Source organism: Lygodium microphyllum, chromosome 6, assembly GCF_053477565.2.
Source record: "Lygodium microphyllum isolate KBCC chromosome 6, Lygodium_microphyllum_v1.1.10, whole genome shotgun sequence".
Taxonomy (NCBI): Eukaryota; Viridiplantae; Streptophyta; class Polypodiopsida; order Schizaeales; family Lygodiaceae; genus Lygodium; species Lygodium microphyllum.
In genome coordinates, this window is record NC_141140.1 from 80,010,816 (window position 1) to 80,082,904 (window position 72,089).

General features: G+C 40.3%; 1 protein-coding gene across 1 annotated transcript; it reads right to left on the reverse strand.

Annotated features, from left to right (window-relative positions):
• Positions 1 to 12,969: 12,969 nt before the first annotated feature.
• On the reverse strand, positions 12,970 to 37,882 carry LOC148034725 (uncharacterized). Its single transcript, XM_087679686.1, has 6 exons — positions 36,841 to 37,882; positions 35,969 to 36,546; positions 24,584 to 24,773; positions 24,436 to 24,500; positions 23,878 to 24,088; positions 12,970 to 13,811 (listed from the first exon to the last, which is right to left on the reverse strand). The coding sequence occupies exons 1-6, from the start codon at positions 36,988 to 36,990 to the stop codon at positions 13,458 to 13,460; spliced, it is 1,548 nt and encodes a 515-aa protein (XP_087535812.1). The 5' UTR covers positions 36,991 to 37,882; the 3' UTR covers positions 12,970 to 13,457.
• Positions 37,883 to 72,089: the final 34,207 nt, after the last annotated feature.

The window sequence follows — 72,089 nt, forward strand, 5'->3', positions numbered from 1 at the left end:
GTATTCTTTGATGATATATTGGTATTCAGTAAAAATGAGAATGAGCACTATGAAGATCTGTCTTTAGTTTTCAAGTTGTTAAAAGACAATCAATTGTATGCTAATCTAGAAAAGAGCGAATTCTTTCAAACAGAAATTGAATATCTAGGACATATTGTTTCATCAGAAGGTATTAAGGTTGACCCTAAAAAGATAGAAGCAATTTTAAATTGGCCCATACCCAAAAATATGCATGAGTTACATTCTTTTCTAGGTCTTGCTAGTTTTTACAGAAAGTTTGTGCGAAATTTCTCATTACTTGCATTACCTTTGACTAAACTTTTAAAGAAAGGTATTGTGTATCATTGGTCTGAAAATCAACAAAAATCATTTGATTTATTGAAACATGCATTAACCCATGCTTCTGTATTACAACTACCTGACTTCAATAGACCATTCTTTTTAGTAGTTACTGACGCTAGTGGTTCTGGAATAGGAGCAGTCCTTATGCAAGATAATCATCCCATAGCCTATTCTAGTTGTAAACTGAAACCATTTGAACTTAAATATTCTACCTATGATAAAGAATTGCTAGCTGTAGTACAAGCCTTACGTCAATGGAAACATTATTTAATGGGATCTGAGTTTATGGTCAAAACTAACCAACAAAGCATTAGACATCTCCTTAGTCAACCACAAATATCTGACTGACACATTAAATGGGCAGCTTTCATTCAAAGTTTTCATCCCCTTATACAATATCAACCAGGAAAAGAGAATGTTGTAGCCGAAACTTTGAGTAGAAGATCGACAATTCATAATATTTATGTGATATCATTTGATTTCCTTATCCCTATGAAAGATACTTATCATCAGGATCTTACTTTTCAAGCTGATTGGAATAAATTAGTTGCAAATAATTGGATTCCTATTGATTCACTGTCTTACAATAATGGATTCATGTTTTATGAAAAGAGATTATGTGTGACTGTTCCATTTCCATCATTTGTTTTACATGAAATTCATTGTCCTCCATATCAAGGTCATAGAGGTATTATATCTACTTTGCATACATTGATTGAAGATTTTTATTGGCCACATATGGACACTGATATTAGTAGATTTATAGGGGGTGAAATTTAGTAATAAGATTACTCTTAGAAAGATTAAGTCTTATTATTTATAAGTAGACTAATGAGACAAATGCGCTTGTAGGTTTTTGCCATGTTAATTTGAAACCTGCAAGAGATATTAAACCAAGTTGATGGGGGGGCTAATCCCCTATTTGGAGCACCCATACCTAGAACAAAGATATTATGAGGAAAGTTTGGTTTGGTGGAGACAAAGGTATAAGGTAATTGAGCAAGAAGATGGAATGTTTGTTTGGAAAATTAAGGTCTTCTACCATCACTGTATGAGTCTTCTAATGAGTATCCATGTAGGTTTCAATGAAGATGGTGAGATGGAGGCTTTGATTTACCCTCTGAATATGATGAACTTCGATTATTGGGCATTGACCATGCCAGTTGTGTCAACCATTTGATGGAGCATCCAAGGGTCCCAATAAGAAAGGGAGCATCGTGGTAGTCATTAGAGATCCCCAACACAGATTTACTAATAATATGGTAGAATATAAAGCCCTAATAACGGGGTTGAATATTGCTAAGACAGGCGTGATGGAACCTGAAATGGGTCGGCACTCACTATGGCACTAGCCGGACCTTATGCTCATGACAGACAAACACACCCTCACGGCCTCACGGACCAGGAGCATCAATCTAATGCTAAAGGACAAACTGCCCTAATCTATGTGTTTATAGTTTCATAGTTTTGTAGTCCAACGTTTCCCTCTCTATAAACTCCTCAGAGGGAGAACCCATACACATTGGCACTAAATGCCACGATAATCACATACATGGAGGCAACCTCTCGGTAGAAACACTACAGCCCCACTGCAGCTCTCCTACATCGTGGGGATTGGCCCCTTGATGCAGTGCTCAACATAATAAAACAAACGAACAAACTCCACTCTTCATTTCGAAAGTTTCCAGGAGATATACCATGTTTCCTTACCAAATAATCCCCCAAGAACCAACGTCTATCCTACGGCTTAGGATGCCTTTCCACACTCAACGTGGATCATTGTCATTGAAAACAGGTGCCATGCATCCAGGTTTTATATTCCAACACCATGATCAATCATGCACATGCAAAGGTGAATGATTCTAAAGTGCTCAAACATCATTTTCAAATCAGCACCGTGCTTTGTGCACAACCAGGCTTTTAATATGCTTATTCACTAACCCATTGCGGCGATGAAAGGATAGCACCAAGATAACACTCGTGCTACTATCCTCTTAATTAAAACACACGAATTCTATGACATGATGCGCATCAGAAAATCAGCAACAATCAGCACGCAAATCACACCATCCAAACCTCCCAACCCCCTACGTTTAGGTATTGTTTTCGTTGCACAGGTGTAGAGGTTCATTTTAGCATGTTTTGATGTAGAAAAAGTGGTAAATCACAAACTTTAACAAAGAGATAGGGCAAACTGAGGCTAAACCTCATGCTTTACCACTACCACACATTCACAAACAATTCTCATTTTTTTCCTTATTTTTCCAAATCGCATTTCTATTTTTTCACTCATTTTTCCTATTTTCTTGATTTATTTATTAATAAAATAGGCCATTTTCTGGTTTTTCTTATCCCACTCAATTTATCTTTCATATTCCCCCCATGGGAACCCTTTTTCCCCCCACCCGAAATGGAAAAACTAGCATTTTACCACTTAAAACCCGCTTTTCAAGCTTATGGGAATTAAATAAAGCATGTAAATCATTGTAAAACCAACATTTTTTTATAAACAAAAATTAGTCATAATACAAACAGCACTGACACAAATTTTCATCCAATAAGAACATAATTATCATCATAAACTATCAAAAATCCTTCATTTTCTTTCATAAAAATGATCATACCGTGTTTTCTCGTAACCCGAGATGCCTTGAATACACGCATAATCAGCAGATGGAGCCTCCATAGCTCTCAATCCAATGCTGCACTTCATTCTTCAGCATCTTCATCAATCTTCATCATCACTTTCTTCATTCTTCCTTCATCAAGATGGCACACATGAACAGCTCATAGGGAAGAGAGAGAGGGAGGAGAGAGAAAGAGTAGATCTAGTTCTCTTCATTCAGTCCATCATTCCACGAGTGAAGGGCGGCGATAAGACCAGCAAGGAGGAGACGTTCAACCCCATGATCAGTTGTATGGGTTGTTTGTAGCCTGCCATCTCCATCTCCATCATGAGAGGGTGCAAATTTCGGCCGTGTTGATGGAGCCTCCATGTCCATGATTTCATGCTTCTTCTCTCTCCACGTTTTTTCATGTTGGCATAAAATTTTTGGGGGGTGTCCAAAGCTCCCAAAGGTCACATCCCCTTTTGGCCAAACTTTGGTCCACCTCTTCATATCTTGACCGTTTGTTGGCTCCTTCTTCGTCCGGCATCCGATTCGAGCTCTAAAAAATCCTGGGCATCTGGCTTGACATCCTGCATTGACTAGCAAGTCCTGACATCCCGCACGGCAGTCGAAAAATTTATCAAAAATCCACAAGTGTCGCTCGGGCGCCTTTTAAAAGTCGTCTTTCACTTGGTGCTTAAAATCGTCCTAGCTGGAGCCGCCACCTTCGATGTTGAATATTTTTCCCCTAAATTTTCGATTTTTTGGCAAATTTTAGGCACATCCCGGGCTCAAAACTCCGCTCTCAAGGTGGTATTTGCTAATTATTAATAAAGGGGGATTCCCAATTGAGATTGGTCACATTACAAAATATGACACAAGTGGGTGGATGGAATGCTCTTTGGAGATATGGTTTCCCATATTGCATTGAGACACCAACCATCTCACTCAATCCACACCCAAAAGAAGAATAATCCCTATCCTTACTCTCATCTTCAACATCATCATCCAAGGAGCCATACTACCAGTACCAAATCCAAATTAGCCTGCAGAATTACAGAAAGTACTACTAATAAGCAAGGATGAAAGCAAGCCTAGTAATCAAGAGGAATCAGAAGAGTCTCACCAAATTCAATGGAGCACCCTAAGTAAAGGGCAAAGAATCCAAACAAAACCTCAACTATTCAATATGAGATACTAGTAGAGTTAAAAAGCTTATATGGAACAACAAGTGGCCCTTACTCAACAACTCTCCCAAACCATCAATGACCATAAAGGATCAACGAATGTACCATCCACTAAGTCATGTCCCAAGGTCTACTCAACAAGAACCAACAGTAAAGTTAACTCATAAGTTACAAGGACTTAAGAACTGAATTGCCAAAACTATCAAAGGCCTTAAACCAAGAAGTCTAGAACTCCACCAAGCTTTATGAAGCAATTCAAATCCTAACTATAGACAAAGAATACATGGAGTTTACATTTTTCAAATTGGCTCAAAATCCCACACATGAAGTGGAAAAGGATGTGAAACAACTCAACAAGAAACATTAGGATCCCATTGGCTGCTAACCTAGGGATGGCCATCCATGAATGGAATATTTGGACAAGATAGAATCCAAGCCATCAATGGACTAATAGGTTGTTGCACTTGCATTTTTCTATACTTCATGGATCTGGACATTTGGCTCATTTTTTGTTTGAATGTCATCTAATGTGCAAAGGGGGCATTTCTAAGTTGAATTCTAGAGGGGTAAGTGTGCCAAGAGTGGGGAGTGGCTTTTGTGTGGTTTTCAACCTTTCAATATCTCTCCTTGTCAACCTAAATTAGGTCCAAGGTTGGTAATATATACATCCATCGAGCTAGGGAAGTAATATGTGTGAACACTTGTTTAGATCTTATGAATATGTTTGTCGACTCTAGAGCTTCAACAATCTACATGTAACTACTTTACCATAGGACACCAAGAAAAAGATGAACCCTTCAAAATTAATAGGTCAATCATCATGGATTCATTCCAATCGTGGCTTGCCTCATTTATTCCACTATGGCATCCTAATCAACATCCTTGAGAACCATAAACATAGTTGTGAAACTCAACGTTCCAATTTTGATTGACCATTCTCGTAGCACTTGTATTGGACATGACTATCAATATCTCGAAAGAAGAAGTGCCCTTTTCCAAGAGGTAGGTTTTTCCAATTTACAAATATTGACATCCCTCATGATGGTTGACTTTCTTGTTGAAGTTTGAATTGAATCCATGGCTCATCTTCAATAATCCTAACCCAATCAACTTTTACGATGTACAATTCCTTCTAGCCCATTCACTTAATCTATAAACACTTGCCACCACAAATGGCAATTGTGTTAAACAATGTGCCTAGTGGGATGAACACACTAGTTGTGACTATATGGCTCTGCTAGTAAATTAGTATTCAAGGTAAACTAGGTGCTACTTTTAGCCAAATGACTATTTTTGGATTTCTTTCGGCGACGATGAGGCTAGCATTTTGGGTTGAAAAACTCATAGAATATCCCCTATATTGCATTTAAAATGGGTTGATTTAGTCAACTAGTCTACCACCACATAAATGATATTCCACCCGTGCTTTGTCATAGGCAATCCTGTTATGAAATCCATCCTAATATCAATCCATTTCCCATGAGAAATAGGTAGTGGTTGAAGCAAACCACCAAGTAGAAGTGTGAAATCCTTATTTTGTTGACATAGAAGACAACTCATAACATAGTCTTTAATATCTCTTCAAATCCCTTTTCAATAAAAGCTCTTATGAATATTTTCAAATGTTTTGAACAAATCATGATGTCCTGCTAAAGGCGAAGAGTGCATCTCTCGCAAAATACGATCTTTGTAACCAAACATTCATCCCAAAACACTAAAAAATATGGTTTTTACATTCAACTCATTTTCTAAGCCCTTGGCCCTTAATTTTCAAAAACTTATCCCACCTATTTACAATAAAGGTATCATAGGGATCCCTTATTTTTTAAGCAAGCTACATTTCTTGTATTATATAGTAGTTTTGTGCAAAAATAAACCATTATTGTACTCCTTGATATCAACATACATATTCTCTCATTTTCATTTCATGCAAAAATCAATTTCTTGCTCACTACCATGGCATCTACCCAATCCATTATATACTTGAATTAAAAAATAAGTCGTTACAAATTTAATAAGTAGTTTTAGTTTAGCACATCATGGTGCATCATGCTTGTGTCTTCCACTAACATGCTTGCACGCTAGTATAATAATGTAACTAATAACAAAAATTTTAGTACATAGATTGTTTAGCACATCAAGTTGTAATGTGCTTGCATTACACCAACATGCTTATAGGCTAGTGTAATAAAGTAACTAATAATTAGTTTAAAACGGGAGCACATGTTAACACATTGGTGTAACATGCTTTTATCCTGCACCAACATGTTGAGATGATAGAATATCTTTAAAATTTAGGGTTTTTCCCAACAAGCAATCATTGTTATTGATGTGGCACTCCCAAAACCCTTAGGGTTAGAGGATTCGCAATTTTCAAAAAATCTCTAAATGTTACACTAGTAATGGAAACCATTGGGGTATACATTAAAATCAAATCAAGATCACGTCATCATGTTAAAAAGCTTGGTTAAAATCTTATTTCACTTCTATGAAACTCTATGCTAATTAAATTTATCAGTCTTGTCACCTAAATACACATACATTGAAATATACTTGATCCTCATCTTATCCTTCTAGGTTATAATGGCAATTGAAGGTAATGGTCACATTGACCATGTGGCAATTGAAGGTGATTGACCATGTGGCATCAAGAATAATCATAAAGGGTTTCCTTTGTAACACCCAACAACAATAATGCACTTGAGATTATGAATGGCCTTAATAATTCCCACACTATTGATGTGCCACCTCTTTCTTTGAAAGAAGTTAGGGAGTTTTTCCAAAGAGATTTGTGAGGAAAACCATTTTTGTAAGTCTAGCACATGCAAGGATAGAGTGCATCTCAAGCATTTTTATTGTTAGCATTTCGACTTGGTGATAGTTATCTTGTAACTATTTATTAAAGTAGAGAAAGTTGCACCAATCAACAAGTGATTGGGTTTTACCTCACCCAACATGATGTAGGCAACTAGATGACAAGCCCTTTAATTCTAGACTAGGCCTTGTAGATTGTAGGTTTGAGCATCTACAAGAAGAGAGAACTGGTAGCCAACTTGAGCCAATCGTGTTGCCATGTTATTGTGACATAAGAGCAATACAAGGTTTGGTATAATGAGATGGAAAACTTAAAATGAGAAAGTTAAACTAGGGCTCAACTAAAACAAGTAGCAAATGAGAGAGATAAGGCATGAAGGATCATCCGAGAGTTGCTAGAAGAGCTCAAAATTATTAAGGGTTGCACAAAAGAGGTGCTAGATTGACAATGAGTTTGACACAGAAAAGCATCTACAACTATAACAAAAAAGCCAAGTGACTAACACAAATCCGAGTCACATAAATAACGCTACACCCATTGATGCAAAAGATTTTGATTAAAGCTACAAAGTCTATACATTAGTTGCATAATCAAAACTTCTTATGTATATTATCTTTTGTGTTCCTTTGCAAATAAAAACTTATCCTTATATGCCATGTGTTTATTTTAACTTATTTTGTATCATTTCATTTAGATAATATTGTGCTACCTTTTCTAAAATTCAAAACTAAAATATATCTTTTCTAAATGAATATGTTTTAATGGTTTTTTTAAAAGAGTCTAGTGGTGTAAGTAGATTGCATGCCTTGGTGTTAGGCCCTCCTTAACTGCAAGTTCCATGATTACCCTTAAAACGAACCCTACACCTAAGACTAGAGGTACTGTTGTTGTTGTTGTTGTTGTTGTTGTTGTTGTTGTTGTTGTTGTTGTTGTTGTTGTTGTTGTTGTTGCTGCTGTTGCTGCTGCTGTTGCTGTTGCTACTGCTGTTGTTGATGTTGTTGTTGCTGTCATTGTTGTTCTTGTTCTTGTTCTTGTGCTTTTAAATCAAATTCAAATTTAACTCAGCCCTTTAGTTCAATCCTTAGGCCTAAAGATAAGTAAGATTTGGTTGAACCATGCCCTATTGAATTCGTAGATTTTATTGGGAATTATTTTTTCATACAAAATATTCTTAGATTCCATTTTCTAATTAAAGTGGAATTTGAAGTATGGTCAAATTCATATAATGCAACTTGCTCATAACAAAACATCTACTTAGGTGCTTTAGGGGTCTTGGGATCTCCCATTTCCATCGGATGCCTTGAGTGTGACCAAAACAATCTCTCAAATTTAATTTTTCATCTTTAAGGTCTACATCTCAAGATTAAAGAGGGAATCAAGCTATGTTTTACCTTATTTTATCTAGTTGAATGAAGCTCATCTAACCCTTTAAGTTAGGATATTCTCCATGCCCAAAGTTCCTAGTGTAAAGCTATATAATTTAAGGCTCGATTGTTTAGGATTCCTTGACTTGCTTTTTTCATTGCTTCATTCTAAGGCAAGGCCTACCCTAGCTTTCCATGATCTCATATCCCTTCACTTCTTAGTACTCTTTTTCCCAATCTTACCTATGTCCAAGGGTTGATGTCCTAAAATGGTAGCTACTTTGACTGCGATCATTACATTAAGGAAAATTGAGTCATACTCACTAACCAATCTATTCTACATATCTTTACGAGGATATCATTTTTCTCTTCCTTGGAATCATCTTCTCTAGGGCAATTGGTAGATGGGTGCATGCAGATGATGGGTAGGCATGAGAACGGTGGGGGACAACAAGTGGCATGCAGATGAGGGGTGTGGGGTGGGCAAACTGGAGGCACTAAGAGGTTTTGCGGGGGGTGCCTCTGCGTGCACCATGTGGCCCCCTTGCAAAACCTTTTGTTAATATATAGATAGAATAGATGGTGCCATGTCTCCTAACCCCACTTGCATGTCCTCTCCCTTCTTCTAGATTAAAGGAACACATCTCCACATACCTCCAATCACACAAAACATTTTATCCTTCATCACTAGAATAAACAAATAACTAGATTATCGTCTGAATCTTAGGCTAGAAACTATCCATAGCACATCAATGGTATGTTTGTATTCAAGTTCCGAAAGGGTTAAAATATGGTGGTGGCAAGGCGCCAAGGGTCAAGTCCTTCCATAATCCATGATGTTTAGGGAGCATGTTAGTTGAATTTATTGTGCCCCATCTTCTTACAAAATGGTAAATCCCATGCCTTACATGTATACGAAGATCACTCATGCCTAGTATAGTCCAACTTGCATCACAATTAGGCAATTCCTATGAATTTTTAAAAATAAATATGAAAAATATCTTTAAGAGATGAAAGTAGGATTTCAATTGTTTTGAGGTAGACAAAGTCAATGTTATTATTTATTTTTTTCTAATCCACCATCTGTCCCCTAGAAAAGCTATGAGGAGGTATCGTGGGATGAGGTTTGTGAAGAAGTACGGAAAGTGTTGGGAGAGAACAAAGTAAGTGCCCATTGGACCTAAGTCTCATGCACTAGTAAGACACCTAAGTTAATCATCGATTACAAGTGTGACCTCACCATTGTGAATTGCAATTGACTAGAAGATCAATTATATGCATAGCATTATGCAACATGCAAGTTATATGTACTATTGGATTGTATGCAATTGATATGGTTCAAGCACCTAAAGGAAAGACAATACATTCAAGTTTGGAAATTTTGGGTAGGGTCTTTTCATGACCTCCACTTTTCATTAGCTTGCCCAATTCATCTTCACCTTCATGAGAGTTTGGATAGGGTCTCTTAATGGCCTTCATTTCGCTTTAGTTTTGCCACATCCATATTTTCTCCTTTGAGCTTTAGCTCTTTTTGTCACTTAATATTCACATTTTCCTTGTGCACACGTCTTCAACTATTATTGTTTAATTCTCTCTTGGACCTTTATTTCACTTTCACCCAATTTCACACACAAATCAAGTGGAGTGTTCTATATCAGTATCAAATAGCACTATTAAGGGAGGTTATAAAACTTGCTCCTACAACTTTCTCATAGGCCAAAAATAGTGATCTTAGTTGTAGGTACATTATTTTATTCTGGAAAGGCCATGTGTGTCGATTGTGTATGTGAGTGACATAACTAAAACTTAATAGTCACATTTGAAAAAGAAGTGCACAATCTCAACAAATTACTTGCAAGTAGAGCCATGATACACTAAAAATGATAGCATTTTGTAGAATCAAATGAAATCCCTTTTTTTTATATCATCTTATTAATTTGGAGTATCAACAATATGGCTAGAGCTAAATTGTTTCAAGACTCTATGGGAATTAGTTTGGGTTTCCTCTCCTGGAATTTGGTTGAATTATAGAGCATGGTCAGAACTATTGTCTTTGGAAAGCCAAAGTATACAGTTATTACATTTGCTTCTAAGAATACATTTCATGCTATGATGAAGAAGGATGTTATCTTAGTTTGAGAATATTTGTTCTCTCTTACATAGTTAGTCACACTTAACACAAAATATTCAAAGACAAGTTGCCCCTCATATAGTTTGGATGTTGTGTCACCCACAAACTTTATAAGATATGAAGGATGATGCAATAGAGAAGACATTTTAGCTTTTCATTTTCTATTTTGGGACACACAAATTTTACTTTGAAAAAATATGGAGCTTCAACTTGGATTAGTAACATTATGCACCTTCATACTAATATTCCCTCATTGACTTCTTCAGCAAAAGAGAGCCTAAACAAGATGGAAAGTAACACAATATAACCCTTAATTATTTGGGAAATAGAAATATTATCAAAAGAGCTATTGTTATTTTATCGTTTGAGTTACTAAACATAAAAGCTCGTGTTTTCTAAAGGGCTCCTTTTGCTACGTCCCCAACTCTTAATGCATGGGTTCTCAACCATCCTACTTTGCACCTTCAGTGATTGAGAAATGGCAATAAGATTCCAACCAATAGTTGTGATGCCATGGATTTTCAACAACTGTACCTTGCATTTCGGGTGATTAGAAAGCAATAGTATAGTGGCATTTTAGGTACACATAAACACATTAGGAATTGACTATTAACATCAAGACTTGCAACAATTTGCCTCATTATACAAGCTTCACTTCCCATGATTCTTTCATTGATAGTCCAACATTGACTAGTTATCCTCATTTTGACTATCTATATCATATCTATTATGTATAAAATAAATTCCAACCCATTAAAATCTAATTTGTAGTTTGTTAAGGCCACATGTTTTAAATATCAAAAGACTTCTAGTTGGAAAATTGTGAGGGGTGTTTACCAAATTACACGTGCGTGCGTGCGTGCGTGCGTGCGTGTGCATGTGTGTGTGTGTGTGTGTGTGTGTGTGTGTGTGTGTGTGTGTGTGTGTGAACAAAAAGTAGCAATACGAACCAACAAAATTGTGGCAATAACTTTCATCATGTTACCAAATGAATATAGGATCCAAAAAAAAAAATTATTGGGGCGCGCAAAATTTCCAACTAATGGATTGCACATAGAGACTAGCATACTGAGTGGTGAACCCTCTTTTTGGAGAAATGTTTGAAACTATTTGGCATACACCTTGAATATAACATGAAAAGTAAACTTTTAGAACAACCATTGGTGTTGACATAAATCATGAGAATGCACTTATTGAAGCCATGTCTATGAAAGGGTCTTGTAGAGGTTCAGCCTATTAATAACCCAAAATTTTTGCAAACATGATTTTTATTTCGTGGATGAGACACCCGAAACACAAGGAAGAGCACCTCCACTCCAAACATAAGCAAAGTTGATAGGCAACATCAACAATGGCATCCAATGCACAAATAGGTTAGCTAGCTTCAAAGATGAATGGCAACAAAGCTTGATCACATTTAAATTCTACTACTCGATGACCTTACCAAGGATAAGACGCAACATCCCATCCAAAAATGTTACTCCAAAACACCTATTATACTTGGAAAGATTATACTAGCTTGTAGTACAATCAAAACAATACTTATTTGCAATAAGAACAATTAGTTGATCACTCGGTTGGGGCAACAAAGAAGTAGCTGAGAGGATGTGCATCTCACCAGACAATCTTAGCTGAATCCCATTGGCTAGCAGTAGTACAAAGTATCCACTTTTGAAAACTAAGCCCTCAAATCAGAGAAAAGATCAAGTGCTCTTATCGACTAGCCTAGTAAAGCATGGTTCATACCTTTGCTCTTGAGGAAGCCTCACTTTCTATTGGGATCAAATCCAAAATCTCTTTCAATGCCCTTATGTAGGTAAAAATTGGTTTTAAAACCATTCAACAGATGAACAGTAGTACTTTCTACAACCTTCTACACAAATACTAATGAAATACTAAAGAAATCACTCCGTATAACCATCTGTCTGCAAAACAAAACTTTATGGCTTTGGGGTAAACCCAAGTTTTGTATAGGATCCTTATATAATCCACCATTAAGGAAGCAACATGAAATAATGTGAAAAGCCTAAGCAAGCTTGCCTTGGACATCCTCAAAACATGAACAGAAGATGAATTCTCACGTCCACATTGAAGCATGCAACTTTGTGATGCCCTTCCCAAAGAGCATAACCTGGAGTACTCATGTCCTTTTACATCTACCGAGAAATTAAATATCCATGGTTGTATACTAGAAAACAAGTCAACTGCCTAAAGACTTATTTTAAAGATCAGTGTTTTCAATTTTATCATTACCATCTATTCTCTCAACAAGATAAAGTGGGGATGTTAATACACCCAGCTAATCACTGGGATTGAAGAAACTATTTACATCAAACACCATACAATCATAAGGCACAGCCTAAGACACACATGCATATGCATGCTTCCACACACACACACACAGACGAAACCACACAAAAAGACGAGCAAACATGCACAAGAGAGAGAGAGAGAGAGAGAGAGAGAGAGAGAGAGAGAGAGAGAGAGAGAAGTATTGCAATTCACTACCCTATGAAATGTAAAGAACTGTAAGCTTTGTGTATCTTCTGGTGTTTTCACATTTCTGGAGCATATTTTTTTCAGTCCAGGTGGACCCATGCATTATCAAAACATAATTACAACACTGTCAACACATCAAATAGTTGATGTGATCAAAATTTAACTTAAGGGGTTAGGCAGCCATCCAACATAAGAAAAAGTTACAACACATCATCATGTATTTTCAGATATACAGATCAAAAAGAATTGGGCACAAGGCAGGAAATTAATCGAAATAAATATTCAAGCACCTGTCCAGATTTGTTGAAACTCATCAGAAGGTATTACTTCCCTCTGATCAAGAACCTTGCTACATAATTGTAGGCTTGCCAATCCAACAGCGAAATGAGGTGACTGCCAGCCTTGATCTTTTCTGTACTTGACTTTATTGCACTGGCGGTTTAATGCTTTCCTCAGAATGGATGATGCCTCAAATTTTTGGGGACCAATTATCTGGGAGGCATTCACCAACTAGCTCTTTGCCTCCTTCCTAGCCACATTCTCCCAATCCCATATCTTACTGGTGGTATTTACACTCAATCTCTCTACGCTTGAGATGTATGATGGATCTCGAGGTGACATTGAACAAGGCGGCACCTTAGAAACTTTGACCTGAGATCTCATAAGATAATCTTTGGTTCTGGGGTCATCAGTGAAGCAAAGAACAGTATTCGTGCATAGCATCTGCGCATTGGCAGGAACCAAAGGACGAAAATTCTGCAGCTTTGCATACTCACTGAGCAGATGGAACATGTAATCATACACATTATCCATTGTGAGGTTCCTCCACATGAATTCCTGTCCTGACTTCCCAATAGCCCTTGCCTGAGAAAAGCCAACCATTCAATAAGGAGCTTGTCACAAGCTTGAAGAAAAAGAACAAGAAAGAAACCACTTTTTTGCACAAGGGATAAAACAGCAGTTAAGGGAAAAAAAGCAACCAATCCTTTGAAAGAGAATAGATCATTAGGCAAATGTGCAGATAATCTTTCCAGTGCTTTCATGACTTTTCATTCTTACTATAATTTGCAGTTTCAAATGGACATATTTAGAAAATGACTGTTTCTGAACATAATCACAAAAACATAAATTGTATACATGGTTATCCCCCCTGAATTGAAGAGTGTTCCAGCAATATTAAACAGGATGGAAAGAACTTGAAAGTTCTGCATAAGTTCACTTTGCTATCACTATTCTCTTTCTCCACACAAATGTTTCAAGAGCTTGCATTCGGACTTGAAGTCAAGAAGCTTAAGAATTGCAAATAAGTATCTTACAACTGCTCATTAATGGAAACATATTAGTAAGCATTGATAGACCCCAATTTGCACATTTCTGATGAGTTTTTGCCAACACCGCCCAACATCCTGACACGCCATTCTCACTGCTCTCTGCCACTGCTCTTGTGCAGGTCTCTGGCACCACCTCTGCCCTCCACCCACTGCACACATGCTGATCCCTCTGCTCCACGCCGACCCAGAGGCTGCATGCAGGACTGCACCCATCTGCCACACCTCTGCACCACCCTGCCTGTGCTTTCTGCCATTGCCCCCACCCGTCTGTATCAATCAGACCCCCCCCCCCCCCCGCTGAATTCCCACCTTTGTTGGCCACTGTGCCCCGGCAGTTGCTGCTGTCAAACGCCTGCCCCACCTGTCCCACCATCTCTTTCCAGCCCTGTCCTTCCCACAGCTCCACACCCACGCACCCCTCCCCCCTTTCGACATCAAAGGTTTTTTACCAGCTGCTCCCTCCCTCTGCAGCAGCTTTCACCCCGGATGAGCAGTAGCAAGATCGGAAGCACCTTAGCAACAACTTGCAATGGAAACCTTTGGTCCAACGTCAGAGCACTTTACAGGTTCCCCCCCCCCAAATCAAACACCTTGCACATCATTCTCACCAAGGTACAACTCCAGTCCATTCAAACCATGGAGAAGAAACTGGAGGAGACCACAATCGTTAGGGGAAATAAGGACTCAAAAAAGGACCCTTAAGCTTACAATGACTTTCCGAATTGCATGAGATTTGAGATGGACCCATGAGAGGGAGTGGAGTGTACATTTTATCTGCTTCTTTTTTCCCTTGGGCATGACTTACAAGCTTGTCCCTCTATGCCCCGCCCTGCCCCCAAAAAAAACTTCTACCACCCTCATGTCAAGTGGGTTCCACTAGGCATCCAAAAAGATGGCCCAATTTAAAAACCCCCCCCCCTTTCCAAAAAGGGGTTTTCTCCCCCCAAAACCTTTTCTATGTCATGTATAGTCAAAAAATGCATTCTTTTGTGACTTTCCACAAGAAATGCTTTTGGTTATTCTCTTACCTCCACTCCAAAAATATTCTCATCTAATTCCTCCTATGCTCACACAACCATAGCCACACAGTCAACAATATCTTCTATACAACCCCCAACTTCTTTCTTCCGTCTCCATTTATATCACTATTCTAAAGTGTTCTTACTTGCATTCCTCTCCTCTGTAGCATTCTTCCCAAATCCATCCAGTGGATTAGCAAAGACGATCTCATGATTCCATCTTTGCTATCTATGTACACAATACAATGGATAGGCATGAAAAATAGAAAGAGGCAACATTCAAGAAGGATTCATAGGTTTACATGTAGCCTTCAAGAATTGGGCATCCTTGAGTTTGTCACCGTGGTACACTGTAAAATCATTGAACAAATACAATGCTTGGGTTTCAGGAAACTCGAGATGGTCTTGTTACATCAATTCAACATGTACATGGTGTGAAGGACAACTATCTCATGGGACTACTTGACAAGTCTTTCCCTAAATTGTAAGTCATCGCTTTCATGTTCTCAATTCTTTATTTGTTGTTGAGGTTTTTGATTCTTCTCTCCTATCAAATATGGTGCCTTCAGATTTTGTCAAGAATCAGCTTTTGAAAAGCTTGACTAGGGTATACAAAGCTCTACATGTGGATGTGGATAAGATAATGATAATTAAAAGGTCATTACAATATATTCTAGATCACAAGAGATTTTTCTATAATTTCATGTATCTATGCCTACATAGGTTATTTCGTACAATTCTCTTAAATTACTTCCTTGTCCATCTCTCAATTCTTTAGAATGGCCCATTCCAAACGAGTGGTTACTTCAACCATTCAAGTTGAAGCTCATACATGACATTTATAGTTCGCTAAAATTTGGGAGAGCTTTAAGATCAACGGGCCTTTCATGGTTTGTGCCAATTCATGTTTTTGCTTATTTCTTCAAAACCACTAATACACATCATTGTCCCTCCATGTTTATTTGCAAGAATATTAGTGAGGGTTTCTTTCATTCCAACTTTGAAGAAAGATGGGATGAGTTGGACGAGGTGCACAAAGGTGACTTCTTTTCATGTAGAGTGATGATCCATAGTGTTACCTTTCATTACTTGATTGTACATTCATCATTATACATGCACTTCTATTATCAATACTAGATGAAGAAAGCATGTCAATGGATTCCCGTGGAGTCCACTAAAGACATGGGACAAGCCTTTGATATTCAAATACATAAGCCAAGTGGAACCCTTAAGTTAGTCACTGATTGTTGGAGCCTGTAAAATCTACAGGAGCATCTTGTATTGATGGGAAACATAAGTACGAAGAGCTTTAACTTTTGAATGGGGGTAGGAAGGTGAGCTTGTTGAATATTATTGTTGTTTTATTTACACTCGAACAATTATATTTTGAAACTTACTAAATATTTTTTCTTTTTGAGATGGATAAAAGAATGAAGAAGAATTATATGGTATCAAGTGCTTTGCAACAAGTCAAAACTTGTGTGGAGATGGACAATGTATCAAAAATTCACAATGAATAGATTAAGGATTTGTTTTATTTCTTTTTATTTATTTATTTATTTATTTGATTCGTTGATATTGTATACTTTGGGTTATTTTATAATTTTGTTTACTTACCTTTCGAAAATATTTTTTCTAATTAAATTTTTTTAATTAAATTTTTAAAAATCCATTGCTTATATAAACCAATAACTAGCCCTCATTTTCACCTTCCAACTCTTCAACCACTGCTCTCTCAAACACCCCTTGCACTTGTCTCCTATCCCTCTTCCCCATCCCCTCTCTCAATGGATTATGCTTTTGCTGACTTCATGCAATTTTTCCAAGGCACAAAGTTTGCAAGGAGATCAAACCTGTATCAGGTCTTTTGTTCCAACATTAAATATTATGATACCATCTTTTAGTGTGCTCCAAGCTTGCAACACCCTATCCAATAAATGAATACCTACCTTCCAGGATTGGCCTTCAAGGATTCCAACAAGGACTAGGTGCCTTGCAATCTTATTACGTCAACAACATAGCAGCCTTTCACAAACAACTAGGTCATTTTTGTGAAAAACTCACCTCTATCTACTTCAAGAACCTCCCTGTGCACATGGAATTAATCACCATGGCATTCACTTTCTCTCTTGGATAACCACATTTAGGCTCCTACTCAATAAATGTGAGGACTCCCTTTCAATTACAATGAGTACTGAAGAGTAAGTGGAAGACTTGCTGAAAGATACCCATTACCGAAAGCCTTTACCACTCGACAAAGCAAAAGAAGAAGTCAAGGCTATATAAGAAGAAAAAGCTCTAGACCTTATGGTTAATAAAAGTATAGTGGCCGTGGAGGCTAGCATGGGGAGCGGCTTGGGTGAACAAGAGGACACCCCATCTATGATCGATGCAGACTATCACATTGACAACATAAGCGAAGTCTTCATCAATGACAATGATCTAAAAGGCACTATCAATTTTTTTGCTTGCTTTACTTAATATTCGGATTATTTTTTAATCCAATGTTTAAGTATGTGTTACACATGTGAAGTGCAACTGAGATTATTTCATATTTATGAGCCAAGGACCCGAGGAAATCAATGGATATCAAAGGCAAAAGTTTTCTACTAATGTTGCACAAATACTAAGTGGTATCCACTGCCAAAATTTGACCTAAGACATTTTATTAGCCACAAGTCTCAGTTTGGCAACACTAGGAATTGGCATTTGATGGTACTTAATGTCAATCTGGTGGCTAAAAAAGACTCAAGAACACTTGGGAGATGAATTGGCCTAGCCAATTTAATTGTTGGTTGGTCAAACTACTTTCGTGGGCACTAAAATCATTATTGAATTAATTTTTAAAATTTTAATGCTGAAAATTAATTTAATAATGAAGATAATGCTAGAAAATGGGATTAGAAGGCTGCCAGTTGGCAAAACTTGCCCATGCAAGTGGGAAATACGTTTTTTACGCTGGGGGAGAGAGACAAAAAGAGTCATTCTAGCCTTGTGCAAGCTGAGAGAGATAGAGAGAAGGCTAGCATAGTTGTTACAACAACTAACAAGCTATGCCCTGAAAAGACTACAATAGTAAGTGACAACAGTTTGAGGGTTATTTCAACCAAATAAACATCATATTTGGCATGTTCCATCAATGGAAACAGCTTGTATGGCTATCTAGACAAGGCAACATTTGATTTCTTCCATTTTCTCACAATGGAAGTTCAAATTCTCTCTCTATTCGGCATTCTCTCTCATTCTCCAATCAATTCCTAGCCTTGCTTCGAAGATCTCAGCATTCTAATCCCTAGAGACTAAGAACTTGTATTTCTCTTTCCTGTAAACCCTATTTTACAGTAAAAGTTAGGGTTTGATAACAACCTCGAGAAGTGTGCCAAGAGATTGAAGCCTCAAGTCTTGAATTTTTAGGACTGAGAATTAATTCTCAACAAGATTCAAGTGAGGGACCAAGCAACATTCAAAGTTGGGGCAAATCTCATTTCCCAGAGAGTTGGGGAAAGCCAATTGCTAGAGCAAATCAAGAGGCAAATCAATTTGAAGACTTGATTTTTTGAGGGGCGCCTTCAAGTAGGTATCGCCAGGTCTCCAAGGAGTCCACAATATTTCAACTACTCTTGCTCTGTCTACTTCTTTAAATGTACCAGAGAACTCTTGTACGAAGGCCTCAAAATTATATAGCAATGGGGATTCCTTCTCAACCAAGGGAGCAAACCAAGTGAGAGTTGTACCTGAGAGGAGAGTTTCTATGAGGCCGATCCAAAAAGCATCATTTGGGTAATGATTTGGTTACATACATACAAACAATTGTACCTACTAGAGGAAACCTCTGAATTTTGACCTTGTGCCATCAAATTTCTCTAGAAGACTGACCTTTTGTTCTTTCCTATGTTTACCATGAAGGTTGCCAATAGGCTAATGGACCTCTGGCTTAATATAGGCTTATCTCTTGAATCTCTTGAAGGTATCGTTGTAGGCCATGCACAGCTAAACCCAAACCTTGTGCTTGCTCTGCTTGTAGCTTTGCATTACTTTCTTATAGCTCTTGGATTTGTTGCTAGATGCTTTGTAAAAAAGTAACAATACCTTCCATCATGGACTTCGTCACAACTAGGCAAGATCGTGTTAGGAGTCTTGCCAAACTATTATGAGAATGGTAACTACTCTTTGAGAGCGAGGAGACTACTCTTACAACTTACGAGAGAAGAACTTGAAAGAGAAATTGAACTACAACTTGATTGCAAGATAACTCGATTACAAGAGAGCTTGATTACAAGAGAATGCTCTCAAGAGCGTGGCTTGATTACAAGACAAGACTAGAACAGACAAAAACTCGAACAGGACTTACCTTGCATAAGCCTCACAACTGGTATTGGCAAAACTGAAGGACTTGTAACCCCTGACTCCTATTTATACTAGAATTGAGGAGGTTAACGGGAAGCTTCTAGATGATAACATCATCGATGACCTAAGCATCATAGACATAAGTAATGATATAAGCAATGTTGATACAAGTGGTGATGCAGCCTTCTAGAACTTTCCAAAGAATTATCTAGAACCTCTTAGAATCTCTAGTACTTACTTGAACATTTTAGAATGGATTGGAATCCTCTACAAACTTCCTGGAACCAAGGGTTTGCATACGAACCAAGGGTTGTGCTTGCTTGAGCGTCCGTTACATCATCCACACAAGCATGCAAATCCACTTTCCTCTTACGATTGCTTATGTCTTTAAGAGGTTCCATTGGAAAATGCAAGGTAGGAGAGGAACTTGTGTAGATTGATTTTCTTAGTATAATATTGGTTTAAAAGGATTGGAGGGCAAAATAGAGTATGAAAAATGCTTAAATGAATATACAATATGGTTAGACACCTTTACATATGGGAAAAACTAGGTTTCTTTTGGAGGGGAGGGGAAGGGGGAAGGGGGGAAGCAAAGTCAATTTTTTGGGCCAAAATTACCCAGCCCTGCTAATGTGGAACTTGGGGCATCAAGTAGTTATATAACTATCTCTAGAGGGTTCCAAGCACCACATGTGTAGAGTTTTTAAAAATGAAATTTGATTTGGAGGCATTTTAATGCAAAATAGAATATAAAAAAATGGGTGTTTCAACTTGCAATATGATTGGCTACGTTTTGAGATAAAGATAACTTTTTTGGTGAAAAAATAAAGAAATTCATTTTTTGGGGGCAAAATAGATCCAACTTACTAATGTGGCACTTTTGGAAAAGTGGCAAAGTAATGTCACCTTTCCTAAGCTGAACAAATGCATCAAAACCCTTGGCTCCCCAAGACGAGCCTATTCCCATTAATCAATGCTCATAGCAAGGGATCCTTACCCCTCCCAACTAGAGAAGAAAAAGCCTTTGGGTAGCCCATCCTCACTTGGGCATTTTTTTGTCCATCCTGTGATTGGAAAGCATAGAACATCTCCTACTCAAAGAAAGGGGTGAAGAGTGACCCTCCCATCTCTTCAATCACAAGGCAGGAGATGCAATACCACACTTGCTCCCTACTAGTACCCAAGCTGAGACCATCTTCTACTAAAAGAGTTGTTTATAGAAGTCAATGGCGAGCCCCATCACCTCCTCGCGACAAGCTTACACCCTCCCATACTGATCAAACAAGCTATGGATTTGTTCCCTCCAGGTGCGAGGTTGGTGCACCTGAAAGAACTCTCTGCACATGGTGCACCTGATCAAACAAGCTATGGATTTGTTCCCTCGAGGTGCGAGGTTGGTGCACCTGAAAGAACTCTCTGTGCATGGTGTCCCCTTTCTTCGCCTAAAAAGAATCTGAGATGTGGAAAGAGAAATTTGTCCTCCTGTCCTCTAAGCTCACAAGATCTGCCTATGTGCACAGGTCATGGGCATGGAGGGTGTGATCACAGAGGGACTCCTGTAGCAATCTCTGGATGGTTGCCAAATCTCGTGGCAAGGTCCTCCTCCCAACACTGCTATCTTGCATGGAGGGCTGCCTCCTAACAAATCCTATTTGACTCATCTACTATCTGTGCCACCTCCTCTGCAATCCCCCCATCCTATGACCAATCCTTGGTCTAGAATTGTCTGATCTGTCTCCGCACCTCCTCGCACTCGTAAGTCGAATCCAAGGTCTGACATGGGCAGGGGTCAAGGGCTGAAGCCTGAAACAAGTGCACCTAGAGAGAGGAGGACCAGAGCACGATCTGACAATGTGGTCCATGCCAACTGTCCAATCTCACCCCTCTCGTAAACCGAACCCACTCACCCACATAGAACCTGTCCAACTGCTCTAGGAGAATGCCTATCAACTACCTGTAACCCTACGAGAAGTCAAATGAGACAATTGTGTCCATGGAAAGTTGGATCCCTCCAGACATCACAAGCTCCTATTGTGAAAACAAAGGCCTCCCAGGCCTCCTACTCATCATCTGCTACACTCTGGAAATCCATGCTTCTGCCCTGCTGATCTTTGAAGACCTCTAGGTTGTTCACATTTCCTCCAGAATCCAGAAGTCCACTTCAGGCAATCCAGCCACATCTCTATCTAGAAGCCAGCACATGTTCAAACCTCCGCAGCATAGACATTGATGATTTCAATGCATGAAGCCCTCAATATCTAGCCTCACCTGTAAGGCTCTGCCTGTAACAATAGTCCCATGATCCCACACAGATAATAGCAGCCTCGAGCCAATTGAGGCACATACTCCTCCACTCCAACCATGGGTGCTGATACAGTTGGGACCCTCCTGGAAGAACCTTCCCAACTCTACTGGCGTAGGAGGGGGAGAGCTTATGCTCCAAAAGAAGAAGGATGTTGTTGCGACCTGCAAGGGCTGGCTACAGCACCTGCAAAACTATTAGCTTCCTGAGATGTCGTGCAATAGATATCAGCAAAGAATTTTGTTTTCACTTCAGAGGAGGTGATTTTTTCTTCTGGTTTGCTAAATTCTATGGTGGACAACAGAGGCGTTTCTCACCTCATCAACCACCTACATATGTCTATAACATAAACCTGGATTAAATTAAGGCATTATTAAGCACCTATCGCACATGATAGGAGCTCATTGTCAGCAAGTTAACAAATTGCTCTTGTAGTCTGAGAGATTTCTTGTGTCGCAACTAGTTGGCAAATCAATTCAGTAATCTCACGTCTTTTTTGCGTCATAATTAACATTTCTGACTTAAAGATCCTTGAAATTCTGTGAAGAAGGGTGCAACCACTCATAAACCGGTGATCTGTGTCCGCTGTATCTAAATCCATATTACTTATTCTATTATCAAAATAAATAAATGCAATTAAGAGAATTAATTACCCTACACTGGGATAGTATGTCCGTTCTATCTATATCCATATAATAATCTGTGATTAAAACAAATAAGTGTACTTAAGAGAATTAAATACCAAATCACATAAACCTTGATAACTCACCAGATGTATATAGCTGGGCGCTGAACCTAATCTCTTTTGACCTCTCTCATTTCGTTTGGTTATGTTTGTGACAGCCCAATTCTACCATATTTGGGCTACCAATTTGCTCAAATTGGCAACAGAAACACCCTAAAAGCTAATACACAGGCCTTTTTGAAGATCCGAGCAACTTTTTCTCAAACCATCACGAGTCTCTAAAACATGTTAGCAGCAATAAGGAAGCATAGGATGTTTATAGAGTGAGCAGCCTAAAAGTACAAGTTCAACTTTTATTTTGTATCCTGCTACATTCTCCTTATATTGTGGATTACAGTGATTTTAAAACATTGCCAAAATTCTAATCAGTTTTCTCAAAGACCAAGCAAGGAAGGTCACTGTGTACAGGAAGAGATGCAGTAGGAATTTTCCAGTAGTCAGTGGTATTAATCTTTCAGTTGTCCATCATGATAAGGACAAGACTTTCTCCACTCCCCTTCTGTCAGGGGCTTCTCAAGGTACATAGCATTGGGACTCTGGCAAATAGCACCAAGTTCACAGAGGAATAGAGGTGGATCGTGGTCTTTTCAGAATGGTTTCCCCCTTCCCTTCCTGCTATTCTTTGCCTGGATGTGCAATGTACATATCATAGTGCTGCAATTTGTTGTGTGAGCTTAACAATGCCCCCATGCATTTTGCTACTATCTTGCACTATAATTCTCCTGCTACTTTTGTTGCCCTTTGCATTTGGTGGACAGCAAGATGCTCCAACGCTAAGTCTATCGTTATCTTTGATGCTTTCAACACTTAGTGCCTTTGCTCTCACTAGAAAGTAATTTAGAGATCACAAAAAGATGATTCTTGGTGCAGCATGCCATTGAGATGACCAACTTCAAAAGACAAGCTACATCCACCTTAGAAACGGTCCTTTATTAAATGTAAATGGCATTTGACAATCTCGAAGCAGTCCTATATTTAATGGAAATGAGCATGTGCTGGTCACACAGAAAGAGGAACCTTTGCAATAACCTAGGAAATCCTTACGTGTATGAATGAATAATGACAACTCAGAAAAATCAAGAAAATAATAATAGATAGATCCCTAAAGGAAGGGGCCTGCATTATTTTTATGCATTGTAATGTACCTATGAACACAGTGGATCAAATTGAAAACTGAAGTACAAACCTCATCTAAGTGCCAATTACCCCAGTCCACTGCAAACTCGATGGATGGACATAAGTTTTCACGTCTTATTGGCCAAAAGTGCACCATTGGGATAAGTCCCCTAGTAAAGAATTCATAATATGTCGGACTCACCACAAGCACAGGTGAATCACATGCAAATATATACTTAAAGCTCACGGACCATGCATGTCCTTCTGCATAGATCTTGAACCTGTATCCAAAATATGAAGTTAAAATCTCAAACAAACATTTGAGCTTACATATAGTAAAGTATACTACACAGTTGAGCAGGCTGTATTTACTGATATAAAATAGCAGTTTTACTGCATAATCTAATCAAGGGCTTCGATACACTACATAGGATTGTCTAACATGTTAAACTAGTCTGAATCAGTTTCATTGAATTGAAATGTAAGTCACATAGGGCTGACACATCACTTATTTTTCTGCTTCAGAAAGTTTCTTTCATTCCATGAATGAACTATAATTAAAATATCCCTACATTTAAAAAGAACTGCAAAATCTATGGCTATTAACCATACAAGTAAAATGCCATACCTATGTTTGCACTGATCGGACAGCTTGGAGTTCTTGTACCCAGCCTGAGCCTCAGCCCACCAATTCTGTTCACAGATATAACTGCTGAGTATCGAATGCAAAACAGTCAGACAGGTCCACTTTGAGCGAATCAGAAGCAAAGCCATACCTGCCGAAAGATCTGAGCATGCCAATCCTCTGTTGAATTACATTGCAAAAGTTCTTGACGTACTTTTGAGCCAACATCAGGATTTCCTTTCCAATATGCATTTGGATCCCTTTTTTCCCACTCAGTACTTTTGGAACCATTAACAATGCTTTCCATTTCTTCAGCCCACGGTAACATATTTATTTGCGGCCTGCAAGTAGAAATATATTCTTCTCTTTTTTTTTTCGCAAAAGGTAATTGTATTAATTACGAAAAAAATGGTACAGAAATATATATATATCTCTCTCTCTCTCTCTTTTTTTCGTAAATCTCTCTCTCTCTCTCTCTCTCTCTCTCTCTCTCTCTCTCTCTCTCTCTCTCTCTCTCTCCCCCCGAGTGTAATTTTCCAGCCCTTTGAACCCTTCGTGGAGCACTCCCGCGGCTCCTAGATTGCTGCATGAGAGCTCATGACTCACCCTGCACAGCACACTCACTTGAAGGCACAACAAGACATGAGAACATTTGAGACTCGCAACAAGAAGACAAGGAGGCATGAAAGGTTTGCATAAGGCCCCATAGAGGGCCACGATCTCTATTGAGAATGGGGGACTATCTACAAGACAAGCCAAAGGCACAAGCAAGGGACTACCTTGATCTATGAGGTGAGATGAACGTCCACCTAGGATCCAACTTGCACACGAGTCATGACACAAGCTATGTCCATGAACAAATAGGGATTGGACATCAAACATGCTTTCCAGTCATAGAGCCAAACGGGCTCATCTTGAGCATGGGAGCTAGCATCACTATAGGTCACGAGCACGTCCCAAGAGCTAGCATCCCATAACACCAACCCACACCATCCCGATGTACGGACACATCGGCCTACAAGCCAAAAGTCCCCCTGAGTCCTATAAGTAGAATTCAACTACTCTAAGCCTAAAATGCCATTGTGCATCACACTACGTCTGACCAATGCTACCAATGCCCATCTAGATGTCAAGGATATAACCCCCTCCCCCCCCCCTTATGAATGATTGATTTTTATCCCCTTGAGCTCGATGGCAATCAGCAGTCTTGATTAATAACTATACTCATAAATAGGCTATCGCCAATAGCCAATCTTTAGCATTGTTATAAGAAAACTCAATCTAAGAAAGGTGATGCTCTCAATCAAATTGTTTGCGAAAAACACATGCATGCAGCATATCCTCCATGGTTTGATTTGTCCTATCGACCTATCCATTCATCTCAACATGCTCCAAAGACAACATGGAAACTCAAGTTTCCAATTTTTGGAAACCTTATGCCTAAAATGGCCACTGAACTTAGTGTCTCAATCATTGACTGTTTTATCAAGTAAACTATGAAGCCTATAAAGATGCTCAACAAAGAGACCATCCAACTTGTGGCTTTTGATAGTCATATCTGTGGGAATGAATCAAGCCATTTTTTCCAATCCATCAACCACAACCCAGATTGCATCATGACCTTGATTCATATAGAGTAATCCTACTAAAAATCCATAACTTCTTATCGAAAATTTATAAAGAAGATAGCATCCCCACTTGTTTGTGTCGTCCAACTTTATTAAGATGGCACTGCAAGTCGTGACTCAACCAAAGTCTTTATGTGTGGCCAATAAAAGTAGCCAACCACCAAGGCCAAACTTCGATGTATGTGAGGGTATCCCACGCTCAGCATGTCATGACTCATACAAAATATTATTGCCAATATCTTGATCATCAAGCACGTATAATTTACATTGTTTACAAAGTAATCCATTACAAATGAAATACTTTTCCGCCATCTTTCTCTCAATAACCAGCTTTCGAGTGTTTGGACCACCAAAGCTTCTTGGGCTAGTAGGTCCGTCTTGGACTAATTGCTAGATCGTACCAAAGTGAATTATTTTTAGCAATGCCCTTTGAGAGAAAGATACAAATTAGACAAATTTCAAAGAAGAACAAGGCATTAACTTCAAGGATCCAACTAAGGGTATCAGCAACTATATTAGTTGCACCCTTGCGATGAGGGATCTCAAAGTCAAACTCCTCTCCATCCATCTCGCCTTATGGCTACTGAGATCAAGTTGACCGGAAGGATACTTTAAGGAATGTTAGTTGGTCCAAATAATAAACCAGCCGCCACACAAATAATGATGCCAAATTTAAAGCACATGGATAACCACCAACAATTCCTTCTCTTGGGTCGTATAACATGTTTGGCATTCGTGAGCTTACAACTCTCAAAAGCGAGAAGTTAGCCATCTTGATAAAGTATAGCACCAATAGCTTAATCAATAGAACCAAATGAACTTCAAAAGGTTTATTCAAATCAATAATCTGCAATATCAAAATAGTAATAACCAACCGTTTCAATGTTTGAAAACATTGTGAATGGTTTAAACAACTAGTCGACTAAGGTGCTTTTTCTTGCTTCAGATACCTTTAAGTTTAGCAATATGAGCATAGTCCTTAATGAGCTTTCAAAACAAGCCAGCAAACCCTTTAAGAGACATAAGACAATACACAAGTAGTTCATATGCTCCTCCAAGAACTTACTATAGATAAGTATGTCATCAAGAAAAACAGCTATCCACTTTTCAAAATATGAATGAAATAAATCATCCTATCATCTACTAGAAAGGTCCAAGAGCATTGGTTAATCCAAAAAGAACGAACAAAAATTAAGGGTGTTTACCACGCATTTGAAACACAATTTTCAAGATATCCTCTGAAGCTATCTGTATCTTATGGCATCCTCAACCTTAGTGAAATAGCATGTATCAAAGTCAATCTATAAGATCATCCATTTGAGATGACCAATATTTGTTCTTGATAGTCAACTTATTGAGACACTTAATAATCTATGCAAAAGCACATTGTGCTATCCCTCTTTTTGGTGAGAAGAACACGCACACCCCATGGAGACTTACTAGGATTAATAAAGCCCATAGCTAGATAATCATGAAGTTTCCTAGCTATCTCATTCTCCTCTTTTGAGCTTGATTGATGCAATTGCTAAGAGATAGGATGGCTACTAGAAAACATTTTGATACTATGATCCAATTTACCGTGACATGAGCAAAAAGTCCATTAGGTAATTCAGATGGAAAGACATTGACATGTTCGTGTGAAATCAAATCCAAATAATTACTCACGACTAAATTAGTGTCAACATTATTTTTAAAAGAAACAAAATTACATTGCACCATAGATGATTGAACATTTCAATAAAACAAACATAAGTAACAACATTTGGATCATGAAAACCTCTACTAAATTCCAAGCTAATAGCATACGTACATTAGGTTCAATGATCTCGGAGGATAAACAGCCCTTGATCACATGACAATGCCCATAAGCTCAAAAGAAAGTACATGGGTTTTATAATCAATGGACAAAAAAAAATCTATCAAAGAACCATGGCATGCCAAGGATGACATCAACATGATCAAAGCTCATCAATCAGAAGTCCAAGGACTCATGGTACTGTTGGATCGAAAGATCCAATCTTAACACCATCCGATCCCAACGATTCATGGTTGGTCCCTCTGCGTAACAAACACAATATTCTCAGTCAATGGATACTATGTCGAGTCAACGTCTCTAAATTAATCGAGAATAAAGAAATTTGTAAGAAAAATCGTCACCAAACAAAGCTTTGACTATTTGGCCATTAATATGGCCAGTGACCTTTAAAAGGTTATATACGTCAAACACAATTTTACAACCATTGCAACTACTCACTTTAGCAAAGCAATCCTTTGCTAAAAATTCAAAAGAAATACCTAGAGCTTCAACAATATTTACTAAAGCCTTTGAAATCGATTTCATCTTTTTGTTCTATAGACACTCTTTATCTCCACAAAAGCACCCAATCTGATTACACATAAAACAGCAACCCCTAGAGAGATCTTTACTACAAGTCGCCTTGCACTTACCATGCTTCTTGCACAGCTTCGAAGGTGACTAATGAGTGACTACTGAGATAGAATTTTTATTTGGCTTGAAGGTAGAGGCAACTCAATGGGACCCACCTATTGACAAAAGGCTATCCCTTTACAACCAAAGTATTGTCAAAGTTTTTAGCATACCCGTAGATGTCATCTAAAGAATGCAGAGAGTTGCAGCGCACCTTGTTCTAGTAGTCTAGCAACAACCCGAAGAGATAGTGCATATACAATAACATATGGGGGTCCTGCAAGACCTTTGTTTTCTTAAGGTGTTTAAACTCCTATGATATACATCTAGGGTCTTCTTTCCCATGTCAAGCTCAAATGCTTTACGAAAATCTTCAATCCAGTCATTTGTCACAACCTATTTCTGAAAAACCATCTCCAGCTTGGTACATAGCCCTATCCACCAAGCATACACTTTTCCCTATAGCATACTCTGTATCTATCCAATACATTGAACAATATCAAACTAATACAAATCAAAATAAACTATACATTTGGCAAGTCACGAGTTTATGTTGGTGTCATCACATTCCTCCTCCTCTTCTTTAAAGGGTTCAAGCTGGAATTGGAGATTCGACATCCCCATGGTTGTCGACACAAACAAAAAGTGGGGAGTGCATAGCTCAACCAATTGTCGTTGCATGTCTTTAATTGAGCTTGGATAACCACTTTAAGCAAGTTTGCGTTAGACTTCATGGAAGAAGATCCTTTGGGACGATACCCATAGCCCCGTGCATATGTTCAAGTTGATTGGGCATCCTCCATGTGTTGAGATTCGCTTACAACTAATGCATCAAGAGGTAGGCATACTAGGAGAGATCATGGTGTCGATAGAAGAAAGTGGTCTGGAGAGCGAAGAAAGGGAATGAAAGTACAAAAGGCAATTATTTTGTGTGTAAGAATAAAGTGTTTGAGACAAAAAATGTGAGAGATTGCCGATTAGTAGAACTATAGGATGGCGTCAAAACAATCTACCTTTAATGCAAACCTAAATATGTTTTTTTTTTAATTAAATAAATAAGTGTAGCAAGGGGATAAGCTGAGGATTAAATGGGCGGTCCTTAAGGAAACATTAATAAAAATGATTTTATCATGTGGCAAAAGGGCAAAAAGTTGCCACCTTTATTAATAAACGTGGCTTGCAAGCTAAATCCAATATTTGCTTGCACATGAACTACCCAAAAGATTATGCCACGCAGAACAAGAAGTTAGAGATAAAACACTTTTTCTCTAGTCCTAATTCTCACTAACCCCTCCTCACAGAACCTCTCCCAAGCAACAGTTGTAAGGCAATAATAAAATAGGCTAACACACCTCCTCGTTATGGCACCCCCTTCTTTCTCCACACCATAACTATCAAGAACCCACCATATAGTCCCGGGCAGTCGAGAAATCCTCTCTCTCTCTCTCTCTCTCTCTCTCTCTCTCTCTCTCCATCACATTCTTCTCTTCTCTCACCTCGAAAGTCTTCTCTTCTCTCTCTTTAACAATAATGTTAACATTAACATTAAAGTTAGTTGTAATATTAACATAAATATTAAATATTAAAAACACAATAAATATGTCAAATATATAACAATGATGTCCACCTACAAGATGTGTCTCCCATTTATGCCCCACTGATAGTGTCCCATAACACCCTAAATAAGATAAAAGTGTATCTATCATGCACGAACCATCACGATCCCGTGAGCAAAAGTAATTTTATGCACGTCATTGAATCTTGCACAAAATATCAAGTTGATACTCTAATACCAATGAAGCATCCATCTAGGATCCAACCTCCACATAAGACATGACACAAGTTATATCCACAAACATATAGGAACTAGATATTAGACTCACCTCCCAGTCATAGAGCCAAACAAACTCACCACGAACCTGGAAGCTAGCAACAATTCAAGTCATGACCACAGTCCCAAGAGCTAGCATCCCATACCAATGACCACCAAGTTCCAACCCACACCATCCTGATGCACAGACACATTGAGCTACAAGCCACGAGTCTAAGAGTGGTGATCACACACAGGCCGAGTTTGCTTCCTCCTAGCATATTGCACTGAGCATATCCTATAGTCTTCTTGTTGAAACCAGCCTTCTTTCCATGGATGGGTAATAAATCCCTGATTACAACTTAATTACAGCAGCAAACAATAAATGCAAATCTGAAAATACAAATTTACTACTAATCTTGGACAATGCACACGGTGATTGGCCCCAAAATTGGCGCCCCTTTCGGTATTTCTTTAGCTTTATTGAAGAAGAAGTTGATTTACAATGGGATTCTCCCGATCCCCTTCGCAATCCAAACTCCTCTTGCTGTCCAAAGTGACCAACTAGTCGTCAATCTGATTTGGCCCTTGATTCGGGCACTTAATTGGCCTTCACCCACTTCATAAACGATGGAAATGCCCCAAATTTAATGGCTAGCTAGTCCTCCACCTGAATTTAGCTGAAATTCACCTTCAGCCCTGAAAAATCTAAGTCTTGGAGCTTCCAATTTCCGGCACGCTTTCCAATACTGCTGCTAAACCCTAATTTCTGCTGTAAATTAGGGTTGACAGTCAGAGAAATTTGCAGTTTATCAGCCTCTAAGGGTCCAAATGCTAAGATCTTTAAAACAAGGCTGTGAAATGGCTGGGAGATGAGGGAGAAAGTTGTAGAGAGAGAAAATTCAAAGTTTTGTTGCAAAGAATGATTGAAAATCAATCAAATGCAGCTACTGCCTTGCCACAACAGCATTAAATGCTGTCGCCTACAGCTGAGACATCTAAATCAGCTGTCACCTTGTACCTGGATGCAATTGCCCAGCTATGCAGGGTTCGAATCTACATTCGCCTCCTCAAAACTCACTCATGGCTAGCTGTAATGGCTGAAAATAGGTTAGCCATGGCTGCTCACAGCTCTCCCACCTTTGATACAACAAGAATGATCTCGTTTTTCCTCTTCTTTAGCCTTTTACCAGCTTGTATAAGCAAGTTTGCCAAGTGGCAATCTTCCCAAATGGTTTTTCCAACATTATCCATCATTAACTATTAATTTTCAACCTTTAATTACTGAAAATTAATCTAATAATTGTTTCGGTGCCTAGAAAAAAATCTGACTGATCAATAATTAAATTGGCTAGGCATCTTCCACTCCCGAGTCTCTCTGTGCTATCTTTGACCATTAGATCAGCATTAGGTACCATTAAACACCACATCTCTAGTGTCACCAACTAACACTTATGGTCAAATGAATGACCTAGGACAACAACTGACACCAGATACCACCAAGTACCTATACAACATAGCTTATAGCAACTTTTGCCTTTGACATCCCGTGATTTTCTCGAATCCCAGGCTCGTAAATTTACTCTAACCCCAGTTGCACCTCACATGTGCAACATTTGCTTAATCATGTGATTAAAAATTAATCCAAATGTTAAGTGAGGTTTCAAAAATACATGTCCTCATGACACTTCTTGTATGTGCCCTAACTCATAACTATCGTGCATCATTGTCTCTTTTCATTACCTGCACTAGTTGTTTGAGGTTAGCCCCTCCCCTCAATATAGTATGGCCACACCTCCAGAGCCCGTAGTGCTTCTTGGTTTTCTAGTTGCTAGATGGCCACACCTTTACATTGGTGTGTTTTTGTGTACATGGCTATCTCTATGGTTTGGAATCTATCTTCAAAGTAACGAGCATCCAAGCATAGGGCTCTATTGTAGTTTCACACCAACATTTTAGGTGGCTTTGAAACCAAGCTTCCTTCTTGGATAGGGTGGTAGATGACCTGATTTAACACAATTTGAAAGAAGCAATAAATTCACAAATCTGAAATAAATACAGCACCACATTAGTCTTGGATAGCCAACACCCAATTGGCCCCAAATCTAGTGCCCCTTGTAGTACTTCTTAAATTCCATTACATTTGGCTTTCACTAATGACCAGCTGCATCAAACTCCAATTTGCCCCTTGATTCTGACACAATCTGGGCACAAATTAAATCTAGTACACTTGCATGCAGGTCAACTTCAATGTGGATGTCCAATCGTCATGAGATCTGCTGTAAATACTTCATTTCCAACACCTGCTCTGATCTTCATCTTTGGGCTTTTGTTTAAGGGCACACACTCAAGGTGGTTGAGAAACCCTAATTTCAGCTGTAAATTAGGGTTTTGACAGTATAACCATTTCTGTCCACCATCAAACAATCGAGGAAAACTCTGAATGACTGATATTTAATCACACACTTCTTAAGATCGCCAATAAACCCTAATTATAGCAGTAACTAGGTCTAAATTCAGCAAAATAGTGCTGAATATCTTTAGATTTGCTGAGATGAGGGAGGATAGTAGACGAGAGAGAAACCTTCAATCTAATATCCAAAAACTGCTGTAACAGCAATCCTCTCCCATTTTAGACGGAGAAAATTAGGTCTTCTGCTGGATTTTAAGGTTTTGCTGCTGTTTGAACCCCAAATTTCTGCACCAGCAACTGTCAATGACCTCGATTTTAGGGTTTCTTGTTGTTTACAGCCCCAAAATCTGCTCAAACTCAGGTTGCTTTGCTCTCTTGAAGCTTCAACAGCTGTCTCCCTACTCAAATTGAGTTCTTCACCCTCAGATCTACCCCAAAGAGCTCAGAATGGGAGAAAAACGGCCCAACATGGAAGATACACTTGCATGCCCAAAACTAATCTAAACTTGACATTTGGCAAATTGTCACTTTCATTGGGGCCTCCACATGCAAAAACGAGCTATCTAGCCCTTTGGCCCTGCCCTCATTTTAAATTAACATTACATGGTGCCTAGCCTAAATTCCTAACCTCTTTGAACTTGAAAGTATTGAAACTTTCCACAAACCTTAGTCTAGGACACTAAATCATTTAAATCTCTAATCCCCACAACACCAAAAGTCATTTCCAAGGGTAAATTCAATGTCCTTGACCAAGTATTGACTTAGGTACCCCATTGGCACTTGTCCATAACAACTTCTACTAATGTCCCCCACTTTCAAAGCTAGGTCCTCATCTAAATAAATCTTATCGCCTTAGAGGGCTCTCTTCTTACAGAGGAAGGACTTTTTTTTTTCTCTATCCCCAAAGCGAAGGATTAAAACCTTGTGCTTGGAGTCTTCTTTTCCCACCCTCGAAGCACTAGCTATAGGTACCGCTAAAGCCCCAATTTTGTCTACAAGTGTCTTAACATCATCCTATGGCTACCCTTCTCCTCCTATTCTACTACTCGTACACATAATGCCCTAGCGTATCTTCAAGCCCCTTCTTCCAAAGTGGCATTCATTACCTCAAATCTTGTTCATTAATGTTCCCTTTTTCTTTTTAATCACCTCAATCCATGGGATGGCCACCTCTATATGCTTCAATGTTGTCTTTGCCATTTGGCCATGAGAGGACCTACCTTTCATACACTTTTAATGCCTCTTTTTCCTTTTGTATTTCTTCTTGCTCATTTACTTCTTTTTTCTTAAATATATTTAGTTCTTTCAATATCAAGATTTCAGATTTGCAAGCTTATATTATTTTCTGCATTTCAATTTTCAATGTGTCCATTTCAGTCAGCATTTGTGCTTGCAAGTTATTCTTAATATTTATCTGCATCTCTTGCATTTGTGCCTTTGATTTGCTAATAACTAGTTGATACAATCCTATGGGAATGGGGAGAGAGAGAGAGACAGAATTCCCATTTTGGAGTGAACACTCATATTGGCCATTTGAGGTGTCTTCCTCATTGCAAGTTTAGCACCATAAGTATGTGGATCTTAATACCAAGGATGATCTAGCTCCTAGAATGCTTCTGGAATCACCCTATTTGACATCTAGTAATTGTGGCACTCTTCTACTTTACAAACTTTGTAATCAATATAATTTTCCACAAAGAGAGAGAGCCTTGAATTTTGGAGTTTACTTGAAAAACATTGGCCAACTTGCTATTTTCCAACTTCATGATGAGTTGCATTAGGACCCCTGAGTCTATGAGTCTAAGTCCAAAATCCATTTTTCATGTGGTTAGTTTTTGGTTCCCTAGCTCAATGTGGACACCAAGCTGTTTTCAAGGGCAAGTGGGTATGAGGGATAGTAGTGTGTTGATAGCTAGTCCCTCAAGTTACATCCTTGGACATTTGGATGGGTGCTAGACTGCAGTAGCATTGGTCACAATGGTCATGAAGTGACCTAGTGTGAATGCACTAAGGACACCTCAGAGTTAGGACAGCCGAGTCCTTCTGTAGGACTCTTTCATATACTTAATGGGAACATTATGAGATATGCCAAATTGGGGGCATATTATTAATGAGGGATTTCAATACATGCACTAAAGATAAACAAAGTGACGTTTACATAGATGATAATGCCATGTTCAATGAGATTGCCATAGAAGAAGTAGGCCTACATAGGAGAGCCCACGACAAAGAAGTAAGCACCTATGGGACACATCTATTGGCCATGGGAAGTGCATATAGGCTAGCCACTTTTAATGGCCTACCACAACAGCCAGGATCAAACATTCTAACATGCTGGAATCACAAAGGAAGGGCAAGTATTGTGGACTATCTAATAGGCTCACTAGCATTGATACCAAACAATCAAAACTTAAGGTATCTAAGAGACCAATTGGCATAGCAACAGATCATGCTATTTTGACCTTTGTGATCTCTTCTAGACATACGAGGGATGGAACACCATGCCTCCCAAAACATCCTCAATACTACTTTACACACAACACCTCACACATCCATAGTGGCTCTCTACATACAAGTTTATTGAGCCAAAGATGAAACATCAGGTCGGAGAGATGGATCTTGCACTACGAGGGGCAATGCCTCCTCAGAAGCACCATTAGCGGACAATGAAGTGCCACCTTGTCAAGGAGTGTGTCGACTCACCAAATTGAAGCCATATGCTACCTTTTTTCCACGGATGTACTTTTGAACACTTCAGATGCTATGGATTCTTTGCAACTTGGCAACCTTTGATCCCATAGTTTTTGATAGGTATACACACACACTTCCAAAGATCTTTGCATGAATCTCTCCCCTAGCAACCTTGTCACTCCAGGATTGGCTAGACCTTCTTATTCATTAGAAATTTTCAGTATTTCTTGGCTGCACTCATTTAGAGTATTCAGCCACTTTGTATATTGATGAGTAATGCAATATTTTTCCAAGAAAAGAAAACGTGTATGGGTGGGTGGGTGAGTGTGCATGTGTGCGTGCATGTGTGTGTGGAGAGAGAAAAAAAATCAACCTGAGCAGCACTCAGCATTCACCAGCATATTTAACATCTACCAGTGTATTATAATGCTTTTCACAATTAAATTATATGCATGAGTGCATGCTTCCTTGTGTATGCTATCTTATGTACTACAACAGTTTTTAATGAAAAAATTATGCGTACATGTAGAAACAGTATTGTATGAGAGAGAGAGAGAGAGAGGTACCATCCCCAAAATGACCAATCAGGAAATGGAATGTCAAAAGCAGTCTTATCACTGCAGTATCTGAACAGTGGTGGTGGAATCTTATTTCTCTTATAGTGATTCTTCAGAACTGCAGGCCTGTCCATACAATCAAACATAAGGTCCACATCTGGAACCATACCAGGATATTTTTCGAGCAGTTGCAGTAAGCCCCAAAGTGTGAACATAGTTCTAGGAAGCACACAAGCATAGTAGAACTCTGTGTACAAACGACCTCCAATGATAACCACACGAAAAGCAGCATGTTTCTGGGCATCTTGAAGGTTTTCTTGTGTTATTTTGTTGTCTCTCCAAGGAGCCAAATCCTCGTAGATCCACTGAAAGTAGTCAGGGCATGAATGAGTATGGCCAGATAATTGGGGCTGTTGACGAGGCATCAGTGTGTGTGAAAGGCAGCTTAAATAGTTGCATTTTATAATCGTGGGTAACCGAGCTGCTCGACTCCAAGGATCTGGAGACTCAAGGTGGAAAGGATGCCAAGGGGTTGGTCTTAAGTTGTCTCCTGCTATTGTTTGGGTGTGCAACATAGAGTATTGCAACTGCATGAAAGATTGCAACAAATCTCTCTCTCTCTCTCTCTCTCTCTCTCTCTCTCTCTCTCTCTCTCTCTCTCTCTCTCTCTCTCTCTCTCTCTCTCTCTCTCTCTCATATCAATAATCGATTATTTGACACAGCATCACAGAAAGCTAAGAGTCATTACACACTTAATTTTAAAAACAGGAGTTGTCACTCACTCATACAGAAAACTAAGAGCCATTACACACTTATTTAAAAACAGGAGTCATCACTCACTCACACCCGCACGAGTTAGCACCCGATCATCAAAGGTATACCTGGTAATATACGAGCACCGTTCCTGTGACTATGAGAATAAAGATAATACCGCCAGTAACAAAGGCGGAAAGCCTTGATCTAAGAAGAGAAGCTATCACATTGGCTGGGCCTGCAGACTTATGATTTGGATGCAGTTTACGGAGTGCCATGCTAATCCAAACCAGTGCAGATCCTTCAAAAAATTTCAGACTTTTGAGAATTCCCTTTACAGAGGTATTTATTAGAGCTCCACTATGCAATGGACAGTATACCCTCTGATAATCTTAAGGCCCAAATTTCGGCCTTTGAAGATTTCTCTCTGCGAAGGTATTAGAGCTTTTCTGTGCAACACACAGTATATCCTCTGGTGATCTTAAGAGTATACCCGCTGGTAACCTTAAGGCCCAAATTTCGGCCTTTGGAGATTTCCCTTTGCCGGGGTATTAGAGCTTCTCTGTGCAATACACAGCATATCCTCTCTGGTGACCTTAAGGCCCAGCCTTGTGATGCATCCCTTCTTCAGCAATGCTCTGCATGGGCTGCCATCAAAAATCCCAAAGTGGGGCATACGTCAGGAATCCCAGTCTGCTGAATTGAGCTAAAATCAGGCCCAATGGAGTCCTGATACCACTGAGATTACCCACTAGAAAGCGAAGATTGTGTGGAAGGTTAGGACATTGGATCGTAATCCCCAATTGGTTTGCCTCCAATGGAGCTGGGGAGAGTGAATCGCACAAAAGCCAAATAACGCACACGTGATCAGACGCCAACACCAGGACATCCTCTGTATGTGTCTCTCGCTGTCGTTGTCTGTGTACGTGTGTCCCTCTGTTCTCTGTCTGTGTGTGTGGGAAGATGTGTGTCTGTGTGTGTGGGTTTGCACATATGCGTGTGGAATCGAATCAAGCACAGAACCAATACCATCAGCTAGTAGATCCAGGGAATTGACCGTAGTTTAAATATTTAAACGCAACAGCTTTCCAGCCCTTCTGCCTTAAGCATGTGTTAGAAGCCTTAGAACCTGGAAAGAGGAAAAGCAAACAGCCCAGATACACACACACAAGATCTTTAAATGCCTGAGAAAATAAAATAGTACATACATAAATAAGTTAGAGATATACAATGTCCTTGCTCACGCTGAGTTAGATATATATACACTGTCCTTGCTCATGCTGCCAGGTGTAAACGAGTGTGACCCAAAATCCTCCTCTCTCTCTCCTCTCTCTTCTTCTGAAACAACTCTTTGAAATCAAGTTATTGCTTTTGATGTTCAAACTCTCTCTTAAATACCAGCTTCATAATTACAACCCTCAAAAAATATACATTCATTGTTAATAGCATGACAAAATCCCAATTTGTAGTGTAGAATTCTAACCATTACAAATATCTCTCTCTCTCTCTCTCTCTCTCTCTCTCTCTCTCTCTCTCTCTCTCTCTCTCTCTCTCTATGCCTCAAGATAGTGCTGAAAATCAAAGTCTTCCCAAGTAATCCTAGACCCCAAAGAGCCTAAACACGCACAAGTGCATTAACTTGTGCACGTTCGTAAACCCATTGAAGCACCACTGGCCACACGTAGGTCAAACAACTCTTCAAATGGACCTTTTGGCTATGTGGAGGAGAGAGAAACGAGGAAACTCGACTTGCAAAGGGGGGCAAGACAAAGAGAGCTGCATGCAAAGTGATGAGCGAATAGTTGAACAACATGTTGCCTTAACTTGCATAGTGAACTTAGTACCTTTTCTTTTTTAAGGGTATTAAGTTGACTAGTAGCAATTCCCCAAAAAATGGATTTCAAGTAAATGGTACCTAGCCACACAATAAAAGCTTGGATGGACGGTGGGCGCACATTAGATCGACTTGTCTCTACAACCATTGAGAAGGCTTTCAAATTATATGGTGTGCAAAAGAAAAGCAAGGTGCCAAGACTTGGATAGTTCAAGTGGTAGTGAGGTGGCATGTTAAATCCAATGGCAACGATTCTATTCTCATGAGCCCAGGTGAAGGCATCTTATACAACGTTAAAAAAGTGATTATGGATCTATTTGACTAGTCACAAACATGGATGATGTAATGGAATCACATATGTGGTCATTGGGTGGCCCTTGACTACATCTTGATGCACATCATGTACAATCTAAAAGTAATTATGGGCTTACTTGGCTCGTCACCAAGATGGATGTTATAATGGGACCACGTGTTGAGTTGGTAGTCAAAGCTTTGAATGCCTCTAAACTATAAATCTTGATATAAGCTTAAATATTCAATTAATCCAAAATCCTTTTGTGTCTATAAGAAAATTAGGGCAAGATTTTGATATTCAAAATTAAAAGTTAGACTTAAAAATATTGTTTACCTCAAAAAACCTACATTGGCCAAAAGTCTTCCGCAAATTAAATTCTCTTATATTTACATCTAAACATCAAAATGGATATGTGGTAGAAGGTCTTCTTGTATAAGTTTTCTTATCACAACTTATTGTGAAACTCTTTCCACTTTGAGTTTTTGTTGTCTTGTTGCAACTTGTTGTGAGACTGTTTCATTGAATTCATATCAAATTGTCTTGCATACTTTGAAAACTTGGAAATTATTAGTATATTTATCACAATATAAAGAAACCACATAACATGGTATCAGCCATTCTTGACCTCTCTTGGTAGATTTTATCTTTAAAGAATAGACTAGGCAAAGTGTATGTGAGAAGTCCTAATTTTTTTTAGAGATGCACCCCAAAGACTTAGCATCATGTAAGGTTTCAAGTGGGAAGAGACTAAGCTTGATTTTGGTCTTCTAAAAGAACACTAAGGGTAGTCTTCTAATTTTAGCCTACCTCAAGGCATCTCATGATTTTTTTACAACATAAAAAGTCACTTCTTCTAGCCCTCTCTCTCTCTCTCTCTCTCTCTCTCTCTCTCTCTCTCTCTCTCTCTCTCTCTCTCTCTCTCTCTCTCTCTCTCTCTCTCTCTCTCTCTCTCTCTCTCCATAGTACGTTCATGTACATTTCATTCAAAGCCTTTCTTTAGGCAGACCACTTGAATTTGTGGGATATGCCTAAGGTATCTAGGGATTGTTTCCTACCATGTAAAACGCTCTCTTTTGCCATGGGTATATGTATAACCACATCCACAAAAACCAAGTAAAAGAGAAGATAAGGAGTGATCTAAATAGAATGAAAACCTTGCATAACTATTTCGCTTGCTCACATTTTTTTTAAAAAAAATTAAGTCGAAGCCCATTACAAAGATGTTACTCTAAGATTGATGCGACACTTTTGATATATATACTTATTGTTAGTACATAATGATCAAGAATAAGTTTGACTAATAGAAAAGGATGTGTACTCTAAAAGCTTTAGGTGATTTCACTTTACATAATTAAGATAGACTATACAAAATCAACTTAACATTTTTGTGTTTATCATAGTATTGAATGTTAATAAATTTGTGTACAAAGTGGCTTGGAAGTAGTGCCAAGTAGTTCATTGCATTTGATGTTGATGATTGGTGTCTCCAAAGTGGCTTAAATCTTATTGAGTACTTTAACTTTTTAATGGGCCACTATAAAGGTAAGGCAAAGGCACCTAATACCCCTTATTCAACAAATTCTTTAAGGCTAACATAGATTAGCTTTGATTGCTTATGTGACAATATTTGATTCATTGAAATGTAAATTTAAACTTTTTAAAGTTTTGTATTACCATTTCTAGGCTTTTTGGTCTTTTGTGGATTTCTTAAAAAGTCTACTTGAATTTGAAGTAATCATTTAACAAAATGATTATTGCAGCCATTACTCTAACACCTCTTCTTTTTTCAGAAATGTGTAGAAGTGACATCTATCTAATGTTATTATGTGTAGGGTCTTTTTTTCCCCTCTTTCACCTCCTCTTTCCACCCTATTTTTACTAATTTCCTTTCACACTTATACTCTTGCATATTGTTCATTATTTCCATATTTTGTAAGGATTGTAGCTCTTATTTTGAACAACTACTTATACTCCCCCTTTCTCTATATGTAGAAAGGCCTTGTGGCCCAATCTTTGCTCTCGTTACATTTTGGGAATAGTTCTTCTTTTTACAAAACATATCAACTCCATATATTTGCAACTTCATTTTGGGCATTGAACATTTGAATGAAGTTATTTAGCCTTTGAACTCTGAATCATTCCATGACATCTCATCAAGTGCTAGGTTGCATGCTAAGATGGGTGTTAACAGTATTTTATGAAGGCTAAAGTTAAAGAAGGTCAAGTAAAGTCAAAGCACAAGTGTTGGATTTTTTTGCTTATGGATTATTAGTTTTCGAAGCTTCATTATATTATTTTGGACACTTGTGTATTGTACTTCATGGACATCAAATTATCGTGGATGCACTATTTTGTGAGAGGCGGGCTCACTCTCAAGCATATTATATTTATCACCTACAGTTGTATTTGTGGCACCCACAAGTGTTGTGGGTAGGACGCCCAAAAGAAAGTGCAAACCCTAATTCACAATGGTGCAATCCCTAAAATGCAAAGTGGAGTGCAAACCCTAACCCTAAAATGATGCGTCGTCCTAGAAAGGTAACCTAACCCTAACCCTAATTTGTCTCTATATAAGGATAGGAGGTTCCAGTTGTATTGACCCTTTTGATACATCTATGCTGCGGACACTCCATCAATGCAACTACTGAAGCTTTCTATTCTCTTTTTCTATTCTATCATCTTGCCTCCATTGTGTTGAGGGTGAATGTGAGGAGAGAGAGAGAGAGAGAGGTGTGTTGAGTGAGGGACTAAGGGAAGGTGAAGCTCTTCGTCATCTTCTTTCTCTTCTTCTTCTCTACTAGCTTCTCGACTTATTTGTGTGCTTGGTGGTGGATGTGGAGGAGCAATGACATTAGGCCATATTGATCGTGGTCATGGAACCATCTTCAAGCCTTCAAGCTTTCGAACTATGATACGAGAAGCTAAGTTGGTGAGTTCACTACACCTTAAAGCTAGTCTTGTGTTCTTGCTTTCTTGGTTTGGAGAGAAGGATGCTTGGTTAGTTAGAGTGGAGTGTTGAGAGACAAGGTAAGAGATTTGTCATCGAAGTGAGTTGTAACTTCTAAAAGAGTAGAAGTCCATCCATCCAAAGTCCTGATTGTTGGTGCATTGGCTCAACATTTTGGTTCCGTTTTGCTAGGACTAAGGATAGTGCAACCACCAAGGTTCTCACACTCCTACCATGTAGTGAAACAGGAGGCTTTGTGCATGAGCATGGATGGGATCAATGGGGTACCGATCATTTGCATTTGTGGCTAGCATTCTGAAACCCATTTGGCTAGGTTAAGAAGGCCGAATTGGAAGGAACCAGTTCGTTAGATTAAGTTGAAGCAATAGGAATTGTTAAGAGAATAGGAAAACAATACAAAGCTCAAACTCAAAAACACAACAAAACTGAAAAAAACACAAAATACAAAAACGCAAAACTCAAAACTCAAACTTTTCTTACTTAAACAAACCGTGTGAAATTTTTGTGGATTGAAGATACATCAAGGTTGTCTTACTTGTTGGGTTGTTTGTTTTGAAGTGAAAGCAACACAAAAAGGTAAAACTCAAAACTCAAACTTTTTTTGCTTAAACAAACCATGTGACATTTTTGTGGATTGAAGATACATCATGCTTGTCATGCTTGTTGGGTTGTGTGTGTATTGAACCAAAAGCAACGAAAAAACACAAAACACAAAATGCAAAACTCAAAACTCAAACTTTTCAACTTGCACCACCTAGGGTTTGCATCATCTCACAACTTGCATTACCCTCACCTAGGGTTTGCATCATCTCATGGCTCGCACCACCTCAATTCTAGATCACTCATTACACCACCTCACTCACTTGTACTACCTAGGTTGCTTTACACTCATATCACTTGCACTAACCTTATGAATTGCACCACCCACCTAGGTCACATTGCACTTGCACCATCCACAAACCTACCTTGTATCACTTAGCTTGCATAACCTAGTTGCACCATCTCATGACTTGCACCACCCACTTGCATTACCCATAAACCTAGGACTTGCACCACCCACTTGCACCACCTGGGTCACATTGCACTTGCACCACCTAGGTCATATCACACTTGCACCACCTAGGCTTTTGCATGCACTACCTACCTAGAACTTGCACCACTAGCCACTCCCACATATCAAACCCTACTCCCACACACACATACCTCTAGTCCTCTAAGGTTAGCTTGACATGATTGTGATGCTTTGAGAAATTGTTGCACACATGCATATTGTTTCAACAAAAGAAAGCTTGATTTTGCACATGTCACTCTTGTATGTTCAAAGTGTCTCAAGTGTCTTGAAGACTATATGTTTTGGAATGAATTTGCTAGAAGAAGGGTTTAAATGCCTTAGGAATTCACTAAGAAACTTGCACAAATCATGGTTAAGGGGCCTAGAAGACACCTTGTCACATCATAAGGACCTAGCACACCTAACACCTAGGCAACACACATTAGGCTAACATCACCTAGGGACATTTAGGATCATGGTGCACAATTTAGGCTAACATCAGCTAGGGACATTTAGGATCTCTAGGTGACATTTTTAGAAAGTCCAATCACTACAATAAGGTTCCAATGAGAGAAGTTATTGACTAAGCTATCAAGAGTACTAAGCCGAATTCACATAATTCTGGAGATTTAGAAGAACAAAAACACACATACGAAACCACATAAGAACTTGAATTTGCAAGAAGAGTTGCTAAGTTTGTCATCTGGATTTTAGAGCCTAAGACTCAATCGATGTGCCTCATAGTAGACTAGGCCATAGGTCTACAAGTCCTAAAATATTCAAAGTCAACAATAAAGAGAAACCTTCCCATCCATCTATCCATTGACAATATGATTGAGCTAGCAACTCAAGAGCCTAGGCCATAGCTAGCAGGCCGGATGGGGTAAGACACATTCACAAATATTGACCTTAGATGCATTGAGTGTGGCATCACTCATATGTATCATGACTATCCAACACACAAGGCGTCTAGTAGTACCCTTAACAGTCCATAGAGCCTAGCATTCGAATGATCAAAGCCACCAACATTGACCCAAAAGATGAAGAGCTAATACCTCCTACATATCTTAGGGTCAAATTAATTGCCAAGCAAGAGCTCATCATTGATGCTCTCATTGATGAAGAGCTAATACCAACATTGACCCAAGAGATGAATAGCTAATACCTCCTACATAACTTAGGGTCAAACTAACTGCCAAGCAAGAGCTCATAATTGATGCTCTCATTGATGAAGATTCTGATTACAACATTATGAAATTTGATGTATGGACTACGATTGGTCAACTTGAACTAGTACCAACAAATGCAGTCACCTCCTCCCCTCCTAGGACAATGCAAGATTCTTTAGACTATAAGATTGAGAGCCTTCCCATTGTTTTTTATGTGCTTCCAAATCGGAAAGATATGGGTAGAGAGATTCTACTTGGAAGAACTTTCAAGCATGTGATCGGATGTATTGTGAACTATGAAGCACACCAAATATATTTGAGCTTACTAGAAGTTGATATTATCACTGCTTTAAGAAAAAAGGAACCTTGTCTGTTCTTCATGGAAGGGCAAGCAACCTATCTTAGATTCAGATAAAAAGCCTAGTGAGGAGACAGCTAGAGAGTTCTCAAGGAGCTACTCAAGGCACATGCAGACAAGAGAGAACCACTTAGTGGGAATCCTCCCGGCAGCAAAATAAAGCCCAAGGTGGCTAGGACCATGGCAATAGCTTCTCACACTATTATAAAGAGAAATTCATCTAGAAGAAAAGGAGACCTAGGGCATATAATTGAAAGCATCGTTTGGAGAGCTTCTCACACTATTATAAGGAGAAATTCATCTAGAAGAAAAGGAGACCTAGGGCATATAATTGAAAGCATCATTTGGAGAGCTAACACAAAGCTATGATGGGTTCCCAAAGCGTTGGTATGTGATCAAGAGTTTTATGTAGGAAATTGTTGGATTTGGTTGCCAAAACCACCCACAAACCCACCTCCACTGACCATTACCCAAGGTCCATCAAAATCCAAGAGACAGAAATAGACCTAAACGCATCTCTAGGTCAAGGACCAAGATACTTGCGAAGATATAAACTAACAAGCTAGTGACCAAGCAGCTAGTTCTTGAGATGCCCATATCCACAATTCTAGAAGTGCAATAGCCTTAAGCAGTTCCTAATCCACAAGAGGAACTAGCAACGACTGAGCAATTACTGAGTCAAAAAGAGGACACAAAGCAATCACTACCTAGTGATGCTACTCATGCTAAAATAGAAAGTAAGGAAGGTGAATATAGATCCCTCCAATGTTGAAACCACCGATCCACGGAAGTTACTAGTTCTTCAAAATAGCTAATGTCTCCCAACAACCAAGAATCTATGTCACCCAAGCCAAAACAAAACATCCAATAGGAGTAGCCTAGCGCATCTACTCACTACACTAAAATGGATATGCAAGGGATAGCCAAGAAAACATTATAGGATCAACAACCTCCCTCTTAGAGTGTTGTCAAGAACAAATTTGGAAATTTGAAGACCAAGACTACCTCTCGTGAGTGCAAGGATCCTAGTGTTCCATCATCTTTGACTAACACAATAATTGACAAATCCACTACCTCAACAATTACTGGTGCACAAATCAGATGTTGGATGCGTACGTAGTGAGCACTGGAAGGTCCCCAAGAACAAAGAACTCTACTTAAGCTCAAAAAGCAAGAAAGAAGATTTGCACGATATGAGGCAAAAAGACAAAGTGGGTACAATCTCCTCCCATGCCTTGTGTGAGTGCTTCACAAGGCATGTATTTATAAATTTATTCATCTCCAAGCTCAAAAATAGCCCAAATTTACAATAAGCATGCTTTAGCTTTTGTGTTTGCTTTTGTCCAAATAAGGAATAAAGCGGTTCGGCACCCCAAAAGTCGGGCTGTGCCCAAATACAATGTCCAATAATGAAATATTTAAACCGTGCACCCATGCGCATACAAAATAATAAATATTTGTCAAGTGTCTTAATAAATAAGCGTGCCTAGATAAATATTAGCGCCATGCCTCTTATGATAAGACGTGTGTCCATAAAAAATGATAATTTCTTCTAGGTAATTTGAATACACGCTATCACCCAGTGCTTCCCAACACCACCACTGCCTACTCTACACATCAACTGAAGCATTCACAATTGTTAGAAAATAATAAAATTAGCACTCTAAACTCATAAACATCCATTAATTTAAATATGTATTTTGTAGAATCACCTGCCATGGAATCACCCACGTGCACATTAAATTAACATGACACCTGAAAAGAACAGGCATTCCTGTCAACTTCTCCCACAATGAATCCACCTTGTGTACGAGCCCCGACAAATAAATATAGTTTTATGGAATCCACCGCAAAACCTCACGGAATCCACTGTGGTCTCATGGAATCCAGTATGGAATATGCCTCTTGGCATCATACCCCCGGGGTGGGATAGCAATTGTCCTCCATTGCTATTAGCTCAATGTGGAGCGAGCAGTGAGCGGTAAGCACTTAGGTCGTGGGCATACATCCGTTGGGTCTCTTCAACAGGATGATTTTTAAACTTAACCAAATATCTAGAGTATTTACGGCCAATTCTAGTGGTCATAAAGTCAATGTCTAAAATAGTTTCAGGTTCAAGGATTTCAGTTTCTTCTTCTAACAAAGGAGGGTTTTCATAGATAGGGTGAACATGTAATTGGCCTCTAAAAGGTCATAACAAACTGATATGAAAAGTATTATGGATTTTTCAGTGTTGAGATAGTTCTAATTTAAATGCACTGTCGTTGATTTTGTGAATGATCTTGAAAGATCCATAAAATCTAGGAGAAGCTAACTTAACAATAGGGCGTTTCTCAACACTTTGTAATCTTCTCTTTTCAATGCGTAACGAAACATAATCATCAACTTTGAAACTCATGGATTTTCTTTTCTTGTTAACTTGTTTAGTGTATGATTCTTGGGCTTTCGCAATCATGTCTTTGACTTTAGCAAAAATAGTAGCATGCATATTAACAATATCATCAGCAGCTTTAACTTTGATTGACAATGATGTAATAGGTGTAGGCAATCTATGTCCATAAATGATTTCAAAAGGTGCTTTCTGTGTAGTTGTATGTGGTGTATTATTATATGCAAGTTGAAGTAAATGCAAATGTGTATCCCATGTTTGTGGTTTTGAACTTGTGTATGCACGCAAAAGATCTAAAATTGTACTGTTAGTAGCTTCTATTTGCCCATTAGTTTCAGGATGAAATGCAGATAAAAAATCAATCTTTGTACCTAAATTAGCAAACAAAGTAGTCCAAAAATTATTACAATAGCTAGAATCACGATCAGAAATAATAACTTTTGGCAAACCATGGTTAGTGAAAACAGTCTTCCAAAACAATTGTGCAGCTTGAGATGTAGTTAATGTTTTCTTGCATGGAATGAAATATGCTTGTTTGCTAAATCAATCTACAATGGTCCAAATCATATCATGATTATCTTGGGTGTTAGGCAAACTAGTTATAAAATCCATTGAAATATGTTCCCATGGTTGTTTAGGGATTGGTAAAGGCATTAACAAACCATATTGCTTACCATGGTGTCGCTTAACTCTTTGACAAATTAAACACTCGAATACAAAGTTAGAAATATCAGATTCCATCTATGGCCAATTAAAATCTTCAACCAATGTATGTAAAGTAGAAATAATACCTCTACAGCCTTGATATGGGGGACAATGAATTTTGTGCAACGCAAATGATCTAAATGGAACAGTTATACACAACCTTTTTTCATAAAACATAAATCCATCAGAATAAGACATTGAATATATTGGAATCCGGTTATTTGCAACTAATTTAGTCCAATCAGCTTGGAAACTAGGGTCTTGGTCATAGGTATCTTTCATAGGAATAAGGGAATCAAAAGATATAACGTAGATATTATGGATACTTGGTCTTCTACTTAAGGCGTCGGCAATGACATTCTCTTTTCCGGGTTGATATTGCATGAAAATTTTGAATAAAAGCAGCCCATTTAATATGACCCGTCAGAGATTTGTGGCTGACTAATGAGATGTTTGATACTTTGTTGGTCAGTTTTGATCATGAATTCAGATCCCATTAAATAGTGTTTCCATATGATGTAAAGCTTGTACTACAGCTAAAAATTCCTTATCATAGGTAGAATACTTAACCTCAGAGGGTTTAAGTTTGTAGCTAGAATAGGCTATGGGATGTGAATCTTGCATAATGACAGCTCCTAACCCAGATCCACTAGCATCAGTGACTACTAGGAAGAATGGTCTATTAAAGTCATGTAATTGCAATATAGGTGCATGTGTTAAAGCATGTTTCAATAAATCAAAAGACTTTTGCTGATTATCAGACCAATGATATACAATACCTTTCTTTAATAATTTCGTTAAAGGTAATGCAAGCAATGAAAAATTTCTCACAAATTTTCTGTAAAAGCTAGCAAGACCTAAGAAACAATGTAATTCATGCACATTTTTAGGGATCGGCCAATTCAAAATTGCTTCTATCTTTTTAGGATTAACTTGAATACCATTAGAAAAAACAATATGTCCTAAGTATTCAATGTGGGTTTGGAAAAATTCACTCTTTTTAAGGTTAGCATATAATTGATTCTCTTTCAATGATTTGAAAACTAAAGATAAATGTTCATAATGCTCGTTCTCATTCTTACTGAAAACCAATATGTCATCAAAGAAAACAATTACACAATGCTGATGCTTCAAAAATATGCGATTCATCATACGACTGAAAGTGGCTGGTGCATTAGTCAAACCAAAAGGCATAATAAGGAATTCATAATGACCAAATTGAGTTCTAAATGTAGTTTTGAAATATCAAGTGTATCCAGTCGTACTTGATGATATCCAAAATTGAGATCTATCTTGCTAAATATTGTGGCCCCTTGTAGTTTATCCATGAGGTCGTCTACCCTAGGGATCAGATATTTATTCTTAACAATGATCTTGTTTAGGGCACGATAATCAATGCACATCCTATAGGTATTATTTTTCTTCTTAACTAATAGGATAGGTTCACCAAAAGGAGAACTACTAGGCCTAATGAGTCATCGGGTTAACAATTCTTCAACTTGGACTTAGATTTCTTTCTATTCAATTTGATTGTATCTATAAGGTGCTTTACATGGTGGTTGAGAACCAGGAATTAAGTCTATTTTATGATCTTCAGGACATGTAGGTGGTAAACCATGTGGTAAGTCAGCTGCAAAACAATCTTTAAATTGTGAAAGAAATTGTGCATGCTTAGGATGCATCTGATTTTCCTTAGCTTCAATTTCATTCACCCATACTAAGTATGATTTGCTACCTTTACTTAATGCACATTTATCCTGTGTGTGACTAAGCAATGGAAATTTATCTAAAGTGTGTGTACCATGTAATGTGATTTGTTTCCCATTAGAATGAAACTTCATTGAATGCATGGAATAATCTATATCAAGATTGTATTTATGACACCAAGGCATTCCTAAAATAATGTCACTAGATTGCAAAGGCACAACCAAGAAATTTTTGCACTCAACATAATTGCCAATTTTAATTTCTAAATCATGAACTTCTTGTGTACCATTGTATCTAGTACTTAAGAATGGAGCCTTTATGCGATAATGAGTTGGAACAGTATGTAAATTCAATTCTTTGACTAACTTTGTAAAAACAAAATCGTGTGTGCTTCCATCATTATGTAAAACAATCTTTTCTTTACCATGCACAAGACATTTCATCGTTAATAATGAATGAGGATTTGGCATACATAGTAAAGTATCTGAAGTAGTACCGATATCATCATCGTCTTCCATGAAATCTGGCATTTCTTCATGGTCTTCATCTTTAGTCGCTCCCAAGTAGTTGATGTGAACAGTTGGCTTTTTGGATTGACAATTCACCGCTAGGTGTCCAGGGTTGGTGGTAGTTGTAGCATACTATAGGTTTGGCTTTGGAAACATTATTGGTAATGGTTGGGAGTTTAGGTATGTTGAGTTTTGGTTGGAAAGATGGCTTAGGATTTAAATTTGTGTTTGATGGTAAAGCAAGAGGTCATGTCCAAGATTTATGAAAAGAAGATGGAACAAAGTGATTTTGATTGAATCTTCGAAAGTTAGAATTAATTACTTTGTACCGAAGTTACCGTTAGTTGGAAATTGTTGTGGTCGCTTCTTGCGTCCACGAATTTCGTCTTCAACATCATGGGCTAAAGAAATTGCATCCTCCAGAGTCGTTGACTTGAACATGTTCACCTTCGCATAGAAGTGACCAAACAGACTATACATAAACTTGCGCTTATGGATCGCCTCAGGTACGTCTTCAAGCATTTAAAGTTACAATAAGGCATTCTAGAAATGCTCAGTGTATTGCAAAATAGACTCACGATCTCTTTGTTGCAGAACATCCCATTGTTTGATTGCTTTTTCACGGAATTGAGGTGGAAGAAAATTTTGCAAAAATTTCTTTTGAGAAGCCTCCCAAGTAGTAGGACAATCAATACTTTTGTAGACAACAGTCCATCATAATGATGCTTTGTCCACTAAATGGTTAGTGACACACTTGAGTTTGTGACAGATGATTTTTGATGTCGAGAAGTGCTTAAAAATAGCCAAAAATTACAAATGTTAGGGGAAAAATAGACTTCGTCGAGTTTTAGAGGATGACAGTCTTGTAGTGGTCAGAGATCCGAGGTGGAATGTTACAGATATGGAAAACAGGGTCATATCTCACCAAATTTTCCAAACCCCAAATGATCTGTGGATTACAAGCCCTTATGCAGCCGATGCAAAGGAGAAAGCCACATTGTAAAGGACTGTCCAAGTCCAGGCCAATGCCCCTCTGATAGCCAACAGAAGTCACATGAGCATGACTCCAATTTGGTAGAGTTGGAAGTTGTCGCTATCACGCACGCCAAGAAGAAGGAAATAGTTGTCCAAAAAGAGAAGAACTCCCCTACCAAGACTGTGAAGTTCAACCTGCCAACAGAGGGACAGAGCAGTACAGGATATAACAGTGCAGTACAAAGCACTGTAGTGCCACAGAAAGTCAAAGAGATAGTCCCAGAAACAAGACCAGAGGTCCAGGAGATAGACGATATAGAAGCACCTCCATAAAGAGAGGAAGTGCCGATGCTACCATTGCTAGAAGAAAAAGTATAGGTGAAAATGGGTGTAGCCCCATTCCCTAGCAGGCTAGAAAAGCCCGTGGATCCTATCAAAGACTATGACTTGGTAAAAGACCTAGACACTTTTAAACCAAACTTAACATTCCGACAATTGCTAATGCTGTCTCCTAGCTACCGAAAGAAATGAAGGATGCTTTATTTCAGATGCATTGATTGATGGAGGCTCATCAGTCAACATAATGACGGATGTGACAATGAAGGACTTAGGGTTGCAAGGAATTCAACCTACACAGTGGCTTATCAGGTTGGCAGACCAAAGCAGAATTAAACCGTTGGGCATTCTCCCATACGTAAAAACAACCCTTGCAGGAAGAGACTATTGGTTGACATATCTGGTGGTTAAACCAAATTCTTATGGGACCTCATACCCTCTGCTATTGGGAAGATCTTGGCTTTTTAAAGCAAGAGCCATGACGGACTAGTTCAAAGGAACCCTAACCCTAGGCAGAGGATCCAACAAAATGGCGTTGAAATTATATGGATCACAAAAAGGCAATGGATCCACATCCATCAAAGTCATAACTGACTCCTCCAACGAAGTAATTGATGGTATATCAGGAGACGAAGAGGCTGTTAAACAGATCTTTCCCAAGAAAACAGAGGCACAGTCTTTAACAGTGGGCACTGTAAGCCAACTACCAAATGAAGCAAAGTCTTTGTCCATGGGAGAATACCTCCTGCCTCAACTAGAATTAACTTCTAAAATCACCTCTGACAATGAGATAGAAGCATGGATGTACTGTACTCCCTGTTACATGTCAGTTGCAGAGACAGTAACAGAGATAGAGCCAGAGACAGAAGCAGAAGCAGAAACAGACAGAGAGGTGGAGGATCTGTTCTTCTCCTATACAGAGCCTCTTCAGAAGCAGAGACAGAGCCTCTAGAGGAAGAGGATGAAAATGATGAGGAAGAAAATGAAGCAAATGAAGATGTTCCTCTGATAGCGGACGATCTTGTTGATGTCCCTACAAAGACCTCAGAGGCCGAAGATCTCGGGGTGTTGGAGGGAACGACCATGGTTCCATTTGGGTTGACCAATGGACCACAAAGAATGCAGAATCTACATAAGAAATGGATTAAAGGCATAAAAATTAAGTTCACTAGTGGCTCTTATCGCCCTGACCATTCATTCCAGAGAAAAGATGATAATGATGCTCCTTGTCAATAAAAGCCAGAGCTATTAGAGCCACCGCTTCTAGAAGGTCCGTGCTATGTGACATTCCTAGACACATCCTTTGAAGATGAATCCCTAAGTCTAGAAGAAATCACCACTCACACAAAAGCAAACAAAGCTCTGATATCCTTCGAGCAATCTCAATAGTCAAATGAGTCATCTATTCAGAAGGAGGACGTTGGTTCTAGTGGAACATCGGACGATGACACTACTCCCTTGAAAGAGTCAGACCTCTACCGAAAAGCAATCTGTGGGACATTTATCGGCGAAGTGGAAGGTGAAAGGCAAGTGACATTCCTGGATACTGACGGTATTGAACGCCACCTAAAAGTGGGTCTCAATCTTCCAGAAGAAGAACTAGTGGTCTTGCGAAATCTACTAATTGAGGACTTAGACGTGTTTGCTTGGTCATACAAAGACCTAAAGGGGATTGATCCCACAGTATGCCAACATCACATTGACCTAGAGCCTCATGCCAAACCTGTAAGGCAAAGACAAAAGCGTATGAATCCTAATTATTCAACTCTGATTAAGGTTGAATTATTGAAGCTCCTTGAAACCGAGTTCATTTATCCCGTGGCTAACAGTGAATGGGATTCGCCCATTGTGGTAGTACCCAAGAAGAACGGGAAAGTTCGAATATGTGTGGACTTTCGAAAGCTCAATTTGAAGACAAAAAAGGATCATTTCTCTATCCCTTTTACAGACCAACTCTTGGACACAGTCGTAGGCCATGAGTTGTATTCCCTCTTGGATAGATTCAGTGGATATAGTGATGTCGTTTGGGCTCTGTAATGCTCCTGCTACCTTCCAACGAGTAATGATGGCTACTTTCCAGAATCATCTGCATGATTTCATTGAGGTGTATCTTGATGACTTCCGTGTGTATAGCTTAATCCGTGAGCACTGGGGACACCTAGAGCAATGACTTGACAGATGCCGAGAGTATGGGATTTCTCTCAACCCCAACAAATGTGTCTTTGGCATTTCATAACGAGTTCTTTGGGCCATATTGTCTCTCACAAGGGATTGCAACAGACCCGACAAAGATTGAGAAGATTGTCACCTTGGCAGCACCAACAAACCTCAAGCAATTGAGAGGATTTCTTGGCCATGTGGGCTACTATAGAAGATTTATTGCACATTTTGCAACCAAGGCAGCCCCTCTGCACAAGCTCCTAAGGAAAGATGTGGATTTCCTTTGGACTGATGACTGCGAAGGAGCCTTTAATACACTAAAACAGTGTCTTATCCAAGCACCTATCTTGCAGCCTCTTGACTGGACGACGCAAGAGTTTCACGTGCACACAGATGAATCAGTTGAAGGGCTAGGTGATGTCTTATATCAAAAGGGCCCCTCTAAAAGATCAACTAATATATTATGCAAGCCGAAAGGTCATTGATAGGGATTAGAACAACACAGTGATAGATCTTGAGTGCTTGGCAATGGTGTTTGCACTAGAGAAGTTTCGACATTATCTACTGTCAACGCATTTCAAGTTCTATGTGGATCATGAAGTCCTGTCCTTCCTGATGAACAAAGCAGATGTCAAAGGATGACTAATGAGATGGTTGCTCCTATTCCAGGAGTTCGATTTTGAAGTGGTCACTAACCCTGGCCTTTCCCATGTCCTAACCGATCATCTATCACGAATCCCTCAAACTGCAAAAGAGGAACAGGATGATCAAGACCTTTCTGATGCTTCCTTGTTTCTAGTTGAAACAGCTACTCCCTAGTATACAGACATAGCCAACCTCCTGGTAACTCAACCGTATCCTCATGGCAACTCAAGCCATGAGAAGAAGAAGCTTTTGTTAGAATCAGCCCCCTACACCTTGCTAGGCGGTGCACTGTACAAGAGAGGCAAAGATGAAGTATTGCGAAGATGTGTTGCAGGAGATGAGATCGGCATAGTATTGAAAACATGTTATGACGAACCATGTGGTGGACACTTCGCAGGAGAAGTGACATCCATGAAGGCTCTGTTAGCAGGATACTGGTGGCTGACCCTCCACAAGGATGCACATGACTACTGCAAAAGATGTGATGCTTGTCAGGGAATGGGAAAACCCACCAAAACAAGTGCCATGCCACTACAACCTATTCTTCCCCTAAACCCGTTCGAGAAGTGGGGGATTGATTTTGTGGGTCCCATTGATCCACCCACCAAACGGAAGCAAAATAGATACATCTTAGTATGTACGGATTATGTCACAAAGTGGTGTGAAGCTAAAGCTCTGAAGCAGGACGATGGTAACAGTGTAGCTCTGTTCATGTATGAAAATATTATCACCCATTTTGGCAGTCCCCTTGAGCTGGTAAGTGATAGAGGTACTCATTTCCTTAACAAAATCATGGAGGAGCTAACAGAGCTGTATAAGATCCGTCATCGCAAGTCCACTCCTTACAACCCCAGAGTTGTATAAGATCCGCCATCGCAAGTCCACTCCTTACAACCCCAGAGCCAATGGCCAAGTTGAAGTCACCAATCGCATTCTCTACTCGATCCTGACAAGAATGATTGCCGCACATCGTCGTGACTAGGATGATTGACTTATAGAGGCCCTTTGGGCATACAGAACCTCCCATAAGGAAGCTACAAGACAAACCCCTTTCCAGCTAGTGTATGGTACAAAAGCTGTCTTCCCTATTGAATTGGAATTGCCCTCTTTGTGAGTGGCAGTTAAAGAACAATTGGGAGATGATAAGTCACTGCAACGCTGCCTCCTACACTTGGAATGTTTGGATGAGATTCGGTGGATGGCCCTACAGTGTATGGAAACCACTCAAATGCGGCGCAAGGCCTATCATGACAGTTTCATCAAGCACAAGCAGTTCAAAGAAGGTGATCTTATCCTGGCCTATGATTTGAGATTTGGCAAGTTTCCTAGCAAGCTTCAACAACGGTGGATGGGCCCGTACCAGGTACTTGTTGTCAATCCTAATGGCTCTGTTCAAGTGCAGACCGTTGATGCCTCTAATGATCCTTTTCTGATCAATGGCTATCATCTAAAGAAATACTTTCCCCCTTAGGGATCTTGACAATCACAGTCGACCTACCCTTTCCCTTTTGGGTGTCGCACTGTCCTTCTCTTGGTGCTTCTGATAGCCCTTATAATTTTCTTCATGAGGCGGTCTCGTTCTGCTAGCCCCTCACAGATACCTCTCAACCCTACCTTGTTCTCTTCTCATCTGATCCAACAACGGTGGCGAGGTTGGTCCTGACACATGGTATTTCTACCATTCTCTTTATTAACAAATAAAGAAAAAAAAAACAAACTATTATGGGAGAAAAGGAAGAAAGTCCCTGTCATAATAGGTCTCGTTCTAAGAAAAGGTGGAAACACCCTTGGGCGGGAGGCTGATTGTGGAAAAGGTGGTAACACCCCACAGTTCAGGATAGCTGACTCACCAGCAGAACCTTTCCAGCAAGTAATTTCAAACCACCTACCTTGGTGCGATGTCTTTGCAATATCAGTCCGTCCGCCCTTCTTAACATACAACTTTTCTTACAAATCATTGAAGTACCAGACTTGTTGGCTGCCTACCTGGGTACGCCTCATCTTCAATATCCTGATGACAACAACAACCGACACGATCTTCATCACCAACCCCTCGAGTGATGTGAGCCTTCATCCTAACAGGATAGGGATGTGAGTATGGGTTGCCCTCTGTATCTATTAACAGAGTGTGAGATAGAGGGTGGGGTGAGTGATAGTCTTTCCCTTCAAATCAAATGAGAGGCAAGATGTGTGAACGGAGTGTTGCATGCACGGGATGGGCCTCTCAATGCACAATGCATGATCTATTCCTGTGCACTGCACCATAAGGCTCCCTGGCCTTTCTTCTTGCACTGTATGTCGGCACAGGGTGGGATGCACTGTTGCACCATCAAATGCGCACAAGGCATACAACTTCTGTACAAGTGACAGTGAGTATTACATCAATGGGTTTCAGGAACGGGTTGCCCTCCTGGATCTTTCAACAGAGAGTGAGACAGAGGGTGGGCTGAGTGTGACTGGTGTTTCTTCAATCAACTCCGAGAGGTGAGATTGAGGGACGTTACGAAAATTGGCGTCAGGTATGTTTCTGTTCCCCTATGCACCCATGGGATGGGTCTCTGCCATCAGCACATGACACATCACTCTGAACTGCAAGGCTCCCTGGCCTTCCTGCTTGCACCTATGCCAGACGAGGTTGGACGCACTGATGCACCATCAACTGTGCGCCCTGGTATACTCCCTTCATCCCATTCTTGTTGATTCCTAAACCGGATTTGAGATTTGGGTTTCATGATTATTAACTCGAGAGATGTAAGTTATGGGGCGAGTGATTGTTCTCTCATCCCATCTGAGTGCCAGTGCGCTGAGTGACTATCCTTTGTTAACGACACCTACCCCGACGGGCTTCATCAACCAGCTACCTCCTTGGGTGCTACTACATGGTCCCTGCCATGCTGGCTGAATGATGCTAGAGTGAGTCGTGGTACCTCCTGCAGCCGACTCCAACCCTTCTGTAGCAGTGACGGTTCCTTCGACCATACGCGAACCGGGCCAAGTCTTTCTGACCCTATTCTTATGATTGCAAGTGTACGTTATGTTCTAAGTGTGAGGACGCCAGAGTCTAGTCGGTTGACAAGTCCTAGGTTGTTTTGCTGCATTTAACCCTATCCGTTAAGGTTTTTAAGTGTGGGGATGCATCCCTGCGCATCTATGATGCATACCCCCCCTACATATGCCTCACGTTAATCCTGTATGTATGCCATGACCCAATTTTACCCTGATGGGGTCCCTTCCCCACTCGCCTATCCCTATTTAGCCCACCCTTGGGGGTGTTCCTTCTTTTTTTTCCTTTATCTCTTGTTGTGATGTTTTTTCTTGTGAACGCATCCTACGTTCACTGAAATCCACATTCTAGCTTATAGCCCTGTTTGTCCCTTTGACTAACTATTTTTCCTTTTTACCAACCCCTGTTCCAGTCGACAGTTCTTGAGTTATTAATTTTTGAAGCATTTCTCGTAAATTGGATGGTTTTCCATGTGAACGCATCCTTATTGCTTTCGAACAACAATCTAACGTGACAGCCCTATCCTTCATCTTCCCCCTGACATTTTTCGTTTTTCCTCCTTGTCCTTATGATACATGGTTCATCTTATATTAATTTTTGCGCGTTTTCGGGCCATTTTCATGCATATTTTTAACATTTTTCCATGTGAAAATGCCCTATTTTCACCGGCATTCTAGTTTCATTTGATTGCTGTGTCCCGCTAGCCTTTCCCCACATTTTTTCTTTTTTCTCCACCCTATTTCGACCACTGTATTTTTCGTTATTAATTTTTCAAAATATTTTCGGTTTCATTTTTTGTGTTTTTCGCATGTGAACCCCTTCTAACTCCACCGGAAGTGAGTTATGACATGATAGCCCTGTGCATCCCCTCCCCACTGACAATTTTCTTTTTTATTGCCCTTCATTTCCCTGCTCGGTTCTTTTCGTATTCATCCTTGAGCCCATTTTCGGGTCCATTTTTTGGGTTTTTTTCATGTGAACGCGTCCTCTTTTGGTCGGAACCATGTGTTGACATGATAAGGTTGTCGGGCACGTTATTTGGCACATTTTGCCTTCTTTTTGCCTTGCGTCCCAGCGAGCGGATTTTCCAATATTAATGCCCGTATGTATTTTTTGCGTCATTTTTTGTGTTTTTCCCAAGGGAACGCCTTGATTTGATCCGGCCACCCCATTGTACTTTTTCGCAGTATGGATCCACCTTGCACACTATCCGCATGCCTAGTGGGCACTTTGGGGCCCATTCCCAAGTGTATTCCACTCCCCCATCCTACCCCCACTACACTTTTTCACACTATCCATCTCCAAGCACTACTACTCATGTTGCAACGGCCAAGAATGCCTTCACGGATAAGACACGTTTTAACGGGTTAAATTTCACTACTTGGTCGAATTTCATGCAACAAGTGCTTGAGTCTCAGGGTCTTTGGGACCTTGTCATTGGTCTAGAGTCTATGCGGGACCCTCAACTAGCTCACCCTAACTACATTCGTCAATGGAGAGTCCACAATGCTACAGCCAATGGTTAGTTGATGCAGGGATTGCTTCCTAAGTTTCACTCTCAGTTGCAGCACTTCCCATTCACGTCAGAGCGTTGGAGTCACCTTCTCGACCGCTATGCGGCTCATGATCGTACTCGGCGCATCAATCTCCACTTTGAGCTTCAAGAGTTCTCTCTTAAGGAAGGGGATGATCTAAAAGTCAAGCTGGCTAACTATAGGCAGTTACTTGCCGAGTTCGCCACTATTGGCTCTCCAAAGTCAGATGATGATCAGGTTACATTCTTCTTGAATAAGTTGCCCGCAAAATACTTCTATTTCATTCAACACATCATCTCCCAACCTCGATTGCCAACATTCTATGAGTTTGAGTGCCAGTTCTTGCGTTACGCAAGGCTGCATGATCAAGTCCACAAGAAATCCTCATCACAGCCTTATTCAGAGCAGACAGGGTTGGTTGCCTCTTCTTCGGGAGGGAAAACCACCAGTGGCAAGAACTTGCTAGATGCGGAGGCAAGCCAATCAAAGGGTGACTCCTCTTCCTCAGATGGAACCAAGAATCAAGATCTCTCTGGTAGTAACTCCCTAAGAAAAATCGGTTTTGCACACACTGCTAGAGAGCAGGCCATGTGGACGAGGAGTGTCGCTCCAAGGCCCAAGGTCTTCCACCTAAAAAGCCTCAGCAGACCGCTGCGACTCCACAATCCAGTGGGGCTACGCCTTCCGCTCCTGCTTCATCTGCTCCTTCAGCACCCGTTGTTGCTGTTGGACATGTGGCTCGAGTAGAGCCTTAGCAGCCCATCTCTTTCACTACCCCTGAGGAACTGGTTGATTGATCTGCAGGTTTCGATCCCGTTGCACTTCATGCATCTATCTCACCTTCCTCCCCACCTCGTCAGGCGTTCCCTTGGCAGAGCCCTGCTACTGGACGTACACGATGGTAGCCACCTTCTTAGACTAGCATGTCTCTAGGTCCTTTCGGATACCCTAGGTCAATCTAGCATTCATTTTTTGCACTCTTAGAGTCAGGCCCATAGGATTTTTGTCTCTACATTTTAAGTCTTCTGCTGCATTTACTCACACACACATACACATTTGCATCTTTGCACTTGTTCCTTTAGCTAGCTTTTCATTTTAGTTTTGTTCTGTTTTTGGAGCATCTCACTACTGACCTCTGTGATTGCAGACTTTGATCTCCTTTGCAGGTTTTGTTTTTAATGTAGGGCTAACATGCAAGTTTGCCCAGTCCTACCTAGGTTGGAGACTTGGGATGAGCATCGTTCCTTCATGGTTTCATCATCCTTGGAGTTTTGCTCTTCTACTAGCATGGAGGCTTCCCCTCCCGAGGTGGATCGTGCAGCATCTCTCTTGATGCTATCATGGCGGTGACTTCTACCTAGCTCTTCCAACTGGGATGCTTCCTCCTCCTCTTCATTCCTTATGGTTCTCGGCACCACACGAAGACCGACATCAGGCTCCTCTTCCTTCTTCGGCATCTATATCCAGGTTGAGAGGGGGTTCCTACCATTCTTGGTATTCTACATGCTTCAGTACTTTGTCTTCGACATCAGCTTCTCCCCCTGTTGTACCTTACCCATTGCATACCATGGTGTATCCAACACTGATTGAGAAGGAAGGTTAATATAATCTGAAGGATGGATCATATAAAGAAGGGAAATGAAGAGATAAGGAAGATGGAAAATTCAGCAAAAACTTATGAAGGGAATTTGCTGAGAAAACAGAAGGAATAGGAGGAACTACAGGAGGAGGTTTAGAAGGGGTAGGCGATGATGTCGAATTAGCAATGAAAGGAAAAACAGTAAAGACAGGAATGTGAGGGGAATTAGGAGTAAAAGACCATAGGAATAGTATTAGGGTTGGAAGTGAGGAGGGAAATATACAACGGAAAACGATAGGACATAAGAGAATAAGACAAAAGATCAATGGGATCTAATGGATAAAAAGAACAACGATAAGCAAGATCTTGGAAAAAAGAATCAATGAATAATGGATGATCAGCAATATGATGCAACAGTTGAGTTTGCAAAGGCTGGATATCAGATTTGTGGAATACACCCCTGAGACAATGAGGCTCCAAAGCAACATCCTCTAAAGGTAGATGCCAAGCATGTCCCTTACACCAAGACGTCTGCTCATGATAATGCTTCAAACTATCTGCTAGCAGGAGCTCAACTGAGTGCACATACATCACTGCTTGTAAAATCACATCTCCACATAAACATTCAAATCCTCCTCATCAGGAATCTACAAATGGCCCGTAAGATACATGAAAGACAACAACTATACTTCATGCAAAATCAGCTCATCAACAAATCTGTCAAACATAGACTTCAGCAAATCTATAGACCACAAATTCTGCCACCCATCCTCTGGAGCGTTCTAAATCCACATTGCTCAAAGAGATTTACAAGGCAAAACATTGCTTATTATACTTGATCCAGAAAGATGGTGGGGGTGACACCAGCTCAGCATAACTACTAAAATCATCCTGCACACAATTCATATGTTGTTGAAGGCATTCGACCTTAGCAGAAAAACCATTACACAACTTTGCCTTCTACTGTAACTGGTCAAGCTCCTCGTTGGAAGATACTATAGAAGAAACCACAGGAGGTGGAGGAACAGAAAGAGTAAAAATCTTCTGATTAAGCTCTGCAATCATCTTCTTCTGTGACTCAACAGTTTCCTGAGAAGACTATAGCTAACCCTCACAAGTACCCAGCCTACTGGCTAAGTCAATCATCTCCTCAAGGGCAGAATTCTTCTCTTTAGTCAAATACGCATTCTTTGCTTCCAAGGTAACTACTTGAGCTTCTAACTTCTAAATGGTGGCCTTTTGGGAATCCATCAGGGTAGTAGCTTCAGTCATTTGTTTGTTAATATCCGTGAGGGCAACTTTCTCAAATGCTAGATCCTCCAAAGCCTTACTCAATTGACGAATCAGAGAATCCACTTTGTCCTGCAAGGAGGCATACACCCCTATGTAAATGGACTGAAGACAAGTCCTCACTGAAGTCTCCAATGTAGCCTGGACACCAGAAACTAGCTGAGGAAGCAAAGGTCCAGCTAACATTGTTTGTAAGGAAGCATGGATCTACTTATCCAACTGCCCATCCCTTTGTGCTGCAAATAGATTAGGATATGACAAGAATGAAGGAAGGGAAGTGGTAGAAACAAGAGGAATGGAGTTCTGTATAGGAGAATCAGAAACTGAAATAGAATAGGACTAAGGGGTCCTTTAGTATCTAATCTTTTACCACGAGAGAATCTGGTAGGGGGCTCATCCTCCGAATCAGAATTGGGCTATAATGGAGGAGGAGTTGGAATAGAAGGTGGAGGCTGCTTTGAAAGAGGAGCAGGATCAAGAACTGGCATACCACCAGGAGGAGGTGCAAGGGATATAATCTTCTAAAGAAAAACACCGTAGGAGACATTACTGCCCTGACCTTTCCAAACTCTCTGAAAATGATGATCCATTTTCGCGAGTATGAATGCTGCCCAATTGAACTTGGCTCCCTCCAGGATCCTAATAGAAGCAGTGAACAACTCCTTGGAGAGACATTTGGAAGCATGCTTCCCTGACATGAACCTATCTTGTAGAAACTGGCAAAGTTGTTTCCATACCGGGGAGGAGATGTGAGCTACAGAAATCCCAGAACTGGTAATAACTTTGCTGGAGACCAAAGGGGTAGAGGTTTCTTTCTCCAGGAGAGAAAGGATCTCCTCAACTGTCAATAATTGATTTCCACTAGGGACGAAAGACACTGAAAGAGGCAAACACAATGCATCACTGATATTGGCTGTGGATAAGCAAAAGCATCGATTATAAACCAAGCCAGACTGGTTCTTGTAGCATGTCAGGAAGGAGTAGCAAATTGTGTTGTCCACTAGTGGAAACTTCAAAGCCACAAAAGGACGGAGACCAGCACAGTGAATGCAATCTGCCTCCAAGAGAAGAGCATAGTCATGCACCAGCAATGGCACATGCTGGATGACAATAGGAGGAATAGAGGTAGATGCCATTCAGACTACACAGAAGACCCACACACACAACCAAGGAAAAATACGAAAAATTTCTTGCAAAACCTAGACAAATCAACAGTGAGAAGAATATCAAAACAAAGGACAGACGACTAGACTAGACCATATTCGTAGAATAACACATGGCAGTTCTCCTAAAGGCAATTTCCCTACCCTTGCTTGCTTGTCTTGCTAAGCCCACCATTTTTTTTGCCTCTCGCATATTCAACACATGATTGGCACATACACTCACTTTTATCATCCTTAGGCACTTATCCTCGTCAATGCGAGGGATTGGCTTGCTAGTTTTGTGACTAACTTAGGTTTAAAACTCTCTTTATCTTTTCCTATCTGTCACTTAATCGACCGCTGTCCCTATGTTACTTATGTATTTTCAAAACACTTAAAAAAAAAAAAACAAAACAAACAAGTCCATTGTTGATTCCATCCACCTTTGTAGGCCTTGGTAGGCCCTTAGGCAGCTGATGAGCACCCTTGGCCTGATGCCCTAACCTCTCTAGGGTGATCACTTGGGCTCCCTTGGTAAGATATCCATTGCCTCTGTAGTCTTGGTAGGCCACTGGGCAGCCGACGTGCACCTTTTGTTTGATGCCCTGGTGGCTGCTTTGGGGTGGGACGCCTTGGAGTAAATCAAAATTTAGGTTGGCCTATTTTTCTCACCCTATTTTGGGCCTAAGAGGGGGTATTGTGCTAAGAAATGCACTTAGCCACTTAAACAACCCTGAAACATGCTTATTTTAGGTTTATTTTGGTCAAAACCCTAAAATGGGGAGCGAATCGAGAAAGTTAAGTGGGAGAGGATCTAGAACCCTAATTTTCTATAAATTGGCAGCCAGCCCTCCACTCTTTCACAATCTTGTTTTTGCAGGTTTCAGGTGTTACCAGCTTGCTGTCCACACCCCAATCACGAAGGACATCTCAGCCCTTGCTATCCATCACTGTTCCCTGCAATCTGGCGCCTGTTTCCAGCCCTCCACATGCTAATTACTGATGTTTTTGCCTAGCGACTGTCTGTTGTTCATCTGCACTGCTATTGTACAGCCTGCCACGCCAACAAACTACTGCGTTTGCAGGCTCCAACTGTCGCCCTGACAGTTTTCTCTCTCTTATATGCAATTGCCGCAGTCTTTTTCTCTCCTAAAGGCTGTCCTATCTGTGTTTTCAATATTTCTCTCTCCTGCAGGCTGTCCTGCCTGTGTTTGCAATCTTTCTCTCTCCTGTAGGCTCTATTTTTAGTCTTTCTCTCTCCTATACGCTGTCCTGCTGCCTGCGTTTTCAATATTTCTCTCTCCTGCATGCTCCATTTTCAGTCTTTATCTCTCCTACAAGCTGTCCTGCCTGCGTTTTTAGTCTTTCTCTCTCCTCATTGCTGTCTACATCAAATCCAGCTTCTCATTGCTACATTTGCTGGTGTTCAACATCCGGAGGCTGCCTTGCTGCGATTCGGGATCCGTTTGGAGTATGACACACTCTCCAGCTCATTACACCTGCCTTGATCCTAGAGATACAGGAGTTCGAGATTCAGTATTCATTCACTACATAGTGTGTTTGCTGCATGAGCATCATATTATTAGTAGTCATATCATTTCATTTATTCACTATGTTCATTGTCTCTGAGTTACTCTAACCCTAACCCTAAATGCAAAACTTAAAACTCAAACACAAACATAAGAAGGGAGAGAGAGAACACAACTCTAAAGTGAATGAATGTTGTAAATGAATGTAAGAGTGTACAATGTGCTCAAGGGCAGAGCCATGTCCGGAGTGTGACGTGCACCGAAGACGGATCCCAAGTCTGTGACTACCAGTCAGGGTGTAGAAGTGTTGAATAGTGAATGGCAGCAGGCTGGTCACCAAAACGCAGTAGTCTGGAGGCTGGAAACTGGTAAACGCAACAGTGTTCCACTGATCAGGGGCTGAAAACTATGCACATTCTACTATAAAGAACATGCTGAAACAGTGTGTGGTGAGAGTGTTAGGGTCTGCAATGTTGAAAACGCAGGCTGGCTGACCCTGGAGATGATGGATAACAGGCTGAACAGTAGTCTGGGACAATTTGAAGCAGTTGCCAGCAACTGAGAGCAGTCACCTACAGTAATGGACAGGCTCAAGATGATGTGGCTACAGTCGATGATGGCCGGACAGCAGATGGAGGCGGGCTGCAGGCTGGAAACTCAGCGCCTACAGTAGCAGAGGGTGTGTGGGCTCGTGTAACCTGCAAAACAAGGATAATGGCTGAATAGGGACAGCCTGTCTATTTATAGATGTGGAAGGGTGCCCCAAAAATTAGGATTTCCACTAAACTTTCTCGAACCGCTCCCCGTTTTAGGGTTTCCATTGAATTCTCTCGAACCACTCCCCGTTTTAGGGTTTTACTCTAAAAGAGCATTTTTAGTGTGTTTTGGGGCTATTTAAGAGGCTAACCAACAAGTAATGCATATTTTACGAGGCATGTCGAGGCGCGTAAATTCAAAAATGCACGCGTTTGCGCGCAAGGCAAGGCACATGGGGACAAGGCAAAACAAAGGAAAATTAATAACTCGCAAACCATTTGTCGGAATGCAATGCGGTAACAAAGAAAACTAGACGGGAAGGTAAGGGGGAGACTGCAAAAAAGTACAATAGGGTGGCCCGGATCAAATCAGAGCATTCCCCTCGGAAAAACACAAAAAACGACGCCAAAAATACATACGGGGATTAATATTAGAAAATCCGCTCACCAAAACACAGGGCAGAAAGAAGGAAAAATGTGCCAAATAACTGCCCGAAAGAGGACGCGTTCACATGGGAAAAACCCCAAAAAAATAGACTCGAAAATGGGCTCAAAGATGAATACGGAAAGAACCAAGCAGGGAAATGAAGGGCAGTAAAAAGGAAAAATGTCCGGGGGAAGGGGATGCACAGGGCTATCACATCAAAACTCACTTTTGGTGGAGTTAGAAGGGGTTCACATGTGAAAAACACAAAAAACGAAACCAAAAATATTTTGAAAATTTAATAACGAAAAATACAGCGGTCTAAATAGGGTGGAGAAAAAAGAAAAAATGTGGGGAAAGACTGGCGGGACACAGCAGTTAAATGAAACTGGAATGCCGGTGAAAATAGGGCATGTTCACATGGAAAAATGTTAAAAATATGCACGAAAATGGCTCGAAAACGCGCAAAAATTAATATCGGATGAACCATGCATTGGAAGGATAGGGAGAAAAAAGGAAAAATGTTAGGGGAAAAATGGAGGACACGGCTATCACATCAAATTGTTGTTCAGAAGCAATAAAGGTGCGTTCACATGGAAAACTGTCCAATTTATGAGAAATGCTTCAAAAATTAATAACTCAAGAACAGTCGACCAGAATAGGGGTTGTAAAAAGGGAAAATAGTTAGGTCAAAGGGACAAACATGGCTGTAAGGTGGGATGTGGTGAACGTAGGGTACGTTCACATGAAAAAACGTCACAACAAGGGATAAAGGGAAAAAGAGAAGGAACACCCCCAAGGGTGGGTTGAACAGGGATGAGTGAGTGGGGAAGGGACCCCAACAAGGTAAAATCGGGTCATGGCATACATACAAGATTAATGTGAGGCATATGTAGGGGGTATGCATCATAGATGCGCATGGACGTGTCCCCACACTTAAAACCTTGACGGACAGGGTTAAATGCAGCAACACAAGCTAAGACTCGTCAACCAACTGGACTTTGGTGTCCCCACACTTAAAACAATACACTTGCAATCATAAGAATAGGGTTAGAAAGACTTGGCCCTGTTCATGTATGGTTTAAGGAACCGTTCACTGCTATACAGAAGGGTTGGAGTCAGCTGCAAGAGGTACCATGGCTTGCTCCACAGTTAGCCAGCATGGCAGGGACCATGCAGCAGCACCCAGGGAGGTAGCTGGTTAATGAAGCCCATCGGGGTAGGTGTCGTTGAGGAAGGATAGTCAATCAGCTCACTAGCACTCAGATGGGATGAGAGAACAGTCACTCACCCCATAACTTACATCTCTCGAGTTAATAATGATGAAACCCAGATCTCACATCCGGTTTAGGAATTGACAAGGGAATGAGGCAAAGGGAGTATGCTAGGGTGCACAGTTGATGGTGCATCAGTGCATCCAACCTCACCCCGTCTGGCATAGGTGCAAGCAGGAAGGCCAGGGAGTCTTGTAGTACTGTGTACAAAACAAAGTAATGTGTCCTGTGTTGATGGCAGAGACCCATCTCGTGGGTGCATAGGGGAACAGAAATGTACTTGACGCCAATTGTCGTAACGTCCCTCAATCTCACCTCTCGAAATTGATTGAAGAAACACTAGTCACGCTCAGCCCACCCTCTGTCTCACTCTCTATTGAAAGATCCAAGAGGGCAATCCATTCCTGAAACCCATTGATGTAATCCTCACTGTTATTTGTACAGAAGTTGTATGCCTTGTGCACATTTGATGGTGTAACAGTGCATCCCGCCCTGTGCCGGCATATAGTGCAAGAAGGAAGGCCAGGGAGCCTTGTGGTGCAGTGCACAGGAATAGATCGTGCATTGTGCATTGAGATCCCATCCCGTGCGTGCAACACTCCATTCACACATCTCGCCTCTCATTTGATTTGAAGGGAAAGACTAGTCACTCACCCCACCCTCTGTCTCACACTCTGTTAATAGATACCAAGGGCAATCCATACTCACATCCCCATCCTGTTAGGATGAAGGCTTGCATCACTCAAGGGGTTGGTGATGAAGATCGTGTCGATTGTTGTTGTCATCATGATATTGAAGACGAGGCATACCCAGGGAGGTAGCCAACAAGTCTGGTACTTCAATGATTTGTAAGAAAGGTCGTTTGTTAAGAAGGGCAGACAGATTGATATTGTAGAGACAGCGCACCAACGGAGGTGGCTTCAAATTACTTGCTAGAAAGGTTGTGCTGGTGACTCAGCTATCCTGAACTATGGGGTGTTACCACCTTTTCCACAGTTAGCTTTCCGCCCAAGGGTGTTTCCATCTTTTCTTGGAACGAGACCTGTTATGACAGGGAATTTCTTCCTTTTCTCCCATAACAGTTTGTTTTTTTTTCTTTCTTTTTTCTTTTTTTCTATTTTCATTAATAAAGAGAATGGTAGAAATACCATGTGTCAGGACTAACCTCACCACCATTGTTGGATAAAAACGGGAAGAGAACAAGGTAGGGTTGAGAGGTATCTGTGAAGGGACTAGCAGAATGAGACCGCCTCATGAAGAAAATCATAAGGGCTATTAGAAGCACGAAGAGAAGGACAATGCAATGCCCAAAAGGGAAAGGGTAGGTCAAATGTGATTGTCAAGATCCCCAAGGAGGGAAGTACTTCTTCAGACGATAGCCATTGATCAGAAAATGATCATCAGAGGCATCGACAGTCTGTACCTGAACAGAGCCATTAGGATTGACAACAAGTAGTTGGTACGGGCCCATCCACCATTGTTGAAGCTTGCCAGGAAACTTGCCAAATCTCGAATCATAGGCCAGGACAAGATCACCTTCTTTGAACTCCTTGTGCTTGATGAAACTGTCATGATAGTCCTTGCGTCATGCTTGAGTGGTTTCCATACACTGTAGGGCCATCCATTGAATCTCATCCAAACATTCCAAGTGTAGGAGGCAGCATTGCAGTGACTCATTGTCTCCCAAGCGTTCTTTACCTGTCACTCGCAAAGAGGGCAATTCCAGTTCAATAGGGAAGACGGCTTTTGTACCATACACTAGCTGGAAAGGGGACTGTCCTATAGCTACCTTATGGGAGGTTTTATATGCCCAAAGGGCCTCTGTAAGTCGATCATCCCAGTCACAACCATGTGCCGCAATCGTTCTTGTCAGGATCGAACAGAGGATGTGATTGGTGACTTCAACTTGGCCGTTGGCTCTGGGGTAGTAAGGACTGGACTTGCGATGGCGGATCTTATACAGCTCTATCAGCTCCTCCATGATTTTGTTAAGGAAATGAGTACTTCTGTCACTTACCAGCTTGAGGGGACTGCCAAAACGGGTGATAATATTTTTGTACATGAATAGAGCTACGATGTTACCATCGTCCCGCTTCAGAGCTTTAGCTTCACACCTCTTTGTGACATAATCCGTACATACTAAGATGTATCTGTTCTGCTTCCGTCTGGTGGGTGGATCAATGGAACCCATAAAATCAATCCCCCACTTCTCGAACTGCTTTAGGGAAAGAATAGGTTGCAGTGGCATGGCACTTGTTTTGGTGGGTTTTCCCATTCCCTGACAAGCATCACATCTTTTGCAGTAGTCATCTGCATCCTTGTGGAGGGTCGGCCACCAATATCCTGCTAACAGTGCCTTCCTGGATGTCGCTTCTCCTGTGAAGTGTCAACCACATGGTTCATCCTCGCATGCTTTCAATACTATGCTGATTTTATCTCCTGCAACACATCTTCACAATACTTCATCTTTGCCTCTCTTGTACAGTGCACTGCCTAGCAAGGTGTAGGGGGTTGATTCTAATAGAAGCTTTTTCTTCTCACGGCTTGATATGCCAGGAGGATACTGTTGAGTTGCCAAGAGGTTGACTATGTCTACATACCAAGGAGTAGCTGTTTCAACTAGAAACAAGGAAGCATTAGGAAGGTCTGGATCATCCTGTTCCTCTTCTGCAGTTTGAGGGATCCGTGATAGATGATCGGCTAGGACATGGGAACGGCCGGGCTTAGTGACCACTTCAAAATCAAACTCCTGGAATAGGAGTAACCATCTCATCAGTCGTTCTTTGACATCTGCTTTGTTCATTAGGAAGGACAGGGCTTCATGATCCACGTAGAACTTGAATGCATTGACAGTAGATAGTGTCAAAACTTCTCCAGTGTAAACACCATTGCCAAGCACTCAAGCTCTATCACTTTGTAGTTCCGTTCCCTATCAGTGACCTTTTTGCTTGCATAATATATCGGTTGATCTAATTTAGAGGGGCCCTTTTCACATAGGACAGCACCTAGCCCTTCGATTGATGCATTTGTGTGCACGTGAAACTTCTTCGTCCACTCACGAGGTTGCAAGATAGGTGCTTGGATAAGGCACTATTTTAGGGTATTAAAGGCTCCTTCATAGTCATCAGTCCAAAGGAAATCCGCATCTTTCCTTAGGAGCTTGTGCAGAGGGGCTGCCTTGGTTGCAAAATGTGCAATAAATCTTCTATAGTAGCCCACATGGCCAAGAAAACCTCTCAATTGCTTGAGGTTTGTTGGGACTGTCAAGGCGGCAATCTTCTCGTGGGTCTGTTGCAATCCCTTGTGCAGAGACAATATGGCCCAGAAGAACTCCTGATGAAACACCAAAGACACATTTGTTGGGGTTGAGAGAAATCCCATACTCTCAACATATGTCAAAACATTGCTCTAGGTGTCCCCAATGCTCACGGATTAAGCTATAGACACAGAAGTCATCAAGATACACCTCAATGAAATCATAGAGATGATTCTAGAAAGTAGCCATCATTACCCGTTGGAAGGTAGCAGGTGCATTACAAAGCCCAAATGGCATCACTCTGTAAGCATAGGTCCCCCATTCTATAGTGAAGGTTGTTTTGGATTGGTCCTCTTCTGCGATTTGGACTTGGTTATATTTGCTGAATCCATCCAAGAGTGAATACAACTCATGGCCTGCCACTGTGTCCAGTAGTTGGTCTTTAAAAGGGATAGGAAAATGATCCTTCTTCGTCTTTGAATTGAGATTTCTAAAGTCCACACATATTCGAAGTTTCCCGTTCTTCTTGGGTACTACCACAATGGGCGAAACCCATTCACTGCTAGCCACGGGATAAATGAACTCAGCTTCAAGGAGCTTCAATAATTCAGCCTTCACCAGAGCACAATAATTAGGATTCACACACCTTTGTCTTTGCCTTACAGGTTTTTCATCAGGCTCTAGGTCAATGTGATGTTGGCATACTGTGGGATCAATCCCCTTTAGGTTTTTGTATGACCAAGAAAACACGTCTAAGTTCTCCTTTAGTAGATCTCGTAGGACCACTAGTTTTTCTTCTGGAAGATTGAGACCCACTTTCAGGTGACGTTCAGTACCATTAGTATCTAGGAACGTCACTTGCCTTTCATCTTCCACTTCGTGGATAAATGTTCCACGGATTGCTTTTGGATAGAGGTCTGACTCTTTCAAGGGAGTAGTGTCATCATCTGATGTTCCACTAGAACCAATGTCCTCCTTCTGAACAGATGACTCATTTGTCTGTTGAGATTGTTGGAAGGGTATCAGAGCTTTGTTTGCTTTTGTGTGAGTGGTGATTTCTTCTGGACTTAGGGATTCATATTTAGAGGATGCGTCTAAGAATGTCACATAGCACGGACCTTCTAGAAGCCGTGGCTCTAATAGCTCTGGCTTCTGTGGGACAAGGAGCATTATCATCATCTTTTCTCTAGAATGAATGGTCAGGGTGACATGAGACACTAGTGAACTTGATTTTTATACCTTTAATCCATTGCTTATGCAGATTCTACATACTTTTGTGGTCCATTGGTCAACCCAAATGGAATCATGGTCATTCCCTCCAACACCCCGAGATCTTCGGCCTTTGAGGTCTCTGTAGGGACATCAACAAGATCATCTACTATCATAGGAACGTCTTCATTTGCACTTTCATAACCTGCTTCGTTTTCTTCCTCATCATTTTCATCCTCTTCCTCTAGAGGCTCTGTCTCTGCTTCTGAAGAGGCTCTGTAGGAGAAGAACAGATCCTCCACCTCTCTATCCGTTTCTGCTTCTGCTTCTATCTCTGGCTCTATCTCTATTATTGTCTCTGCAACTCACATGTAACAGGGAGAACAGTACATCCATGCTTCTATCTCGCTATCAAAGATGATTTCAGAAGTTAATTCTAATTGAGGTAGGACGTATTCTCCCATGGACAAAGACTTTGCTTCCTTTGGTAGTTGGCTTATAGTGCCCACCGTTAGGGACTATGCCTCTGTTTTCTTGGGAAAGATCTATTTAATAGCCTCTTTGTCTCTTGATGTACCATCTGTTACTTCGTTGGAGGAGTCAGTTATGACTTCGATGGATGTGGATCCATTGCCTTTTTGCGATCCATACAATTTCAACACCACTTTGTTGGATCCTCTACCTAGGGTTAGGGTTCCTTTGAACCAGTCCGTCTTGGCTCTTGCTTCAAAAAGCCAAGGTCTTCCCAACATCAGAGGGTATGAGGTCCCATAAGAATTTGGTTTAACCACCATATATGTCAGCCAATAGTCTCTTCCTGCAAGAGTTGTTTTTATGTATGGGAGAATGCCCAATGGTTTAATTCTGCTTTGGTCGTCTACCAATCTGATAAGCCACTGTGTAGGTTGAATTCCTTGCAACCCTAAGTCCTTCATTGCCATATCCATCATTATGTTGACTGATGAGCCTCCATCAATCAATGCATCTAAAATAAAGCATCCTTCTATCTATACACTAATCTCTAGGGTTCAAGGATCTAGGAAGGCGTTAGCCACATCTACTTCCTTTATAGGCTCTGGGGCCTTATTGGCCTTGGTCGCTGTTGAAGGAGCAATCCTTAGTCCATGTCTTCTTGTCAAGATGCTTTTGAATTTCTTTCGACAGCTAGGAGACAACATCAGCAACTATCGAAATGTCAAGTTTGGCTTAAAAGTGTCTAGGTCTTTTACCAAGTCATAGTCTTTGATAGGATCCAAGGGCTTTTCCAGCCTGCTAGGGA

Bases quoted from the DNA above. Each gene is read 5' to 3' on its own strand.
- LOC148034725 (XM_087679686.1), bottom strand. From the start codon at position 36,990: ATGGCACTCCGTAAACTGCATCCAAATCATAAGTCTGCAGGCCCAGCC. The intron at 24,089-24,435 runs GTATGGCATTTT...TTTTGGATACAG, and splicing joins TCCGATCAGTGCAAACATAG to GTTCAAGATCTATGCAGAAG. The intron at 13,812-23,877 runs GTTTGTACTTCA...GGCTTTTCTCAG, and splicing joins GTAATTGGCACTTAGATGAG to GCAAGGGCTATTGGGAAGTC.